General features: G+C 49.5%; 5 protein-coding genes and 1 long non-coding RNA gene across 20 annotated transcripts in view; 4 read left to right on the top strand and 2 right to left on the bottom strand.

Moving 5' to 3' along the window:
* The window catches only part of Tonsl (tonsoku-like, DNA repair protein), a 14690-nt gene extending 11700 nt beyond the window's left edge, over positions 1-2990 (top strand). For 5 of the 10 annotated variants that reach the window (XR_015624328.1, XR_015624326.1, XM_087558518.1 and 2 more), the window contains 2 exons: positions 4-137; positions 2740-2989. Coding sequence is in view for 7 of the 10 variants with exons in the window: in XM_087558513.1 (XP_087414639.1) it covers positions 4-137; positions 2740-2921 (316 nt within the window). In the remaining 3 variants the exon portion in view is untranslated. 10 annotated transcript variants of the gene reach the window in all.
* A 209-nt stretch (positions 2991-3199) lies between these two features.
* Vps28 (VPS28 subunit of ESCRT-I) lies at positions 3200-7048 on the top strand. Its single transcript, NM_001130492.1, has 10 exons — positions 3200-3333; positions 4115-4183; positions 4669-4697; positions 4805-4842; positions 4987-5076; positions 5666-5771; positions 5889-5990; positions 6466-6519; positions 6611-6702; positions 6786-7048. The coding sequence occupies exons 2-10, from the start codon at positions 4147-4149 to the stop codon at positions 6901-6903; spliced, it is 666 nt and encodes a 221-aa protein (NP_001123964.1). The 5' UTR covers positions 3200-3333; positions 4115-4146; the 3' UTR covers positions 6904-7048.
* Positions 7049-11480: 4432 nt separating this feature from the next.
* Positions 11481-15685, top strand: Slc39a4 (solute carrier family 39 member 4). Its single transcript, NM_001077669.2, is given in 12 exon segments — positions 11481-11764; positions 12177-12461; positions 12894-13089; positions 13191-13345; positions 13434-13605; positions 13859-14031; positions 14141-14296; positions 14366-14485; positions 14560-14614; positions 14715-14867; positions 15118-15305; positions 15397-15685. Coding segments are annotated over 12 exon segments (1974 nt in total). The 5' UTR covers positions 11481-11572; the 3' UTR covers positions 15526-15685.
* A 3372-nt stretch (positions 15686-19057) lies between these two features.
* On the top strand, positions 19058-29500 carry Cpsf1 (cleavage and polyadenylation specific factor 1). Of its 2 annotated transcripts, none has more exons than NM_001401216.1 (37): positions 19058-19306; positions 21622-21649; positions 21732-21865; positions 21992-22072; positions 22190-22341; positions 22438-22584; positions 22712-22851; positions 22929-23039; positions 23139-23232; positions 23351-23438; positions 23510-23632; positions 23733-23784; positions 23861-23949; positions 24016-24090; positions 24167-24247; positions 24325-24414; positions 24560-24670; positions 24746-24887; positions 24969-25147; positions 25229-25365; positions 25438-25612; positions 25684-25890; positions 25985-26074; positions 26166-26309; positions 26388-26540; positions 27219-27335; positions 27411-27501; positions 27586-27670; positions 27743-27884; positions 27966-28118; positions 28199-28375; positions 28449-28515; positions 28594-28641; positions 28721-28876; positions 28943-29072; positions 29156-29294; positions 29372-29500. In NM_001401216.1, the coding sequence occupies exons 1-37, from the start codon at positions 19163-19165 to the stop codon at positions 29417-29419; spliced, it is 4320 nt and encodes a 1439-aa protein (NP_001388145.1). In that variant the 5' UTR covers positions 19058-19162; the 3' UTR covers positions 29420-29500. The 2 variants fall into 2 exon arrangements, with proteins under 2 accessions (NP_001388145.1, XP_087414638.1); XM_087558512.1 differs by having other exon boundaries at positions 19104-19306; positions 22773-22851.
* On the bottom strand, positions 29490-47333 carry Adck5 (aarF domain containing kinase 5). 5 transcript variants are annotated; one of them, XM_087558150.1, is made up of 16 exons: positions 47216-47311; positions 39629-39664; positions 37218-37321; positions 35913-36062; positions 31971-32046; positions 31650-31850; positions 31421-31561; positions 31229-31342; positions 31001-31132; positions 30838-30921; positions 30660-30741; positions 30518-30596; positions 30340-30431; positions 30011-30263; positions 29824-29940; positions 29490-29743 (listed from the first exon to the last, which is right to left on the bottom strand). In XM_087558150.1, the coding sequence occupies exons 3-16, from the start codon at positions 37319-37321 to the stop codon at positions 29632-29634; spliced, it is 1737 nt and encodes a 578-aa protein (XP_087414276.1). In that variant the 5' UTR covers positions 39629-39664; positions 47216-47311; the 3' UTR covers positions 29490-29631.
* An 8969-nt stretch (positions 47334-56302) lies between these two features.
* Positions 56303-62675, bottom strand: LOC134479928 (uncharacterized). The gene is made up of 3 exons (XR_015625723.1): positions 62479-62675; positions 58333-58556; positions 56303-56820 (listed from the first exon to the last, which is right to left on the bottom strand). It is a non-coding gene; the product is annotated as an uncharacterized LOC134479928 (long non-coding RNA).
* Between the last annotated feature and the right edge of the window lie 5540 nt (positions 62676-68215).

Below are 68215 nucleotides of genomic sequence, written 5' to 3'. Positions count from 1 at the left end.
TAGATGTCTCCCTAGCTGCCCCTCACTCACCTCTCTGGACCTGTCCGCCAACCCTGAGGTCAGCTGTGCCGGTCTGGAGGAGCTCCTGTCTGCCCTACAGGAGCGGCCCCAAGGCCTCAGCTTCTTTGACTTGTCAGGTAAGGGGTAGGAACAACAGGGGCTCCTGCTATGCCTCACCTAACTCAGGGCTTACTTTGCCATGAGCCAGACTCCACGAGGCTGTTGTGATGAAAGGCGGCAGTTTGTGGTATAACCAGGGCAAGGAGTGAGACTGACTGACTGCTGGCTCAGAGTAGCTCAGGAAGGGACCAGTATAGCTCATACCTATAACCTAGCACTAGAGGGTAAGGCAGACTGCCTCAAACATGGCCTGAGCTACATAGTAAAGCCCTCTCTCAAAATAACACCAACAACAAAACCAAAGGAGCTGGAGGAATGGTCAGCACTCAGGTTGGTCTTCCAGAGACCCTGTTTCAAACCTCAGCATCCACACAGCTCACAACCTCTGTAACTCCAGTTCCAGGGGATCTGAAGCTGCCTTCTGGCCTCTGCAGGCAGCCTGGTTTCACGTGGTACACAGATAACACATGCCAATGAAAATGAAACACGACACATAGAAGCAATTTAAAAATTCTATTTATTTTAGTTTTCCGAGACAAGGTTTCTGTATGTAGCTCTAGCTGTCCTGGAACCAGGCTGGCCTCAAACTCAGAGACTCACCTACCTCTTCCTCCTGAGTGCTGGAATTGAAGGTGTGTGCCACCACTGCCGAGTATATGAGGACACTTGCTCTCTGCAGACACCAACCAGATCCCATTACAGATGATTGTGAGCCACCATGTGGTTGCTGGAAATTGAACTCAGGACCTCTGGAAGAGCAGTCAATGCTCTTAACTACTGAGCCACCTCTCCAGTCCCCCAAAATAAAAATTTCAATGAAAATGAAAAGCATTAAGGGCCTTTCCACAGGTATACTTCGTCATTCCTTTTTAAAAGTTTTATTTGCGTTTATTTATTTATTTATTTATTTATTTTTTTTGGTTCTTTTTTTCGGAGCTGGGTACCGAACCTAGGGCCTTGCGCTTCCTAGGCAAGCGCTCTACCACTGAGCTAAATCCCCAACCCCGCGCTTATTTTTAAAAACTAATTTCTTTTATAAAAATTTAGGTTTTCCTGTATGTCTGTACACAATGTGTATGTCTGGCACCTCTAGCGCTGGAGTTTCTGGTGACTGAGTTACCATGTAGGGGCTGGAAACCCAACGAGGTCCTCTGCGAGAGCAGAGCTGTCAGCCGTCTCCAGATCCAGTTTACATTTATTTAACTCCTGTGGCACGATTTTTGTTTCTTCAGGTTTTTGTTGTGTTGTTTTGTTTTCAGACAGGGTTTCTCTGTGTATGCCTAGCAGCCCTGGAACTCACTGTGTAAACCAGAATGGCCTTGAACTCATAGAGATCTGCCTGCCTCTGATCCCTGATCGCTGGGGCTAACGGTGTGCGCCACCACCGCCCGGCTCTTTCTTTGGGATACCTTTTCTTCTGTGCAGACTCCTCTTTTGGCTAGGAACAGTTTGTTCCTCTTCAGTGAGCATCATCTTACTGAGGCAGGGGGAACTCATGGGTTAGTCCACCATGAACTCTGTAAGTTCAACAGTGTTCCTTTGGGGGTTGGGGATTTAGCTCAGTGGTAGAGCGCTTGCCTAGGAAGCGCAAGGCCCTGGGTTCGGTCCCCAGCTCCGAAAAAAAAGAAAAGAAAAAAAAAAAAAAAAAAAAAAAAAACAGTGTTCTTTTGCTTCGTGAATAGAGAGAATCTATACCCAAACCCTGTAAATTCATCAAAACCAGCACTCTGGGGGCCACTGGCTGACTGTCTGGCCTGGTGAAAATCTCCCAACTCCACCCTTATAGACCTCTGGAACAGCACTCTGCTTCTTTAAAGTGGCATTTTTCAGATACACATGCATGCCCTCACAGCCTAGGCTGCACCACAGGAATTCAAGATTTGAACCTCTTTTAGTCCTGGCTATTCTGGAACTCTGTAATGGTTCCTGTCTACCTGGAGAGTACTGAGATTAAAGGTGGGTGCCACCAGGGCAGGCATGATTTGGACCTCTTGATTTGCATATTGTGGGGTTTTCTGGGTCAAGAGAGCACATCATCATCACTTACAGGAGCCTTCTTTCCTCATTCTTGTGAGCCGGAAGCCACTCAAAATAATGCAAGCTCCACCAAAGGGGTGCTCGCTCTCTCAACCCCCCCGCCCCCCCCACCCCCCCCACACACACTCAGACAGTACCTACTAATAAGGTAACTTGTTCTGTTGCACTAAAGCATTCTCCACCTTAGAGGTGTACCTGATGGCCTGGCCTGGCTTTGCCTTGCCCATCTGAGATTTGAGAGTGGCAGGCTGTGCCCTTGGAGGATAAAGGCTGAACACAGGGGAGCTCCTGGGTTTCTCCTGTACCTTACCCCCTCCGTCCAACACATTGGTATTTCTGGTATCTGTGTCCTTTTATCCAGTTCCATGATATATGTATCCTTGAGCCTACTGGGATCTCTGGCTTGATGATCAAAGTCCTGGCATTCAGTAGCCTCCAGAGATCCATGGGCCCATGGTACAGATATATTGATTGAGTCCTTTTTATGATGGGACAAACCCAAACGTAGACTCTGAGGTACAACATGAGCACTATGCCTCCTGTGGGTGCGCAAGTTAAACCTACGTCCTCTCACCCCCACAGGCTGCTCCATTCAGGGGCCCCTGAACTCTGACCTCTGGGACAAGATCCTCTCGCAGTTGCAGGAGCTGCAGTTGTGCAGCAAAGACCTGACCACAAAAGACCGAGACACCCTGTGTCAGAGACTGCCGGCGGGTGCGTGCACACTGAACCAAGGTTCCAAGCTCTTCTTTAAATGCCTCTGACCCTGGCCCTGCCGTTTCTGCCAAAAAAAAGAAAAAAAAAAACCTTAATAAATTATGCTGCTATCTCATTCCTGTGGCTGACTACAAAAAGGGTGGGCGATGTGAGGCTTAAAAGCCTTGAGGGGCTGGGTTGGGGATTTGGCTCAGTGGTAGAGCGCTTGCCTAGCAAGCGCAAGGCCCTGGGTTCGGTCCCCAGCTCCGGGCGGGGGGGAAGCCTTGAGGGGCGGAGCTACTCCAGAGCGCAAGCTCAGGCAAAGAAGTTGAGTGCCGACCTACGGATTGGGCTTGCTATGTGCGTAGGCTCAAGTTGGAGAATGAGCGCCGAGCTGCCGATCGGGTTTCCCGGCAGGCGCAGGCGGAAAAAGCGAGCACCGAGCTTCTGTCGCCATCTCCGGGACTCCAAACGCCCCAGGTACACAGCGGCAGTGGGCGGGTCCCCTCCTTGTGGGAACCCTTGGGCTAGGTGTCTCGGTCCCTTCTCCTTTAGGGCTCTGCGGCCCTTGCCGCGCGGCCAGTGTCTCAGGCGATGGGCGCTGTCAGGTGGCTTTTCTGGTTCACAGCTCAGGTTCCCCTGACTGAGGGTACCCACCTTTCTTCTGTGACTCTGCCGGCTGTTCCTAGCTCCTGAGACCTCAGTAGCTCTGGCTCTTCATCAGGCCACTCCATCCCAGTTTGCCTACCTTCCCTGAACTTTTGTTTTCACCCCGTTTCAAATACTGAGGCGTTTCTGAGCTGGCTAAGGCATTGACACCAAGTCCTGATTAGACAGGACCTATCCCTGGCCCTGCCTCCACCACTCCTAGACTGCATCAACCAATAAGTTTGCCTTTATTCAGTATCTAGTATCTCCCACAGAGGGTAAAACCCACCTCCACACTTCCCCTCACACTCAGAAAGCCCTGGACACCTAGTTCTCAGTTAAGTTCCAATGGAAGGAGCTGCAACAGTGTTCCCCTGTGCCCAAGATGCTGCCCCAATTCTAACAGCTGCTCTTCCCTGCCCTAACCAAGGCTCCCATGGCACCCACACCCTTCAGTGTTCATCCTCAAAGCCTAACTGCCCTGTGACAGCCCTTTAGCATCCTGCGTTGTTCCTGTAGAGAGCAGGAAAGCTGTTCACAATGCTCCGATCCCCAGAGCCCAGTTCTTGAGGTATAAGGGGATCCTTGAGTTAGTGCTGGCTCTGCCTCCCAGGTCTCTTGTGCTGTAGCTGACAGGCCTGCAGGATGTTTCACGGGATCCCAGCTACTCCTGGTGTTGGAGGTGAGTGTAGCCTAAACTGGGAGGAAGTGAAGGGGCCCAGGCTTCCCCTGCTGCAGGGGCTGTTGGGAAAGGACCACACTGCTACCTTTATCCCATATCCATAGACCCTGGGGAGTGACTAGAGCCAGAGCTATTTATGGTAGAATTCTGAGGGCCCAGCCAACATGGCCAGAACCTCTGGCATCCTGAGCAACTCTGGGACTCCAACCCCAGGTTGTGAAGCATGTAAAAGACTTTTATTTGAACCAAATCATGGTTCTGTAAACAAACTACAGTCATCTTGATGGAGGTAGAGAGCTAAACCTAGCAATCTGTAGCCTCTCTGAAGCCACATTGGTAGGAGGTGAGGCAAGAGCCCCTATTCTGTAGCTTCCTTTGACCTCTATGGGACATGCCATGGGAGACATCGTCTTGGGACGTATGAAATGGGCCTGTCCTGGGGTCACCTTGTGATCCCTTGTCAGCTCTTCCTTGCTCTGTTGCAGCCCCTGGGAACAAGCCGGAGCTATACGAGGTAAGTAATAGATACTTACCTGGCCGTGCCACCACAAACACCATATGGCTGTCACCGGTTCTGTAATCACCCAGTGATGCTGACTGACTTGCCCACTTTTCCAACAGGAAGTAAAGTTGTACAAGAATGCCCGGGAGCGGGAGAAGTAAGTCAAGTGTCACACACATATGCAGCCAGCCAGCCTCTCAAACCCACCACCACAGCAGGGGAGGGGCTAGGGAGACAGTCCCTGAGGAATATCTTCCAGGGAGAGCTGGGCCGGGCTCTGCCATGGGTGGCTTTCTCTTAGGTATGACAACATGGCGGAGCTCTTTGCGGTGGTGAAAACGATGCAAGCGCTGGAGAAGGCATACATCAAGGACTGCGTCACCCCCAATGAGTGAGCAAGCCTGTGGCTTCAGACATTGATGGCCACCAGTCCTCAGAAGCACGTTTCTCCCTTCCACGAAGCTTGTGGGTTTAGCAGGCAGCACACAGGAGCCCGAGCTATGAGGGGTGTTCCTTGTTGCTGCCGGTTTCAGGGCGGGATCCTTTTGCAAGGGTGGGTACGGTTCTGAATTCGGAAGGCAAACTAGAGCCTTGGGCAGCCTAGTCTAAGGTATCACTGTCCAGTCTAGGTACCCGGGGTGGATGCTGATGCTTTGTCCACAGATGACAAGCGGGTTTGACTAGACCAGGAGCCGCCAGGTGGTAATGGAGGTCCGACACCTGGTCTAAGGCAAATGGAACAGACATCCGGCTCTTGTGCAGAGTTCCAGATCAGCCCACACAGATCCCCTGTTGTCATTCTATTTCTGTTATACCTCCCTGCTCTTGTGCAGAGCTCTCTTCCCACATAGACCCAACAGGAAGCCCTTGGCCCTCCTAGCCTACCATGAAAGCTGCTGCACCTAGAATTGTTCAGGGAGAGCACGATGAGCCAAGCTCGACCGTTCTCAGCCTCCAGAAGCAACCGGTCCCCTCTCTAGGTACACTGCAGCCTGCTCCAGGCTCCTGGTCCAGTACAAAGCTGCCTTCCGGCAGGTCCAAGGCTCAGAGATCAGCTCCATTGATGAATTTTGCCGAAAGTTCAGAGTGAGTTAGCAGGTCCTCTCTTCCATCCCCGCAGGAGAGGGTGTGGTGGGATGTGGTATGAGACCCTAGAGCCCTGGAGGCCCCATGATGCCCAGTACCCATGTCTGTTCTCCTCAGCTGGACTGCCCACTTGCTATGGAGCGGATCAAAGAGGACCGACCCATCACCATCAAGGACGACAAGGGCAATCTCAACCGCTGTATTGCGGACGTCGTCTCGGTGTGTCCCACAGCTCCTGGGAGGGCCCTGTGCGCATTAGAGGGAAGGGACTGCCGGCCTGTGTCAGTCATAAATATGTACTCTTGGGGTTTCTGGACCAAAGCAGTACCTTGGGAGAGATCATCTCAGCTGTGAGGAGGGTGAGAAGCATCCATGGAGCCTAAGGCCCACCTGAGTTCCTTCCCACAAAGGGGACCAGGATCTACTCTGGCAGGATGCTGGATTGAGGGAGTTGTGTAGGAATGCTTTCCAGGTTCCCAGATAACTCTCACAGTTGTCCCAAATGTGCATAGGCCCAGAAGGTCAGCTTAGGCAGGTCTTTGGTATAGCTCCCTCCCCCAAGCAGGAAGGAGCCCCAGTATGGGGTGTGGAGGAAAATGGGTGGGGCCCTGGCCCTTGTAATCGGCCTCTAAGCTATAAAGGGTCTCTGAACCCCAACTGAGTAGGAGATGCCTAATGCATATGCTCCTCCCAGCTCTTCATTACAGTCATGGACAAGCTGCGTCTGGAGATCCGCGCCATGGACGAGGTGCAGAAGTTGGGCAGGGAGCCCGGGCCTGGATGGAGGGGAGCAGAGCAAGGTACATAGGGTCTCACGAGGATAGCACTTGTGTCTGTAGATCCAGCCAGACCTGCGGGAGCTAATGGAGACCATGCACAGAATGAGCCACCTGCCTCCAGACTTTGAGGGCCGCCAAACAGTCAGCCAGTGGTGAGTGGCTTTCTTGGGCAGACTGAGCCTCATGGTGACATCACAGTCCCACTCCTCATACACTCTTGTGCCTGTGCCCCTAGGCTGCAGACCCTGAGTGGTATGTCGGCCTCTGATGAGCTAGATGACTCCCAAGTTCGCCAGATGCTCTTCGATCTGGAGTCAGCTTACAATGCCTTCAACCGCTTCCTACACTCCTGAGTGTCATCGAGGCAAGAAAGAGACTGATGGAGATGTGACGCCTCAGCTCCCTGTGTCTACACCTGTCCCACATGTCTATATTGTCAGGACATTGCCCACAATAAAGATCTCTCTAACCTTCCTGCTATGAGCAGTTATGCTGAGCCTGCCGTGTATGATCTATATATACGTCCTTCTGACCTTGAGGTAGCACTCTGTCTCCTGTGGGGCACAGAGCCCCTGAAGCCATTGCCCTAAACCAGCAATGGGTCCTGCCCCTGTTGCTCATCCCACACATACAGCATCCTAATGACAGCTGGGCAATTATATGCCAAAGACCAGCTTCAACACCAGGGTAAACTGAAACTGAAGGGGGTCATAGAGTCAGTGGGGGCCAGTGCTGATGGAACCTTGGTAGGGGCTGCTACTGACAGTAGCCAGCAAGTAGACAAAAGGAAAGAAGAAAAATATATACACATTGGGTGGATGAAGCAAGACAAGCAAGCTCCAACAACTCCACGTACAGGCAGACAGACATAGACATAGACATTTACACATTGGTGGAATGGGGCTGTGTGTGTGTGTGTGTGTGTGTGTGTGTGTGTGTGTGTGTGTGTGTGTGTGTATGTACACAGACATGCATGCCTACATTGGTGGATGGAGCCAACTCCAACAAGCTCCAATGGATTATAGACACACACACACACACACACACACACACACACACACACACACAATTTGGTGGATGGAAAAAAGCTCCCAACAACTTTCTTCTCCCACAGCTTATATATCCCAGCAAAATCTTTCAAGCAATACAAAAATCACAACGCCCTTACACTCTGTTTTTCTCTAAGTGAATGATTACAAAAAATATACATAAGAGAAAAATGTTTCCCAATGTGCTCACATGATCAGATGTTTTTGGGTGAAAAACAAATGTGAAAACAGATTATTGCCAAAAATCCACATACATCTGTAACTAAGCAACTCGTTATAGATTAACAAAGAGATTAACCAAGTGTGAGCAAGCAGGGTAGTTTTTTTTTTTTTTTTCAGCCAGTTTCTCTTGACTGGCAGGCAGCTTTTGAGGTTACAAAGGGGAAAAAATCAGTTATTATTTATCTTAAAAAGAAACCTCATAAAAACCTTAAAAGAATCACCAATCTAAACTTTTGCATTAAAAAAAAAAACCCAACTGGACATTTCTACTTTAAATCCTCAAGTCGCCTATCTACCCCTTAAGAAATTGTATTAAGGGGGTTGGGGATTTAGCTCAGTGGTAGAGCGCTTGCCTAGCAAGCGCAAGGTCCTGGGTTCGGTCCTCAGCTCCGGAAAAAAAAAAAAAAGAAGAAGAAAGAAATTGTATTAAATCATATCAGGAAGTCGAGGGCAAAAATGGGTACAAGCAATTAATCACACCTTGACTACCAGCCCAGCTTTAGCAAGCGAGTCACATTAGCTAGTGCCAGCTGAGCTACTATTGTTTTTGTTCCCTGACCATAAAAAACCTCTAGCTTAACTATTAAGAGTGTGCACTTCTGACGTTCAAACTGTTCCCCAAGATTTTCTACATCAGAGTCACTAACGAAAACATCTTAATCTATTCTCCAAATTCCAGGGGTGGCGGTCATTGCTAAGGGTGGTGGCTGAATCACCCATCTGTTCCAGGAGCAGTGCCTGAAAAGCTCAAGCTCTAATAGAAGTGCCACGGTGCTGCCCAGTGAGGGGCCTGAAGCGCCCACGGAGTTCTCACACAAGTCATAGGTTGTAAGGGATGTGGTGGTGACTGTGAAGACAGCTCTACAATAGCACAGAGTCCTCAGGGTGACACAAAGGACAAAGGGCTCTGCCTCTTAGAAGCACACACACCATGGGTAGGCTGGATCCTTCTTAAAGCTTTTTTTTTTTTTTTCTTCTGTTCCTCCTCAACAATCCTCACAATTATAGAGAAGAAGTGAGTCCTCACAGCTCCTGGAATGGTTGGAATCTGCCAACCTGAGTGGCTGCTTCCTTGCCTGCCATAAACACCTTCCCAGCAGCACTTGAGAGCTCTAGGCAGTTCACAGGCTTCATGAATTCAGTCCAGAGCACAGGCTGTTCATCTCCTCTGCTGTCCTGTGCCAAGTTGGACACCATGACCCTGCCATGTGGTAGTCAATCCTCCAAGGGATTCTGAGGATTCAACCTAAGGCCTCGTGCGGGTTGCTCGGCAAATGCTTTGCCACTGAGCTACACGTATGTCTGCCATATGCATGATGGGTGCCAGAGGCCAGAGAAGGCATTGGATCCCCTGAAACTAGTTACAGGTAATTTCGAGCTACTATGTGGGCACTCAGAACCCAGGTCCTCTAGAAGAGTCAGCCCTTGTAACTACTGCTGAGCCATTTCCCCAGCCTCTTTGGGTTTTTTGTTTGTTTGTTTGTTTTTTGAGATGGTCTCACTATGTAACCCACGCTGGCCTCAAACCCGATCCTGATTCTGCCTCCCCAGTGATGGGGTAACAGGTATCTGCCACCAGGCACAGATCAGGCTCCACCCTACCTCTCTTTTGTTGTTTTCTGAGATTGGATCTGCCTAGCCCCGAACTTGCTTATGGGGACCAGGCTGGCCTCTAACTCAAAGAGCTATGTCTGCCTCTGCCTCCTGAGTGCTGGAATTAGGGGGTATTCGCTGTGATGCCCGGTTTTTTTACTTCTTTTCATATTATCAGTAGCCACTGAATTAAGTCTTGCAGGACTCGTAGGGAACTGCTAATCAGGTTGCATTGTTTGGCTCTATTTTAATTTTGCACGGTGATAACACACAGAAGCTGCCACTGTAGCTTGGATCTCACGGTTCGGTGGCATTAAGCTCGTCCATGGTAAGGTCCCCTCCACACCTTCGTCGTCTTCCCAAGCGGAACCTTCAGATGTAGTGACAACAGTTCCCAGGTGCTGAAGTTCACCATTTGCCCTTTTTTAGGGGGTGGGGGTGGGGGTGGTGCTGAGGGAACAATTGTTGTGGCATACAATAGAGGTGTTTGATAGAGGCTTTCGGAGTTTGATTTTTCCTTCTACCACGTGGGTCCTTGGCAAGCTTCTTTACTCGCTGAGCCACCTCACCTACTCCAGACATGGGTTTATAGACCTTTTCCATGACAGTAACGGCAGTTGAGCTGGCTGGGAATGACCAGGAGAAGCAACGATATAGCTACATGGGGGCCGGTTATTTTGGCCTTCCAGGGCTCAGGTAAGGTCTCCCCTTTGAGGGAGAAGTCTAGGGAAGCCAGATCAATCAAGTCTATACTAAGACTTCTCCCTAGGGGATAAAACCAACCTGCTTTCAGCCCCCAGCAGCCCAGCAATGAAAAGGAATAGGAAGGGCAGTTTGGGTGGATGGCATCTTCAGAGTTACCTGTGGGGAATGCTCTCATGTTGGCTCTCCCAGTTCCCGGCCACAATTCCTCCACAAAAGCAGGAGGGATGCTGCATTGCAAGGACCCTAGCCATTATTAACATGGACGTGTGTATGTTTGGAACAGGTCTTTAGCAGTTGACCCCTGAGCTCAAGGATACTCAGCTAGATTCTTTCCCCACCCTGCCCTACCCTCCAGAATACTAGGTGACAGAGTTCTTTAGTTATTAGGCTCATATCCAACCACACCCCAGAGGGCTAGAGTTCAGGACTGGTATGAACCTGCGTGGAAGAGGTCCACAGTACCTCGGGGGCTACTGGAAGCCCTCTTCCAGAAGGCCAAAATGCCTCGTGGCTTCCAGAAAGCCAAAATGCCTTGTGACCTGGGGATCTTAAGCTCCTGGAAATTCCAACCCCTCCTTCAGCCTGCCACCTGGATAGAGATAAGGCTCAGGGGTCAAAGGCCGGAAGGATCCGTTGGGAAGGGTTGGGAAGGGGCACGGCTGGGAACTGCAGCCCTACCTCAGTCTTCTTGTGCTCAGGCTGAAGGGCTCAACCACAGGGCTTCAAATTCCTACTGCTCAATTGAAACTCCTCAAAGCCCCAAAAGTTGGCTAGGACCAAGGTCACATCTTTGCTTCCTGTTTGTCTAGGTCAGGGCTTCAGCCATTTCCTGGAGATTTTCCCCCGGAGGGCTGGGGACCATGACTCAGCAAGTATCTTTCAGAATCTCCCACTGTAGCCCATGTTGGACCCAGAGGAGCCAAGAACGGCACCCCCACCCTCGGGCTACAAGACTTGGAATTTGTCTAAGCTGCTTGAGCTGAGAGGCAGCTGGTGAAGGGTGGAGGTAAGCCTAAGGGCTCTCCTGAAAATGTCAAATAGAACACCCTTGTTTGACTTGGTAACATCTATGCGCTCAAACCCCTAATCCGCAGCTCCAGAGGCAAGATAACAGAAGGGGATGATCCGGGCTCTTCAGGGAACAGAGAAAGCCCCGACTGGCGGTTCAGAGTGTGACAGGCTCAAGCCGCCCACCTAACGAAAGGGACCCACCTTTAGCTCCAGCCCCAGGAGGCTACAGCTCCTTGCCCCTAGACTTTCAGGGAGGATCTGCCACTGGAATGGCTAACCCAGCAGCCAATCACAGAGCCCTGCAGGAAATATCTGGGAGAGGTCTTGTAGCTAGGGTCAGGCGAGTTGAACCCAGCTCCAGTCTGGCCCCAGGCAGTCCCAGCAGTCTCCTGCTAGCCCAGAAGCCAGCACCACTGCAGGGAACACTTTGGGAGCGTGAGGCATGATGCTCCCAAAGTCGCTCACACAGGGGCTCTTGTTGGCGATGCTGGTGGGCACAGCAGCAATGGTCCAGCCCTATCACCTGCTCAGCCTACTCACCTCGGGCCAGGGTGCTCTGGATCGAACGGCACTGGACGGCCTGTTAAATACGCTGGTGGCCCGTGTGCACTGCACCGACGGGCCGTGTGAAAAGGTAACACCCCCACCCAATGGGTCCCCCAGCCCCGGCCCTTTCCTGCCTGCTCCACCCTGTGGCAGGCACTAAAGAGAGCTGGGCAAACTCCAGGAGGCGGGTCTGGAGGCTGGTGTCTGAACCTGCTGGCAGGCTGGAGCCTCCCTTCCGTTTCTGGGGGGCTTATACAGGCTTGGCCTCCCTCCTGGGACACGTAGTTCTCATTCCCCCCCAGGGTATCAAATTTGCCTTGACTCTAAGTGACTACTCTCACCTTCAGGATCAGAGAGTAACTGCTGGGGACCCCTTTGTGTAGGCTCCTAGTCAGGTTAACTGTACAAGCGGCAGAAGGGGACATAAGATAGAATCCATTCCCTGCCTAAGCCTGGTGGGCCCAATCTAGCCCGGACCCTGTCTACCTGTTTGTCCACAGTGTCTGTCTGTGGAGACTGCCTTGGCTCTAGGCAAACCTGATAAGCCACAGCTTGCCCCAGAATCAGTCCTGGAGTCCAGATACATTACTTACCTCAGTGCCGCCGCTGCCCTCTACCTCAACGACCCAGAGAAAACATGCAAGGACATCCGAGCTGGCCTCTTGGCCTCTCATGTGGACGATTACCTGGCCAAACTGGAGAGTCCAGAGGCCATGACCCTGGGTCTGAGCCAGCTACTGCAGAAGATTGAGGCCCATGATGCCAGCCAACCCACCAGGGAGGAGGTGAGGGCCCAGAGGGCTTTCAGAGTGTAGTGACAAGGACTGTGTAGTACCATGGAAGGGAGGCTACCCCAGGAAGAGAAATGTCCCACGTGCAACCTCATTGGTGTCTGTGGAGATACGTGGGTGGCTAAGTGTATTGGGTACACTGTTGGGTAGGATGACTTCCAAGGGAGTCTGGGGGAACCCTTTGGGGAAATGGCGGTCAGGAAGGCTCTGGGGCAGAGGGACGTCATAGGCCACAGTGAAGGGAGTGACTAGCTGGGGCAGCCTAGGTTTATGGGATAGGTGGCTGGTATAGGGATATAGTCTGAAGTCTTTGGTGAAATCTGGGAAGTTGTCTGAGGGGGTTGGGGGATTGATGGGAGACCCATCCAGTGAGTGGACTCCAGAAGTTGTTACTGAGGGTGGAGCTGAGGCCTGTCTCTCTTACAGACCTGTGTAGATGTTCCCCAACTGCTGGAGGAGGCTGAGGAAGCAGGGGTTTCCAGAAGCCCTGGCCTGGTCTTGACAGCCTTGCTGGATCACGTCCTTAATGGATCCTGCTTCCAAGGCCTGCCTAGCCCTCAGTACTTTGTGGACTTTGTGTTCAGGCAACTCAGTAGTAAGCCTCGCAATATCACGCTGCCCGGTGAGGCCTAGTCTGTGATCATCAGCCCCTACTCCTGGGGGAGGGGACAAGGCTGGCGCTGAACGCACTGACTGGACTGACTTTTTTTTTTTTTTTGCCAGAATTGGAGGATTTGATGCATCACCTTGGGGTGGGTGGAGAGGATCACAGTGACCATGGTGACCATGTTGACCACAGTCATCTGGACAGGGAAGCCAACCACCAAGACTCTGAGCTCCATGCTACCCACAACAGCAGCTCCAGTGTATGGGACACGGTGAGTCACTCCTGCCGATCTGGAGGAAGGTGGGCTTCCATGGGTCTGCTCAGATGCCTGATGCCTGTCCTGCTCTCTTTGCCTCCAGCTGTGCCTGAGTGCCAAAGATGTAATGGCTGTGTATGGGCTATCTGAAGAGGCCGGGGTGAGCCCTCAGGCCTGGGCCCAACTGACCCCTGCCTTGGTCCAGCAGCAGCTAAGTGAAGCCTGCAGCTCCAGTCCCATTATCCATGTACAGGACCAGCTCAGTCAAGCAGAGAGTGAGTCCCTAACCCTGGGTGCTAGCCTCATGGTATTGAGCTCGACGAGAGAGCAGGGAGTAGGCACTGAGGAATGAGGAACCAGCAAAGGAGGGACAGATAGTGGATTTCAAGGCTAGAGGGCCAGTGTAAATAGATACCTGGCACCTGCTGACAGCCCACAGATCTGTTGAGATCCGGCTCACTTCCTGGCTGGACTTGGGCATTGGCTCTGTAGGATCTAGGGGGAATCTCAGTGTAGCTTCACCCACAGGGTATCTGTATGGCTCTCTGGCCACCCTGCTCATCTGCCTCTGCGCTGTGTTCGGTCTTCTGCTGCTGACCTGTGCCAAATGCAGCACAGCCACCCACTACATCATGCAGACCTTCCTAAGCTTGGCTGTGGGTGCACTCACAGGCGATGCTCTCCTGCACCTGATACCCAAGGTCAGCCCTCACTCAACAGGGTCCTCCCACCCCCACTGTCCTTTCCTAGCCCCAGCCTAAAGCCCCCTGTATCCCTGAAGTCCCCAGTCGGTACCCACCCCCTTCTCAGGTGCTGGGATTGCACACGCATAGTGGAGAGGTTCACTCCCACGAGGAGGAGAGCATTGGTGGACAGTCCACCTGGCGCCTGCTGGCTGTACTTGGAGGCTTCTACATTTTCTTCCTGTTTGAGAGCTTCTTCAACCTCTTATTGCCCAGAGACCAGGTTAGGCTTGGGGAACCACTAGGTGGGATTGGGTAAGGGCTTGATGGGCTCTGACCAGTTTTTCCACAGGATCATGAGAAAGATGGGCCTTGTAGCCACGGTGGGCACAGCCATGGAATATCACTGCAGCTATCACCCAGCAATCTCCGGCAATCCAAACAGCCCCATGAGAGCTCTCGCTCAGACTTGGTAAGTGGCAAGTCCTACCCAACATGGAGCCTTTTAGTCATGTATTTGCCTGGGTTCATTCTCGTTCCCCCCAGGTGACAGAGGAGACCCCGGAACTACTGAACCCAGACACCCGGCGACTGAGAGCAGGTGAGTCCTGAGGGAGTTCCTGGAGGGCTGCGGATCTGGGGGTTGCCCTTAGGCATGCGCAGAACCTGGCCTACAGGACCCATGCTTGCTGTGCCCACAGAGCTGAGAATGTTGCCCTATCTGATCACACTGGGTGATGCCGTGCACAACTTTGCTGATGGGCTCGCTGTGGGCGCAGCCTTCTCATCCACATGGAAGACTGGGCTGGCCACCTCATTGGCAGTGTTCTGCCATGAGCTGCCTCACGAACTTGGTGAGCTCTGGGGTGTGGCTTAAAGGGTGGGCCTTAGTGGGAGTGATCTATTCTGGAGGTGACCAAGGCCAGAGGAGAAGGGACAAGGCCCTTCTATGAGAGCAGCCTGTCATGGGGTGGGGTGGGGGGGTGCTGGTTGCTGGGAAGGGCACTGGCCTTTGGGTGTGTCTGTCTGTGATGTTGGTGTGACTGGTGTGGTGGGCTGTGCCTGACATGTGGGCATAACTCTCATTGACTTGCTCTGTTCTAGGGGACTTTGCTGCTCTGCTGCATGCCGGGCTGACTGTGAAACGTGCGCTTCTGCTGAATCTGGCCTCAGCGCTCACAGCATTCGCTGGCCTCTACGTGGCTCTAGCAGTCGGAGTAGGCGAGGAGGGCGAGACTTGGATTCTGGCGGTAGCCACTGGCCTCTTCCTTTACGTGGCGCTCTGTGACATGGTTAGTCAGGAGGAGAGCCTATGTAGGGGCAGGGAGCTAAGCCGGGGCTCCACCCAACTGGCTACTGAACTGGTGTCCACTTTTTCCTCAGCTCCCAGCCATGATGAATGTGCGGGACCAGCGGCCCTGGCTTCTTTTCCTGCTCCACAACGTGGGTCTGCTGGGCGGCTGGACCATCCTGCTGCTGCTGTCATTGTACGAAGACAGCATCACCTTCTGATGGCTCTGTCCCATTCCAGTCCTTGTCCCTGCCTGCTGATTCTGCTTTACTGCCTTAATCCGTCTAACAGTTGGATCCACTACGGGTAGCTGGAGGGTTCAGCCTCATTTCCCCTGCTCTGACTTCAATAAAGACTTGCCCATCTGCACTTCAAACCCAACTGCACTCTCTTCTTGTAGGGTCTCCTGGTGAAAGCTCTGAGGCAGGGCACTGCCTCCTTCCTCAGCATTTGCTATGGACAGCTACACTGGGGGTCCTGTGGACAGACAGCTTGTCTTTTCTATAATTAAACCCGGGGAATGGTCAGAGTCCTCCAGGATCTGAAGGGGTTGGGGGTGGTCCTTGTCCCCAGTCAAAACATTACCAATAATGCTTACAAGTATGAGGGCTTATTTCTGCCATGAATGGAAACCCAGAGACCATCAAACCAAAGGACAACCCATTGATATTGAGCAGCTCCACAGCTCTTGGCGGGATTGGCTTTCCCAAAGCCCCTCGCATTAGCTTCTGGAGGTTGGCATGATTGTCTACTCTAGACTAGGTGGCTAAAGAACGGAAATTTATTCTCTCAGTTCTGGAGGTTAGAGGACTGAAGGCAAGTTTTCAATCAGGCATAAGAAATGGATCCCAGGGCTGGAGAGACGGCATGGCAGTTAAAAGCACTGACTGCTCTTTCAGAGGTCCTGAGTTCAATTCCCAGCAACCACAGTGGTGTCTCATAACCATCTGTGATGTGATCTTGGCGCTCTCTTCTGGCGTGTAGGCATATATGCAGGCAGAACACTATACATAGGAAGTCTTTTTAAAAAAAGAAAAGGAAAAAAAGTGTCCGGGTTTGAATGACAGTCACCACACAATCCAAAACATTTCATCAGGACCAAAAGTTTTACTTCTGCAAGAAGGGTGTGTAGCTGTGCTAAGCAAGCAAGAGAGCATATCCAGCAAAGGTACTGATGGGTTTTTTATAATACTTAATTCAAAAGGAGACAGTGTCTCAATGTGGGGTTAGAGCTTAGCTTCATATACCTGCATGATTGATTGGCAAATGCAGAACAGTGCAGGTGCTAAGCGGAAATAAATTTGAACAGTGTTAACTGTTAGGCCAGGCATGAGATGCATGCCTTTAATACCAGTACTCGGGAGAGGTGGAGGCAGGTGGATTTCTGTGAGTTCAGGCCTGCAATGTTTTATGAGTTTCAAGCCAGTTGAAGCTACACAGCATGACCCTGTATCAAAAAAAAAAAAAAAAAAATCAGAATAGTCGGAGCTGTGTAGAGAGACCCTGTCTCAATAGTGAAAAACAAACCTAGGAAGAGGTTGAATTTACCAAGCGGTCACTTTATTTGTAACGTTTGTTGTTGCTGTTTACATTTTCAGACCTCTTACTATGTTCTGTTTGTTTGGCTGGGTTCTCTGTGTAGCGCTGGCTGTTCTGGAACTATATAGACCAGGCTCGAACTCACAAGATACACCTGGCTCTGCTACCCCAATGCTGGTCAAAGGAATGTACCGCCACAGTCCAGAGCCGCTGGGCTACAGGAAGGGGGAAGGCACGTTGACCTCATCTTGTTTACCTTCCGCCGGCCCGCACAGCCCTGAAGCTCCTCCTCTTCCTCCAGCTGCTGTGTCAGGCGGTCAGCATCATCCTCTAGAAAAGTTAAGTCGGCTGACCCCGAGCCTATGATGTTCTAGCTCTCTGGGGCAGAGCAGCCACAAGCAGGAAGACTCTGGGGTCGGTGAGCTCGGTAGCCAGGTGAAGCAAAGCTGACCCCCAGCCCAACCCAGCTCCTCCAGAAGCGGGCTTCAATTAGTTTTAGTTTTGGAGGGCTTGTTTGTTTGTTTGTCTGTAGGTAGGATTTCTCTGTGTAGTCCTGATAGTCCTGGAGCGGGCAGCCTTGAACTCAGAGATCAGCCTGCCTCTGCCTTCCAGTGCTGGGATTAAAGGTGTGTGCCATCACCGCCCAGTTATTGCTATGTATTTTTGATTGGATTGGAATTCAACCAGACCAACTAGAGCTTTGCACTCTCAGAGATCTGCTTGCCTCTGCATTCTGAGTGCTGGGGAAGGCTTGGCTCTTTACCCCAGATAGATCACCACAACAAAGGAAAGAAATGACTTCACAAAGGTCCAACTTAGCAAACAACTACACAATTTAATGAGTTTATTGGGCCTCCTTACAGCAGGTAAAGAGTTGTATTTACAGGTATGTGGATGGTTCAAAAGCAGCTATGTTATCAAAAAGCTCACCCAGGGGCTGGAGAGCTGGCTTCTTCTGGAGGACCTGAGTTCAATTCCCTGCAACTACATGGTGGCTCATAACCATCTATAATGGAATCCAGTACACTCTTCTGGTGTATCTGAAGACAACTACAGTGTACTTACATACATAAAATAAATAATAATTCTAAAAAAAAACAAAAAGCTCACCCAAAGCCAGGCATGGTGGTGCATGTCTTTAAAAAGAGGGTTAGGGAGGCAAGCAGGCAGATCTCTGAGTTCCAGGCCAGCCCCTATAGCCAGCATAGCCAGGGCTAATTGAGATGTGTCTGGAAAAAACAACCAACCAACCAGAAACCAAACAAAAAACCCACAAAGCTCTCTCTGTCTGCCTGACCACTCCCACCCCGGAACTCCAGGTGTTAAAGAGCTCCCTCTCATGGGTTGGGGATTTAGCTCAGTGGTAGAGCGCTTGCCTAGGAAGCGCAAGGCCCTGGGTTTGGTCCCCAGCTCCGAAAAAAAGAAGCAAAAAAAAAAAAAAAAAAAAAGAGCTCCCTCTCGGCGTTTCAGGAACCCTTGAACCTTATACTGTTTACCTCCAGAGTCTTAAGAACCTGTAGCCAGAAGGAATGTTTAAATTTGGAGAGAAGTTTCGATTGCTTCATAACTCAGGGTGTCACTGGGTAACAAGACTGTCCTCAAAAGCGCATAGTTCTCAAGAGTGCTTGGGAGTGCACATGTGAGGTGCAATGTTACAGGTCTTAAGAGTTTTGTTTCTTAAGATTTTTATTTTAAAAACCAGGTATATATGTGCCAGCATGACTGTGCGGCTCTAATCCCAGCGCTTGGGAGGCAGAAGCAGGCAAATCTCTGAATTCGAGGCCAGCTGGGTCTACACAGAGTTTCAGGACAGCCAGGGCTATATTGTAAGACCTTATCTCAAAAATCAAGAAAATCAAACAAAGACAAAATACTTTTAGAAAGAAATCTTTAGTGTGATACAGGGGTGATCTATCACATCACCTGATCTACTGAGTGGAGTGGTGAGAGAGCTTTGTGTGTTGATATATGTTTCTGTATCCTTTTCTAAGCCTATATTCCCTTGTTATATTTTCTGAATTTAGCTAATGAGGCAAATCTTGGAGGGAGCAGAGGGCAAGAGACCAAGCTCTTCAGTTCTTATCAAGCTAGGCCACTAGGGGCTGCTGTTCGCTCTCAGCCAGGGCACGCAGGCGCAAATGCGAAGCGGTCCGGAACCCTGCTCCTCAACAACCTAGTCCTCCTAGAAGGTGGGTCCGGGCGGAAAGCGCAGGCGCAGAAACTCGGAACTCGGTGGCGGGTTTGCGCGCGCCGCCGGACCGAGTCCGCTGGCGTCCCTGTCCCCTGAGTCGGCGGCTCCGGCGTGACAGTGGCGGCGACATGTACGCGGTGTACAAGCAGGCGCACCCGCCCACCGGGCTCGAGTTTGCCATGTACTGCAACTTCTTCAACAACAGTGAGCGCAACCTCGTGGTGGCCGGCACCTCGCAGCTCTATGTGTACCGCCTGAACCGCGACGCTGAGGTAGGCCGTGTCTCCTGAACGGAGATGCCCAGGCCGTACCGTAGTCACCTCGGCAGGTTCCCCAGTGCAGAAACTGAGCCTTGCCAAAGGTCTCTGGTCCCCAGAGTCGGTTCATCGATACCACGTTGTTTGGCCTCATTTTACCCTGCCCGGACACCCCTGCCTACGGTCTACTACTTGTTCTTTGGTATTTTCAGGAGATTGTTGCAGACCTTCCATGTGCTTAGCAGCAGGGACAAGGCAGTGAACCAAGACCCTTGAGGGAGATGACCCTCCAGTGAAACAATACCTCCACACACTGACCGCCACACACAGTCGCTACAGTGTCTCTGGGAGTAAGACCCAGTGAAGGAGGCTGGGTGTTTCTAGACAAAATAACCAGAGCTTAGACTGAGCAATTTTGTTGGTGGAAGAACGTTTCTTCACAAAGGAGCAAGGCTGGAAGTTGTTCGGGGACAGACTACTGTCAGTAGATGTAGTGATGTGGAATGAATTCATCACTAGATAAGGGGGTGTTTTGGTTGCTAGAGCGACAGGAAGTGGTTCAGGAAGCCTTTTTGCAAAAGGCAATTTTCCATGGCTCCTGGTAGTGCACTCCTTTAATCCCAGGCAGAACCAGACAGATTTCTGGGTGTTCCAGTTTAAACTGGTTCCAAGCCAGCTAGGGCTATATAGTAAAACGTGTCTATAGAAACAAACAAACAAAAACGCCAAAGGCAGCTTCTTTTTTTTTTTTTCCTCCAAAAAATTTTAAGATTAGACTTATTCATTTGTGTTTGCCTGTATATATGTATGTACACCACATGCCTGCTTGGTGTCCGTGGAAGTCAGTCAGCATTATGGATGGTTGTGCCATCCAGTGGGTCCTCTATGAGAGCAGCAATTGCTTTCGATGGCTGAGCATCACTTCTGAGATGCAGTTTCACTGGGGCAGCAGAACTGGACAGGGAAATCTCACCTTCATAGAAGATATGATTTACATAGACAAGGGAGTGTGGAGAAGTATGTGGGAGTCAGGCAAAGTGGTTTCAAGTAAAGCTAAGTTTTTGCAATAGAGGCTAAGGGAATGAGGAACAAAGGAAAGAACAGGTAAGAAACAGGGCGGAGGCTTCACGACATACTCTCCAAGCAGGGAGTTTTGGCAATGTAATGATCTTACTCAATTTATGTTTGAGAGTGGTCCAAGGAGACTGGTCAGGAAGTGGCTGCAGCTATTAGGCAAGATGGCAGCCTGGACCAGTGTAGCTAGGACACTGCTTCAGGTTTAGGATGGATAGAGGTGGAGTTTGAAAGGAGCTCCAGGTAAGACCAAGAATCTGTCACTGTTGTGGGCAACAGGTCTGGATTTGGACTTAGCAGTTACAGAGCTGGCGTTGCTAGTCCCTGAGGTGGAGACAGCTGTTGAGGGGTATGGAGATGAGGTGACCAGAAGCAGACAGTTACCCTAGAGTTGGAAGAAACATGGCTGGGAGGACAATATGTTGGAAGTGATCCCTGTGGCTCTGTGCTCTGAGCCTTAAATGACTGTGACAAAGTGGTACAGAGGCAGGGGTGGTGTGCATGGTTGAGTCCTGTGGAGAATTGGTAGTGGGGAATCAGTTAGCTGGTTGGAAGAAGACCTGTCCAAAAAGCAGCAAAGAAATGGAGCCGTGACTGGTAGAGAGCAAGGGTTTTAAAGCTTTGTTTTAATTTTTTTTCTTGTTAAATTATTTTATTACCTATGAGTATCTGAAGCATTTGTGGTCATGTTTACAGATTGCTGTAAGCTGCCATGCTGGGAACCAAATCTCGATCCTCTAGATGAGTGCGCTTTACATAAACTCTGAGCCATCATTCCAGTCTGCTGTTCTTTGCCTTTCTTTCTTTCTTTCTTTCTTTCTTTCTTTCTTTCTAATTTATTTTTCTTTTTTCTTTAAAGATTTTATTTATCTGAGTAGTACACTGTCACTGTCTTCAGACACACCAGAAGAGGGCATCAGATCCCATTACAAATGGTTGTGAGCCACCATGTGGTTGCTGGGAATTGAACTCAGGACTCCTGGAAGAACAGTCAATGTTCTTAACTTCTGAGCCATCTCTCCAGCTCCTTTGTTTTTCTTTTTTTTTTAAACTTTTTTTTTTTTTCCTGAGCTGGGGACCGAACCCAGGGTCTTGCGCTTGCTAGGCAAGCGCTCTACCACTGAGCTAAATCCCCAACCCCCAGTGACTATTCTTATTTTATGTGCATTTGGTGTTTTGCCTGCATATATGTCTGTGTGAGGGTGTTGGATCCCCTAGAACTGGTGTGTGGCTTCTTACTTTCTTTTCCATTCCAGGCTCTGACCAAGAATGATGGGAGCACAGGTAAGTGTGCATGCAGGTGGTGGGGTGGGGATGGGTGGCCTGGGCACAGGACCCATCCCTGACTTGCTGATCTCTACTCCAGAGGGAAAGGCCCATCGAGAGAAACTAGAGCTGGTAGCCTCCTTCTCTTTTTTTGGCAATGTCATGTCCATGGCCAGCGTGCAGCTCGCAGGTGCCAAACGCGATGCTTTGCTTCTCAGCTTCAAAGACGCTAAGGTGAGCAGTGTGGGTCCGGCAGGAGGTCCTGGGCACAGTGGTGTTACAGAGCAGCGTAGGCTGGGGTGTATTAGTGTGATCAAGGTTGGTATTGAACGGGCCATGCTTCTGACCTCCTACCTCCAGCTGTCTGTGGTGGAGTACGACCCAGGCACTCATGACCTGAAGACCCTGTCTCTGCACTACTTTGAGGAGCCTGAACTTCGGGTAAGCCAAGCTCAGCAGTGCCCCAGGCTAAGCCTAGCAAGTCCCCATTTTCTTCCTAGTGCCCCAGTGCTTCCCTCAGATCCTCTATAGCCCAACCAATGTCCCTTCTGCCACCAGGATGGATTTGTGCAGAACGTGCATACGCCCCGTGTGCGGGTGGACCCTGACGGGCGCTGTGCGGCAATGCTCATCTATGGCACAAGACTGGTAGTTCTGCCTTTCCGCAGAGAGAGCCTGGCTGAGGAGCATGAAGGGCTCATGGGTGAGGGGTGAGTACTAAGCTGGGCTGGCTGTGGTTTTGAGGACCCAAGAGCTCTGTGTTTTTTGCCCCGTCCCCTCCTCCTGCTAACATCTTTGATCTGTAGGCAGAGGTCCAGCTTCCTGCCCAGCTACATCATCGATGTGCGGGCTCTGGATGAGAAGCTGCTCAACATCATTGACCTGCAGTTCCTACACGGCTACTATGAGCCCACCCTGCTTATCCTGTTTGAGCCCAACCAGACCTGGCCAGGGTAAGGCTGTGGGGCCCTCTGCTGTGGGCCCCAGGTGTCTTGCCTAGGTGGGGTGGAAGTGGGAAAATTGGGTCACTGGCCTTGGGAGCAATGCGACTGCCTCTGGGTGACCTACCTGCTGCTTTAGGCGGGTGGCTGTGAGGCAGGACACGTGCTCCATTGTGGCTATCTCGCTGAACATCACACAGAAAGTCCATCCAGTCATCTGGTCCCTCACCAGCTTGCCTTTTGACTGTACCCAGGCCCTGGCTGTGCCCAAGCCCATAGGTGAGGTTATGGCTGTGTTGAATGGCAGTGGGGGTACGGGGCAGCAGTAAGCTGCTTACAGTGGTGTCTACCTCCAGGTGGGGTAGTGATCTTCGCTGTCAACTCCCTGTTGTACCTGAACCAGAGTGTTCCCCCATATGGCGTGGCTCTCAACAGCCTTACCACGGGCACCACTGCTTTTCCATTACGTGAGTGGGGTGCACTTTGGTCAAAATGGGATGTGCCTGGTGCAGGGCAGGCTATGGTGAGGGCCAGGCATTCAGTTTGCATGGTCGTGCTCCCCACAGGTACCCAAGAAGGTGTAAGGATCACCCTGGACTGTGCACAGGCGGCCTTCATCTCTTATGACAAGATGGTCATCTCCCTCAAGGGTGGTGAGATGTGAGTCCACAGCCCATGAGGCCCGACCTCTGGGATACACACATTCTCTGTCTTCTCAGTACCTCTGTGGGTGCAGTGGGTACCCTTACCCACTCAGTGCCCCTACCTCTACCCACAGTTATGTGCTGACCCTCATCACTGACGGCATGCGAAGTGTCCGAGCATTTCACTTTGACAAGGCAGCTGCTAGTGTCCTCACCACCAGCGTGAGTAGGGATGGGGTTGGGAGTATCCTGGGTCCAGGTCTGGTTGTATCTTATTCACACCGCTTCCTTAGATGGTCACAATGGAGCCTGGATACCTGTTCCTAGGCTCTCGCCTGGGCAATTCCCTCCTCCTCAAGTACACGGAGAAGCTGCAGGAACCCCCAGCCAGCTCTGTTCGTGAGGCTGCTGACAAGGTACCTGTCCACAATGCAGGGTCCCTGGGCCTGTCCTGCCATGACTCCCACGTGTGACACAGCCTCAGGACTGACTGCTTACTCCTTTCTCCTTTCACAGGAAGAACCTCCCTCAAAGAAGAAGCGAGTGGACCCTACAGTGGGCTGGACAGGTGAGAAGCTGTCCTTGGATGAGCAGGGGAGGGCCAGAGTCCACAGTTGGACTCAGTTGGACTCTGTCTGCTACAGGAGGCAAGACACAGGATGAGGTGGATGAAATTGAAGTTTATGGCAGTGAGGCCCAGTCAGGCACACAGTTAGCTACTTACTCTTTTGAGGTGAGACTGGGGAAAGCAGGGGGTATCTCCTACCTTCACCCTACCTGACCGTTGCTGTGCCCACAGGTATGTGATAGCATGCTCAACATTGGACCCTGTGCCAATGCTGCTGTGGGCGAGCCTGCCTTCCTCTCCGAAGAGGTACTCAAGGGGTTGGGACTGTAGGTGTGGAGTCTAGAGGGTGGCTGGGAAGCCGTATCCTCATCCCATTCTGTAGTTTCAGAACAGCCCTGAGCCAGACCTGGAGATTGTGGTTTGTTCCGGCTACGGGAAAAACGGGGCCCTGTCTGTGTTGCAGGTATGTGTGGACAGGGGTGGCAGATTCCTGGTAAGACTGATTGGCTGAGCCTCACTCTCACCCTTACTCCTTTCCAGAAGAGTATCCGGCCCCAGGTGGTGACAACCTTTGAACTTCCTGGATGCTATGATATGTGGACAGTCATTGCTCCTGTGCGGAAAGAGGAGGTAGATGAGGCTGGGCTGAGAAGGAAACCCAGAAGGGGCAAAGAATTATACATTTAGCACCTGGGGACACTGGGGTCCAGGTCACAGTCACATACTGCCTTTGCTAGACTGTGACTCCTGCCCTGATCCTCTTTCACTCTCTCAGGAAGAAACACCCAAAGCAGAGAGCACAGAGCAGGAACCTAGTGCCCCTAAAGCAGAGGAGGATGGGCGAAGACATGGATTCCTTATTCTTAGCCGAGAAGACTCAACCATGGTAAAAAAGTAGAATCTGGGACTGGGAACAGGAAGTGTCCACGGGAAAGGACACTACTTACCTCTGTCACCACAGATCCTACAGACTGGCCAGGAGATCATGGAGCTGGACACCAGTGGCTTTGCCACACAGGGTCCTACTGTCTTTGCTGGAAACATTGGGGACAATCGTTATATTGTCCAAGTCTCGCCATTGGGCATTCGCCTGTTGGAAGGTGGTAAGTAGGCAGGTCTGTGAATAGGTCTTCAGGCAGGCAGCATGTGCCTGCCACCTGACCCTGACCCCCTTGTGTCCACAGTGAATCAGCTGCACTTCATCCCTGTGGACCTGGGCGCCCCCATCGTGCAGTGTGCTGTGGCTGATCCCTATGTGGTCATCATGAGTGCTGAGGGACACGTTACCATGTTCCTACTCAAGAGCGATTCCTATGGTGGCCGCCACCACCGGCTGGCACTACACAAGCCTCCACTACATCATGTAGGCCCTCTACCCTTGATGCCCCTGTCTTTCCACTGCCTGTCTCCTGCCCTTGTCTGAACCCTGTCCCACTTCCTACAGCAGTCTAAGGTGATTGCGCTCTGCCTGTACCGAGATGTCAGTGGCATGTTCACCACTGAGAGCCGCCTGGGTGGGGCCCGTGATGAACTGGGTGGCCGAAGTGGCTCAGAGGCTGAAGGCCTGGGCTCAGAAACAAGGTAGGTAGGGACTGGTATGTGAGGGTCCGGGGTCCATTTGGCAGGCTGTGACATATGTCTGTTGGTTCTCAGCCCCACAGTGGACGATGAGGAAGAGATGCTATATGGGGACTCCAGTTCCCTCTTCAGTCCCAGCAAAGAGGAGGCCCGAAGGAGCAACCAGCCACCAGCTGATCGTGACCCTGCACCCTTCAGGGCTGACCCCACTCACTGGTGCCTGCTGGTGCGGGAGAATGGCACCATGGAGGTACGTATATCACACACTTTCAATGCTTACTACTGCCTTTGCTCCCACTCCTAACCATTGCCTCTTTGTAGATCTACCAGCTCCCAGACTGGCGGCTGGTATTCCTAGTTAAGAACTTCCCTGTGGGACAGCGGGTTCTGGTGGATAGTTCATTTGGACAGCCCACTACACAAGGTGAAGTCCGAAAGGAGGAGGCCACACGCCAGGGGGAGCTGCCTTTGGTCAAGGAGGTGTTATTGGTTGCTCTGGGAAGCCGGCAGAGCAGGCCCTACCTGCTGGTAAGTACCTTCCTACCTTCTGCTTCCTAGGGCCTTGCCTCACCCCTCCGACCCCCCACATATCCACCTTACCAATTTTGCTTGGATCCCCCAGGTACATGTGGACCAGGAGTTGCTTATCTATGAAGCCTTTCCCCATGACTCTCAGCTTGGCCAGGGAAACCTTAAAGTCCGTTTCAAGAAGGTGCCAGTGGCTAGACCCTACTTAGGCATGGGGGTAGAAGGCTAGGCCAGCAGCATATGGAAGACCTAGCACTTACTGTCATCTCTAACAGGTCCCCCACAACATCAACTTCCGTGAAAAGAAGCCAAAGCCATCCAAGAAGAAGGCAGAAGGTTGCAGCACTGAGGAGGGATCTGGAGTCCGGGGCCGTGTGGCACGTTTCCGCTACTTTGAGGACATTTATGGCTATTCGGGGGTAAGCAGGTGGCTTGGTGAGGGCCTGGATTTGAGGATGGGCCCAACTCCAAGTGCACTCAAAAGTGCCTGTCCCCAGGTCTTTATCTGTGGACCCTCACCTCACTGGCTCCTGGTAACTGGCCGTGGGGCTCTGCGTCTGCACCCCATGGGCATTGATGGCCCCATCGACTCCTTTGCTCCATTCCACAACGTGAACTGCCCCCGTGGTTTCCTGTACTTCAACAGACAGGTAGGAGGCTTAATCTCGTTCCTTCCTATGCCACTGACATCGGTCGCCCAGGGCCAGAGCAGCTGTGGAAGCAGCGGGCCAAGACACTGTAGACCAGTGGGGCCAAGACATCCAACTCTAGACAGTGGGGGCCTGGAGGACTGACTGGTAGGGTCAGTGTCACTTGGGGTACACCCTGAATTCATTGCTCTAGCGTAGCCTCAGACTTTGTTCCAGTCAGGCTGAGCTGGCTTTACCTCTTTTCTGCCACTAAGCTTCTGTATGGCTGTGGCAGGCACATGCCTCTGAGTCTTTAACCTGTGCCACCCAGATGGCAGCAGAATTAGACCCTGAGAGGGCAGATGCTTCCTAGGAGTAACGACACAGAAGTGTTGTTGAAGGGCGGCCTGGGTGGGCGATACTGGCTCCTTACTGTTGTGTTCAGTTCCTGGGGTCCTCCTTGCTGGCTGCCTCCAAGTGTCCTCTGGCCCTGGCCTTCCCGTGCCCTGTGCTTTTGTGCCTCAACATGAAGTGAGCCTAGACTGTCAGGCTACTGAAGCTTTACCCTCTCCAGGCAATATGGCAGACCTGATGTCCCATTTTCACAGCGCCAGAAAACATTTTGGGAGGCCTAGATTCATTGGCCCTGCCCTTGTCAGCCCCAGACTAAACTGACTCTGCTGCCCACTGTACCCCTAGGGAGAGCTGAGGATCAGTGTCCTGCCTGCCTACCTGTCCTATGATGCCCCATGGCCGGTCAGGAAGATTCCACTCCGATGCACAGCCCACTATGTAGCCTACCACGTGGAATCCAAGGTCTGTCCTTCTCCTACATCCCCCAGGCACCTTCTGAGCCTGGCCTCTGGAATGTGACACCCTCTAACACCACAGGTATATGCTGTGGCCACCAGCACCAACACACCTTGCACTAGAATCCCACGCATGACTGGTGAGGAGAAAGAATTTGAGGCCATTGAGAGAGGTAAGTGACACTTGAGGGTATGGTTGGGCAGAGCTTGGCTGTACACTTTGTTTACAAGGTGACTCATTATCTTTGTCCCTACAGATGACAGATACATCCACCCCCAGCAGGAAGCCTTCTCCATCCAGCTCATCTCCCCAGTCAGCTGGGAGGCCATCCCCAATGCCAGGTAAGGATGGATCTACAGGGGCTGCTCTCTGCTCGGAGGTGGGAAGTGCTAACACAGCCTGGCTTCATGCAGGATCGAGCTAGAGGAATGGGAGCATGTCACGTGCATGAAGACAGTGTCACTGCGCAGTGAGGAGACCGTGTCAGGCCTAAAGGGCTATGTGGCTGCTGGGACCTGCCTCATGCAGGGGGAGGAGGTCACGTGCCGTGGGCGGGTAAGGGCCTTCGGGTGGGGGGGGGGTTGGGAGCCCTGAGTAGACCATCTGCCATCTTTATACATTCCCTTGCCTCCCCAGATCCTGATCATGGATGTGATTGAAGTGGTGCCTGAGCCGGGGCAGCCCCTGACCAAGAACAAGTTCAAAGTCCTGTATGAGAAGGAACAGAAAGGGCCCGTGACTGCGCTGTGCCACTGCAATGGCCACCTGGTGTCAGCCATTGGCCAAAAAGTGCGTTATTTCTCCCCTCCCTCCTGCAGCAGCTGTTCTGTCTGCAGCAGCTCCTCTGCTCACCACCTCCTGCCCTGCAGATCTTCCTGTGGAGCCTGCGGGCTAGCGAGCTGACTGGCATGGCCTTCATCGACACCCAGCTGTACATCCACCAGATGATCAGCGTCAAGAACTTCATCCTGGCAGCAGACGTCATGAAGAGCATCTCACTGCTGCGCTACCAGGAGGAGAGCAAAACGCTCAGCCTGGTGTCCCGGGTACTCACAGGGCCAAGCACGCTGGCGGGTGCCGGGCCAAGGCCAGCCTTAACACTGTCCTTCCCCTTCCCAGGATGCCAAGCCTTTGGAGGTATACAGCGTGGACTTCATGGTGGACAATGCCCAGCTGGGCTTCTTGGGTAAGTATGTGGGTCCGTGGGAGGTTACCCCAGCAGGGTGTGGGTAGCTGAGGTTAACTCTGGGACTCTGTTCATCAGTGTCTGACCGAGACCGCAATCTTATGGTGTATATGTATCTGCCAGAAGGTGAGTGGTCCCTCTCTGACCTCTTCCCGGGCTGGGTACCAAGCAGTGGGTTGGCCATGACCTGAGTTCCTGTGTCCAGCCAAAGAGAGTTTTGGGGGCATGCGCCTGCTGCGCCGAGCAGACTTCCATGTGGGTGCCCACGTGAACACGTTCTGGAGGACCCCATGCCGAGGTGCTGCTGAGGGGCCCAGCAAGAAGTCGGTCATGTGGGAAAACAAGCATATCACATGGTTTGGTGAGTGCTGGGACAAGGGTGTCTAGGGATGGGAGGGCCAGCCTGGCTCACACAGCATCTCCTCAGCAACCCTTGATGGTGGCATTGGGCTCCTGCTGCCCATGCAAGAGAAGACATACAGACGACTGCTGATGCTGCAGAATGCACTGACCACCATGCTACCCCACCACGCTGGCCTCAACCCCCGAGCCTTCCGGTGAGTGTGCCCCTTCCCTGGTCTCTCCCTGGACTCCAGATGTGCTCTGACCTGTCATGTCTGCCCCCCCCCTCCCCCCCCAGAATGCTGCATGTAGACCGGCGCATCCTGCAGAATGCTGTACGCAACGTCCTCGATGGAGAACTGCTGAACCGTTACCTATACCTCAGCACCATGGAGCGCAGTGAGCTGGCCAAGAAGATAGGCACCACACCTGACATCGTGAGTGACGTCCCCACCCTAGCCCCTCTGCCTCACCTGCCCTTCCTGTCCACACCTTTACCTCCCATCATCCACAGATCCTGGACGACTTGCTGGAGACAGACCGCGTCACGGCTCACTTCTAACTCTAGGATGCCACACCCTGCTGTTGTATACCTCCCTCTTCCCGTTTTGTATAAAACACAAAGAAAACAATTTCTTTCAGACGAGCGTGGTCATCATGTTTAAGAACCCCATAGTGTATCCCCCATTCCAGGCCCGGGTTGTAGATATCTGTGCGCTGTGCCCATGCCGGATGGAAACTGCTCGCCCCTGGCAGTCATTCTGGCTCAGGGAACTACATCTCCAGGTACTGATAGACCTCCTCAGCCTCAGCCTTGGGGGCAAAGCCCAGGTGGACCATAACACGCAACATGAGGGCGGTGAACCGCATGGCTAGGATCTCCAGCCTGGAGGGCAGGTTAAAGGGTCATCAGTTGACGGGAAGCAGACCGGGGCCAGCCAACCGTCCATCCCCATGTTCACTCACCTCAGAATCACCTCAAATTTTAGTGCCTCCCAGATGACCTTGATGTGGCGCAGGAGGCGGCTGCTGTAAATGCCTTGGTACGCTGCACCCACCAGGCGGCTCCAGCCCCAGACAGCACTGCATCAGATACACACATCAGCCTGCTAACCTGCTGAAGCACCTCCTGGCTTCCCCTTGGGGCACCAACCTCTTGGCCATGAGGAAGTAGCGGTCCACAGGGGTGCCCAGGCTGGAGTTGATAGCGCGCACTGTGTTGATGTTTCGCAGCACTAGCAGCATGGGCCGCGGCAATGACTTGAGCACTTCCATTATGCCGTCAAAGTGTTCACGGGCCATGTCTTGCATGTAGGCCGCCTCCTCCCGGCTTATCAGGTGGGAACCCCACAGCTGGCCCAGGCGCACAGGTCGCTGCATGAGCACCTCAGAGAAGAGCATGTAGTCTGTGGGAAAGGCAGGGGTCCCTGGGTTGCTGCCCAGTGGCAGGCTTCTGCCTGTTCCACCCTGGCAAACACCTACCTTGGACCCCAAGTGCGGCTGCATGTGTCTTCATTGCAGCATCGTCCCTCAGGATGATGGCCCGCCACAGCTGGCACAGGGAGGATCGGTCCCTGCGGGAAGGCCTTGCTGTGAGCTCCAAGCTGCAGGAGAGGAGCCCAAATGCAGCCCGCTCCCCTCATGCCTGGCCCCAGCTTACTTCTCATCCAGGAACTGGTAGAGCCCATGGTCCAGGAGCACCAGCTCTGCTTTTCCATCTGGACCTTTCCGCACCAGAACTAGGAACACAGCATGTCAGCTCAAGCCCCCCCTCTGGGATCCCACCCTGGGGTCTTTCCTACCATTGCCAGGGTGGGGGTCAGAGTGAATGAAGCCAGTGTGGAATATCTGTTCAGCAAAGGTCTGGATCAGCTTCGTTGCTACCTAGTGAGAACACGGGAAATGTACGTCAGTAACCATGGCCCGGCACCCGCTGACCTGCCCCGGCACCCGCTGTCCTGCCCAGTACATGGTACTCACATCCTGCACTGCCAGCCCCTGACTCTTGATGCCCTCCATGTCATTCACCTTACAGCCATCACAGAAGTCAGCTGTCAGCACCCGCTGAGAGAGAGTAAGAGGCTGAGTGAGTTCAGCAGGGTATGTGTTGCCCTCCCCTCAGGGACAGCTCTACGCAGCCCACCTTGCTGGACTTGTCCCAGTACACCCGAGGGATAACAACATGGTGGAAGTGCTTTAGCTCCTGAGCGCAGCGCTCAGAATTCCGGCCCTCATTCTCGAAGTCCAGCTCCTGGGCCAAGGTCCCCTTCAGGTCCTACAGGTTCCATATGGGCAGACGGATCAGTCAGGTCCAGGTTTAGCATGTGCCACTGTCTGCCACTCCCCGCCGCCTGCTATGGGCAGCACCTACCTGTAGGACCCAGCTGAAGCCGAAGCTGGGGTGCATGAGCTCCACGAGCCGCAGCAGGAGTTCCAGGGTGTGCACATCCCCATCAAAGCGGTCTCGTAGGTCAATGTACTGGACCTGCAGTAGGCCAGGGTACACTGAAACCCGGGGTCACTGCTGACCCAGGGGCCATCTAATGTGCAGCAGCATAGATACCTTCACAGCTACAGCAGTGCCATCCTGTAGCTTGGCACGGTGCACCTGAGCCAGGCTTGCAGCAGCCATCGGCTCATAGTCAAATTCCTGGAAGAGCTCACTAGGGAGTGCCTGGAAGTCTTCAAGGAACAACTCATCCACCTGGCAAGAATGTGTACTAGGGGTCATTGCAGGACTGATAAGGTAGCCCCCCCTTCCCCCTTCCCTCCGTCCCATCAGCTGGGCTCACCTCCCGGAATCCCCGAGTAAGGGCTTTGTCCTCCAGCACACGCAGCGTCTGGATGTACTCGGTTGGCAGCAGGTGGTTGAAGGAGCACAGCCCTTGGCCCAGTTTCACGTAGAGGCCCCCATTGCTGATGGCTCCAGCCACCAGGGCATCAGCCGCACGCTGGTGACATGCAGACATGATCTCCACATACTTCGGGCTGTTCTGACCACAGGCATAGGGAGAGGCTGGGGACAGGCGGCCAGCCACACCGTGGTCCTCCCAGAACCCACCACCTCCAGTGTTCCCCTCCCCCCACCATGTGCTTAGGATATGAGGACAAACCTCTTCCACTCCTCGAAGGACAACATTCGTACACCACCAGTAGTCCAGGGAGATGAAGAAGCCAATCTTCACAGACCTACAGGCAGAAGCAGCTTAAGCACCAGGCAGGTTAAAGAGTAGGTTGGTCCTTGTGGGACTTCTAAGCCCGAAGTCTTGCCTCTCCCATCAGCCCCTATGTGCAAAGTGAGACTGGGCTGAGGTTCAGTCTAGTAGCCAGGGTCCTTGTGAGCTCAGGACACTACCCCACTACTCGTGACAGTATCCTGAAAGTGCCCAGACAGGTTACCGAGTGCCAGTGGTTAAGAGGGGAGGGAGCAGTGACGGGCATGGCAGAATCATGGTCCCAGAAAGGTACTTGGCAAAAGGGAAAAAGTAGAACGTTCTCTAGGAACCAGGGAAGGGCTGGTGAGATGGCTCAACCGGTAAAGGCATTGCCACCAATCCCGTTGATCAGAATTCAATCTCCAGAACTCACGTGAATCAACTCCCCAGTTTGTCTTCTGACCTCCACATGGATAGCACAGTGCACTTTCACACATACACAATAAATAAATAAATGAAAAAAAAAATAAGCCACAGAAGCCGGATTACGCACCACTATGAGGACATCCCACACTACAGACTACAGTGAGCAGCCTTGATAAGGCTCAGGACTCCAGATGGAGGGTCTTACAAGTGGGAGGGCACACAGCCAAGTCCCTCTGGATGACCTCAGTCGGGTCCCACTTCTGGCTACCACAGGAAAGCACGTAACTAAAAAGGTGGCAGGTCACTGACCTGACGTAAAAGGGTTCTTTCTCTTTCTGGGATTTCTCTTCCTTCCCTAGCTTTGGAAGCAAGAAAGAAGTCAATCCATACCCAGAAACTGCGAAACTCCACAAACTTTATCTTCCCACTCAGCAGAACACAGAAGACACTACAGCTGCTACTGATGGAGCCAACCAGCCAGGGATGTTCTGGGCTCCCACTTGGAGTATCCCTCTTTAGGCAGTGTAGACCTAAAGCTTTCTGGTACTTCGAGATAAGAACAGTGGTAACACCCACAGCAACTGAGGGCTGGGCAGTCAGAAACACAAAGGGAAGAAACAAGACGGTGACTGGGAGAGGGAATATCTACTTGAACCTGTCTCTGCTCTCCAGGGCTGCTCAATATGAGGTGTGTGTGGATACAACACAACCCCAGCTCTCAACTCCATGGCAAAGCACCGGCTCCTAAGAGAGGCTGACTCTGAAGCTGGGCAGAGAACTACCAGCCTGGAGTACAATGTTCTATTTACTAATGCCAGAAGAGTGAAAAATGCCCCAAAGGGTCATGGGAAGGCTAATGGTGACATCTGGGTGTAGACACAGGTGATCAAGCTTGGGATGGACGACAAAAAACATGCAGAACAGTCTTTGCAACCGAACAACACAGGTGACACGGAATAAAACAGGTGTCTGAGTCCAAGCTCATGTCAATGAACTAGTGAATCTGTAAATGGTAGAAAGGAATTACAGGAAGATGCCAAATAGTTAATGTTGAAAAGAGTGACTGGAGTAGAAAAATCACCATTCAATAATTCATCCAGAATGTATCAGCGAGACACATCATAAAACACTGTTAAATACTGAGGTGACAGAAAAGAAAGGCTGGAGTGTGTGGCACACGCCCTGGCGGGTGTCTGTGAGTTCAAGGCCAGCCTAGTCTACAGGATAGCCAGGTTATGATACAGAAAAACCCTGTCTAGGGAAAACAAAACAACAACCAAACAACAACACAAACAACACCACCAATTACTGGATTTAAGAGATAAACTGAGGTTACGTGCCACTAGGCTGGACACAGAAGAATCTAAAATATACTTCTATGTTGTTCCAGCCAGAAGAGCAGCAAGTACTTTAGCCAGACTTGACTGGAGGACATACTGTGCAAACCCATCCCAAAGGAGGCAGGACAATAACTATTCCAACCTTTGGCCCCACAATTCCAGTGGTCCCTCGGCAGTGAACATGGTCCAGGCACAGTATCCTCTGACAAACCTTTATTTACCCAGCAGACAGCTGATCAAGGGGCCCCTCCCTGCCTTTGGCCCTGGGACCACAAGGAAGGGAGAGGCAAAGAGATCTCTGTGAGTTCAAGACCAGCCAGAGGGGAAAAAGGGGGGGGGGGGGGCTGGGGATTCATAATCTCTCTGACTCCTAAATGCTAGAATATACCCCTATTCCTGGTAACTATAGTTATATAAAGTCTATTCTTGTTTACATGAAGTATGCTTTACGACACAGGAGTGGACTAACGGAGCACTGAGTTTTACTGTACAGCACTGGTTAGTCCGAAGCTCACTATGTAGACCAGGTTGGTGTCAACCACAAAAGATCCGATTGCTCTGCCTCATAAGTGCTGGGGTTAGAGGTGTGCACCACCACCCTCAGCCACTTCTGGATCCTTGAAATAACTGCACAACAGAAAAGGAAGTAGGGCCTGTTAACTGCACACCTCAAATCCCCAGCACTTAGGAAACTGAAATAGAAGGACCACAAGGTCTGTAAACAATTTAACAATGCCATCTCAGATGTTTAATGAAAACTAGGTGTAGAGGCATATGTCTTTTATCCCAGCACCTAGGAGGCCAGAGGCAGAAGAATCTGTAAATGTGAGGCCAGCCTAATGTACTTAAGTTCTAGGCCTGCCAGGACTACATAGTAAAACCTTGTCCTAAAGCCAAAAAAGGGCTTTACAACAGAGAAAATTCCTGCCCCAGGCAGTCGGAGAGCTGGGTACCTCCAACCTTCAACCCTGTTGTTCCTCTGACCTCCGCCCCTCTGTCTTATACATCAGTATGCTTCTAGCCTTTCTTTGTTCATGGTGAGCTGGCCTGAGTTATTCCCCAGCTCACTCTTCCCTTAGGCTCCTCCCGACTGCTGTTCTGTGTTTTGTGGGGCCCTGTACCCAGCTAAAGATGCTTCTCACGTCTTCCTGGCCTGGTCCCTATAAACTCTTCCAAATAAAAAACAGAACCTGGAGTTCCAGGAGAACCAATGTTTGAACGTGCCCTCAGTGCCTGGCCAAGGCCCGTTGGCCCCTAACAGTGAACTGCGAAGCCTATTTCTCACGGGTCAGAGTGGGATGCACAGGAGAAGCTGAATCTGCAAGGTCCCTACACAGTGCAGCAGGCAGCACAATTAGAGTAAGGACATTAGGTTCCGTTCTCAGCAACTCCGGGCCTGGGAGAACTCAGGGCCTACAGTGCACAGGAGACCTTGTTAGCCTGTCAATGGGGATGCCTCAAAGCTCTAGGCAAAACCAACCAGAAGGAAAGGTGTGGACAGCTTCAAGATTGGAAAGAGGTATCGAACCACAGACGTGCCCGTGGAATAATTGGACTGCATCTCAGTGATGTTTCTTATCACATGCCTAAGGACTCAGGGACCTAAACCATTCCTGAGAAGGTGGATCCTGCTCAGGGAGGCAGCAGTGTTCAGAGCAAGATGTCACCCTGTACCATGAGACCCTGACCTCCACCAGGTCAAAGACATTAAGGTTAAGGCTTCTCTTGTTAACCAAGTTAAGAGAATATTAATGTTAATGAGGCTTTTCTCATTAACAAGACCCAGTGAGGCTGGGCTATCAGCTAGAGGAATTCCCACACTGGGAGAGGAAGGAACGTTGCAGAAACCCTTCCCCACTGTGCTAGGAGTGAGGTGGCAGTTTCCAAGCTCCATGACTGGGACACCATGTCTCTCTGGATGGAAGGTAAGGGCAGCTTCTCTATGTCCATGGCTGGTGCCCTTGCCTTTAAGGCCATGGCTGATCTGGTAAAGTCTGTTGAAGGTTTAGTTAGTACAAGTTTTGGGGAACTCTTAGCATTGTCCCCTGACCTGCCTACATGCAACCCTTGAGGACAGGGATATGGGGAAGGCCATCCCACCCAACCTATAGCAGGGCTGGCCTCGCCCTCCGACCTGCCAAAGCGCCCAATGCCATCTACTGCCAGTCGCAGCTTCCTCCTCTCCGATGACTCTGCCATGAAATAATGGGCTCCAAAGAGGAAGGGCGTGCCCACCACAGTGGCAGAGAATGTCCTCCTCCACAGCAGCCTGGTCCTTGAGGTCCTGTGGAAACATGGGCAGAGGCTGGAGGTGCTGCTCCTACCCAAGGAAGCTGAGGAAGTTTCCCTCTTTCCTGCCATTGCAGAACCAATTCTAAGTCCTGTCTATAGGACCACGTGAACACCTGAGGACACCCGCCACATTCAAAGCCCTTTCACTAGACCACACACAGCACAGATGCCGGAGGAGCAGGTCTTGAACCCTGGCCCTGGCCACTGATGTGAAGATAGATCAGTAGAGGTCTGCAGTCTACAGCCTGGACCACCATCTTTATCCCCTGATGTTGTGAGAGATCCTGAGTGACAGAAAGTGAAACCTGGTGGCCAACACAAACCAAACTAAACAAGTGTGCAAAACAAGGAACAGAATTGGGTTCCATGGGCTGGAGAGATGGCTCAGTGGTTAAGGTCACTGACTGCTCTTCCAGAGGTCCTGAGTTCAATTCCCAGCAACCACATGGTGATTCACAACCATTGGTATTGGGATCCGATGCCCTCTTCTGTGTGTCTGAAGACAGCAACAGTGTCCTCACATATATTAAATAAATAAATCTTAAAAAAAAAAGGCGGGGTTGGGGATTTAGCTCAGTGGTAGAGCGCTTGCCTAGCAACCGCAAGGCCCTGGGTTCGGTCCCCAGCTCTGAAAAAAAGAAAAAAGAAAAAAAAAAGAGAGAGAGAAAAAAAAAGAATAGGGTTCCCTATTGCCCAACATCCACATAGGCTGCATACAGTATTGGCAGGAGCGTTGACCATGTTCACAGCCTTCTGTCTCTGTCACGGGACATGAAAAGGGCCTCCCCCTGCTCACAGAGCCATGCAGCTCCATGTCTCTTCCGGCCACTCTCACCCCTTACTAATGCCCCAGTGAGACACTTCCGCTCTCTGTCTGTAAATGAGCCCTGTCCCTTTGACAGAGTGGGCACCTCCATTTGTAGTCCTCCCAGTCTGCCAATGTCTGCTCATCACGAAGTTCTTATCGGAAGCCCCTGTCTCTGCAGTCACAGGTTAGGAACTCTGTGGTCTCAGGTTCAAGACACCTCAGGAAGATACAAACTCAGCAAAGAAAAAAATCTGGTGTGGGCCTCTCCATCTTTGTGATCCCACAGTCATCTTCCTACCTGGGAAGGATGCCTGCCTCTGGCTGTGGGGGTCCCATTACCTTGCCAGTGGGCTCTTGAAGTTTCTCCTGAAGAATATGGCAGGGCACGGCCAGGGCTTCTGCCTGCTCTGCAGCAGAGTAGAGTGGAAGTGGCACAGTCGCATCTGTGAAGAAGGAAGAAAGCAAGGCTTGGGACATGGGACACAGCCCATGCTCTGGCAGTGTCTGGCACCTACAGAGGCCCGGAGCGAACTCTCCCTAGTGAGGGCTGTCTGTGCTCCCAGGGCTCCAGATAGGAAGCTGGCTAGATACCAGCCTTAGCAATGAAGGCACAGGCTGCCTACAGGATAAGAAACCTAAGACAGGAAAGGACAGACATTCCGGAAAATGCCTCCTCTCTGAGGGAAGAAAATGTATCCTAACCTGGCTTGTCTGTGGTAAGTGCCAAAATTGCATATGTGGTGGCACCCTTTACCTGGCACTTACTATTTCTTGGTGCTGACACCACTAACCAGTGACCATAGCAACTGGCCACACCAGGGGAGAAGTGTCAGCAAATGCCCACTTGCCAATTCTAAGAGGGTCATCTTACAGAGTGCCAACATACGTTGGACCTTGTTCTGAAAGCAAAAGGTTCAAGGAGAGCTGACACTGGAAATCTGGGCCAAAGCCACAGCTGGGGAACCACAGATCCAACGAGGAAGTGTCAGCTGCTGTTTTGCTAAATGAACATGATCTGCCCATCAAATTAACTGTCTGCCAACACACACACACACACACACACACACACACACACACACACACACACACATGCATAGATTAGCGCTACCACCACCATCGGTCAGCTTCCTTTGGCAATGGTGACAATAACTGCAGACAGTCATAACTGGTCACAGTGCCAAGAATATGTAAGTGACTGTCTCAGCTATAAGCAGGACAGCTATAATCAGCCCTCCCCTTTCAAAGCATGGGAACACCGCAGGAGAGGTGTGAGAGCCCAAGGATGGGGTAGAATTCTTCTCTGGGCCTGACATGGCTACTGCACTCTTGAACACATGGTAGCTGTAATTACCTGCATAGACTTGTGTAAGACTGAACCTATCAAAATAGCCTGTTATAAAGAAGGAGTGACTGGGCAGTGAACCATAAGGGCCTGTGCTTCTGGGAAGCAGTGACCCATGCTCCTGACTATAATGAAATTCACTGGTACAAACACACACGCGCGCACACACATGTACGTGCACACCCACATGCATGCTTGCACACATACGTGCATACCCACGAATACACACACGCATGCGCACACATGTGCACATGAGCATGCGTGTGTGCAATTGTGTACACACACACACACACACACAGAGGCGGTCACACACAAGACTTGAAATAGAAAATGCACTAGTTGGGAAGAAGAAGAGAATCACTAGAGTGGGAAGAGGAGAGCAGAGAACAACTGCCGGGATACAGTTAAAATGTTACAATGCATTAGATACATGTATCAAAGTGTTAGAGTGAAACTGGTTATTATGGGCTGGCCATGGTGGCACATGCCTTTAACCCTAACACCAGAAGAGGAGAGGCAGGTAGATCTCTTTCTGACTTAGAAGCCAATTGGTCTACAGAACAAGTTTAAGGCCCAGGGCTATACAATGAGACCCTGCTTCAAAACAAAAGAAAAGAAAACAGGGTGGGGTCTGGAGAGAAGGTTCAGTGCTGAAGAACACGACTTATCCACAGGACCCGGTTTGAATCCCAGCACCCACAACTATCCCAGTTCACAACTAAAACTGGAGTCTGCTGCCCTCTTCTGGACTCCACAAGAACCAGGCACGCATGGAGTACACAGCTATGCAGACAGAACACCTTACGCATAAAATAAACATTTTTAAAACTTTTTCTTTTCTTTTTCTTTTCTCTGTGTAGTCCTGGCTATCCTGGGACTCACTTTGTAGACCAGGCTGGACTTGAACTCACAGAGATCTGCCTGCCTCTGCCTGCTAAGTACTGAGATTAAAGTGTGTGCCGCCACGCCCGACAATCGGCTAAGTTTAAAAAGAAACTCATTGCTATGTATAATTAGTATATACTACTAAAATGCCCTTATCACCATTATTACTCAAGGTAGGAGTACATTATGTAGCTGGGCTGGCCCAGAACTCAATACATAAACCAGGCTGGCCTCAAACTCACTGTTTTCCTAATGCTGGGATTAAAGGGGTGCATGAAGCTAGAAATGGCCCAGTAGTTTAGAGTACTTCCTGCTCTTCCACAGGACCAGAGTTTAGTTCCCAGCACCCACTGGGTCACTCACAACTGTTGTACCTCCAGCTCTAGGGGATCCCAAGCCTCTAGTGTCTGAGGGCTAGACACATGTGCACACACCCACATGCAAACACATAAACACTCTCACATAGTAGTTAATAATGATGATAATAGGGGCTGGGGATTTAGCTCAGTGGTAGAGCGCTTACCTAGGAAGCGCAAGGCCCTGGGTTCGGTCCCCAGCTCTGAAAAAAAAAAAAAAGAACCAAAAAAAAAATAATGATGATAATAATGATAATAATAATAATAATCTTTTTTAAAAGGTATATATTAGCACAGCTGGCAATAAAATATTAAAAATAGGGCAGGAGAGATGGCTCAGTGGTTAAGAGCACTGGCTGCTCTTCCAGAGGTCCTGAGTTCAATTCCCAGCAACCACATGGTGGCTCACAACCATCTGTAATGGGATCCGATGCCCTCTTCTGGTGTGTCTGAAGCAACAGTGTACCCACATACACACAATAAATAAATCTTAAAAAAATAATTCTAATTAAACCCACTGAGAACGCAGAGGCAGAACAGGGCCCCCATCTGGAGAACTACAGGCGCGGAGCACACATGTGACCTGAGAGACGTTCACGGAGGCCTGGAGCAGATCTACCTAGAAAAGCACTACTGCGCATGGCTCCTAGGCCTCTCTTAAAGTGGGGTCTCACTGTATTGTTGCTAGCCTCAAACCGCTGGGCTCAGGAAGTCCTTCCTCCTGGCTGGGCTTATGAGTAACTAGGACTATTGGCCATTACACCTTGTTCCTGACCTTTAACAGTGAAATTTTCTAGGAATTCAGGGTTGGTTTAGTATTCAGAGTACAGTGTGGGGGTTGGGGATTTAGCTCAGCGGTAGAGCGCTTGCCTAGCAAGCGCAAGGCCCCGGGTTCGGTCCCCAGCTCTGAAAAAAAAAAAAAAAGTGTGCCAAGCCCACAAGGCAGACATGAACATTATCTCAAACACTAAACCAAATCCACAGGCTCTGGGTGTTTTCTGGCCGAGGCACACTGTCTTGCTAATAATGAAAATGACACAGAAGTCAAAGGGGCAGGTCTAGGATCTGTTCTCCAAGAAAATCCCTCTGACTGAACTCTCAGCTCTGCAGGACCAGATGCAGTGAACCTTGGATTTTAAGGAAACAAGGGGCTCAGAGAACAACCCGGGCAGATGGGAGACTTGGGAGACCTGTAGATGCCATCAACTGGGCTGTTCCTGGCAGGAGGTGGCTTCAGCTGCCTCCGGTACCAATGGCAGTGCAGGAGAGGAGACCTGAAGAATGGTAACTGCCTAGCGTTCAGAGCAGGAGCAGTCATGACTCAGCTGGGGCCTAGGGCCCAGCTCCTCCCCAGTGTCACACTAAAGTGACACACACAGGTACCAGTTAGCAGTTGTTTCTACAACTAGACAATGGAATTTTGACTGAGAGTAGGGTCTGCTTCATAAGAAAAGGAGGTGCCGGGATGGGGATTTAGCTCAGTGGTAGAGCGCTTGCCTAGCAAGTGCAAGGCCCTGGGTTCGGTCCCCAGCTCCAAGAAGGAAAAAAAAAAAAAAAGAATAAAAGAAAAGGAGGTGCCTACAATTAGGGAGGATCTGAGAGGTCCCAGAATTATCCAGCAGTGAGGAAGTTAAGGGAAACTGTGCCAAGAACCCCAATAGAACATAAGACCTGCCAACTGAGATTCTATCTCATACTTGATGCCTGATTCTCTAGCTATTCTTCCTTCCAGCTCTCCTTCCTTCCTTCCTTTTTTTTTGGTTCTTTTTTTTTTTCCGGAGCTGGGGACCGAACGCAGGGCCTTGCGCTTCCTAGGCAAGCGCTCTACCACTAAGCTAAATCCCCACCATCCCGGCACCTCCTTTTCTTATGAAGCAGACCCTACTCTCAGTCAAAATTCCATTGTCTAGTTGTAGAAACAACTGCTAACTGGTACCTGTGTGTGTCACTTTAGTGTGACACTGGGGAGGAGCTGGGCCCTAGGCCCCAGCTGAGTCATGACTGCTCCTGCTCCCCAACCCCCACCTTCCAGTTTCTTAAAAGTTTTATTTCCTTATTTATCTTATGCATGTGAGTGTTTTGTCTGAATATATGTGTGTACCACATAAATGACTGGTACCCATAAAGACTGAGGACAGAGAGGGCATCAGATTCCTGGGACTCGAGTTATGCATAATTAGGAGCTATCATGGAGGTGCTAGGAATCGAACTTAAGTCATTTTGAATAGCAGCCAGTGCTCTTAACCTCTTATGCCACTCAGTCATCTCTCTAGCCCTTTCTCCAGGGATCTGAGGACAGAATATTTGCCAGGAGTTTATCTGTGGGTGCCCACAAGAGGCTGTAGCATCAGATGTCTGAGAGTTGGAATTACAGGTGGTTGTGAACCCTCTCTCTGGTCTCCATTAGCAATTCTTTCTTTTTTGTTGTTGAAAGTGATTTGTGTGGTTTTTTTTTTTTTAAAGAAATGTTTATTTTATGTATATGAGTACATTGTTGCTCTCTTCAGACACATCAGAAGAAGGCATCAGATCTCATTAGAGATGGTTGTGAACCACCATGTGGTTGCTGGGAATTGAACTCAGAACCTCTGGAAGAATAGTCAATGCTCTTAACCTCTGAGCCATCTCTCCAGCCTGATTTGTTATTTTTATTTGTGTATGTGTGTCCATCTATGGGGATTGGCTCCTTGTGACTACATGCAAGTGCCTGAGGAGGGCAGAAGAGGGTATTGAATATCTGGACCTGGACAGTTGTAAGCTATCCAGTGTGAATGAACCGAACCTGGGTCCTTTGCAAAAGCAGGAAGCATTCTTAACCATCTCTCCAGCCCATCACTGCCTCTCAAGCACAAAACCTCACCACGGGGACATGAAGAATGAATCCTTGCATGGGAGGTGCATATGGAAGTGTGTCGAGACTGTCTTAGCTAAGGTCACTCACTGTGTGACCCCAGTATTCAGGAGGTATTCGCGGGAAGACAAGTTTCAAAGTCTTTAACCCAGCACTCCAGAAACAGAGGCAGGTGAATCTCTGTGAGTTAAAAGCCAGCCTGGTCTACGTCATGATTTTCAGGTCAGCGAGAGTTACATACTGAGCCTGTGTCTCAAAAAGATATTTTTTAAAAATTAAGTATTAAAATATCTAGGGCAACAACAACAACAAAAATTTCAAGTGGGAAGTCATCTTATTAATAATGGGTAGATGCAGGGACTGGAGAGATGGCTCAGATGTTAAAGGCTGGGCTCATAACCAAAAACAATAGGTAGATTCAAGTAGTGGGTGCCAACAGCTAAGCATATACACCAGTTATTATTATCACTGCTCCTGCTGCCCAGTGATGCAGGAATGAGATGGTAGCCGCTAACTGGCAGGGAGGGGCTAACTACTTTGATCCCATACACGGGAGGACACAGTCCCTATACTCAGTGAACAGATGCACTTCATATGCTGAAGAAAAACAACAATTACCTGTAATCTCAACACCAGTTGGCAAGGCAAAGAGAACCATTGAAGGCTCAAGGGCCAGTCGGGGTTACACAGTGATTTCCAGGCCAGCCTGGTGTACAAAGGTAAACCCCTGTTGCAAAGTAAAAGTAAAAAAGGGCTAAGTGTGCACAAGACCGGCATGATCTCCAGTGTCACAGGGGAGAACAAGTTACAGATTTTTCTAGAATATCAGAATCCCTGGTATGAGGCGGCATTCTGCGAATGAAGCGGCTACTTTATGCAGAGGCACTAATCGGAGATGGCGCTGTGCCTGGCCTAGCTGGCATGAGACAGAGACTCTACTAGGACCTGACTTGGGGAAATTGTGTGTTTTCAGTTGTTTGTCTATTGAGATGGGGTCTCACTGTAGCGCAGGCTGTCACCGAAGAAGGGGCTTTAAAGGACCAAGACAGTAAAGGCTGGAGATGCTACTCACGTCTGCAGGGTCCTGGTTTGTTGCAGACCTCTGGGTGACCCTGGATAGGCTCTTGGCTGTGGTACTTAGCTATCGACTCAAGTTCATCTTCCTCAATAAACGTCAGATTCTTGCTTAAAAAGTATGACTTACTGTTCAACTACAGAGTGAATTAAGCCCTCGGAACACTGCCCAACATACCAACGCTATGAGTGTTCAGTAGGCAAGCACCAAGGCCACAGTGGGATCAAGGATTCTCCACACAACACTCCAAGGCTCTGTCCCTGTGCCAGCTCCCTGTTGGGCCCAATGCCCACTGCTCTCTCCAGCTAACCCAGATGACAATGTTTACTTTCCAGATTGAACTGTTTACTGAGTATCAACCTCCTACTACTTTGCTCTTTCCCTTTTCTTTCTCTCTTTCTCTCTCTCTTCCCTCCCTCCCCCAGCCCTCCCCCCCAAAAAGGGTTTTCTTTATGTAGCTCTGGCTGTCTTGGAACTCCCTCTGTGGACCAGGCTGACCTCAAACTCACAGATCCGCCTGCCTCTGCCTCCCCACGTGCTGGAATTAAAAGGTGTGAGCTTCCACTGCCTTTCCAACAGGAAAAAAAAATGGATTACTTCTCTGAGAACTGAGACCATTTACAACACATGCAGACAGGTCACACACTGAGAACGCAGAAAGACTTTCACTCACTGGGGCAAAGGGAGAGAGAGGACCGACCAAGAACTTCAAAGGGGCCACTGACTCAGGCATATCACCACTGAGAACACAGAAGCATGGAAATGACTAAGGCAGACAGATGTGATGCAAAAACTCCTAGGGAAAGATCGGAAGCTGAGAGAGTAAGACAGGCTAGAAACATCAACAGGAGATGATAGAAGCTGGGAAACGTCACACACTGAGGCCCTTCTGTGTTCACAAAAACCTGCCCAGAGAGTCACAGGCTGAACCCAGCATGAAGCCCAACCTTATGTCAGGGCTGAGTGGGAAGGGCCTGCAGATGGGGCCCTAAGTCAGCCCAGAGCTCCAAGCTGAGAGAGCCCACTTTCGCGACCAAAAACGTCCACCCAGAAAGGTAAAGAGTCCTTCAGAAAGACTCAGACCAGTACCAGGAGGCTTGTCTGCAAAGAAGCCTGTGCTGTCTGAGCAAGCAGCAGTCAGTTGTCAGCAGAGCCCTGGGTTTCCTGGTGACATAGGAATCTAGATGGCACCTCATACTGGAGGTATATTGCAGAGGGGACAATGCCCTGGAAGGGGACCTCTGTCACACCCCTCATCTAGACATACACACTCAGAACGTAATGCCATGAAAGGTCCGTGTGTGTTTATTATAAAGGACACTCTGACTCCCAGTGATCAACTACCACTGTCAGGAAACAGAGGCTGGAGCATGCTGCCTTCTTCCCCACTGCCGGAACGGTACAAACGGCTCTTGCAGGCCCATCCCTTCGCCTATCTGCACTGCAATGGAAGGGCTCTGGCTGCCTCTTATCCTTCCCCACAAAGGATGGAGAACAAAGATTCTTCTAGGAGCCGCCTGTTAATGCTCTCCCCCCACCAGGATTCATCCACAGTAAAAGGTCACAGTCAGGTAGGAGATGCCAGTCTGGCTCTGGGCATGACATCAAGTAGATAAAGCCTTGTGCTGAAAAATCCAGAGCTTCCCTGCTCAAGGAAATGCCTGGGTCCTTCTGAGATAGGACACCCAGAACCGTTTAAGCTGTCTTCTGAAATAGCCATCAAATGAGAAAGAATCTGAGGCCCCAAAAGGCAGAGGGGGCCAAGCCTACGGTCAGATTTGCTAAAACCCGAACGAATTTCAAATGAGAGCAGGTCTAGTGTCTCTGGTTCCTGACTCACAGGAAGTCAGTTCCATGACTGTGGAGAAAAATAAAGGCTGGAGAAAAGGTCAAGGAGGAGTGTCCTCTGGGCTAAAACAAGGCCACAGGGGCAGGGAAGTGCAGAAGACTCAGATAAGGAACCTAAAGATAGTGTTTGCTCAAGCTCTGCTTGCAATGCTATAACGGGGAAAACACAAACTTTATTCTTGAGGTGAACCCAGAGTCTTCGTCTCCCAGAGTCTCCGTCTACCAGTACCCTCCTTTCCAGGTCCCTGTGATGCCCACAGCTTTGCTGACTGCAGCCGCCTAGAACAAAACCGCCATGCTGCTGGCAAACAAAGAGGGTGTCATACATTTTCTCCCACCAGGAGAATGCTGCCTGGTGTACTGGTCTACGGTGACACTGACCTGCAACTGTCGTATACCCCCTTCACTTCTTTCGGTTTAGACAGAGAGACAAACAGAGGCTCACTGCACCTAGTTCTCCTGGGTTTGTTCTGTTTTGTTTTGTTTTTGACACTATGTGGCTTGAGACTCAATATGTAGACCAGACTGGCCTTAAACTCATAGAAATCCTCCTGCCTCTGCCTCCATGCCTGGTAGTTTTCTTCCTTTTTACAGAGAACACATACATGCTCAGTCTGTCTGCAGAAAGAAACAGAGCTCTCTCCAGTGACTGCATGAAGCAGCAAGACCATGCTCTAAGGAGAAGCATGACACAGAGGGCTAGAGGAAGGTGAGCAGTGTCCATGTAGGCCAGCAGCCTGCACCAAGAGAAAGACTGCCAAGACTCAGGACAGGGCCCTAAAAGAGGTGACTAGACCTTTAATAGGATAGATAGTCCAAGGCATCTCAACAGGACATTGAGACACAGGACACTTCCCAAAGTTAGTAGGTGACAGAGTAGGGATTTGACCTAGAGGGAGTGGATGTTGTTACCAGGAACCTGCAAGGACTCGACTGTAGTGTGGAGCAACTCCTAACTAGAAGTTAAAATTCCCCTTTCCAGTAGGGTGGCGGGACACGGCTTTAACCCCAGCACTCAGGTGGTAGAGGCAGACAAATTTCTGTAAGTTTGAAATCAGTATGGTCTACAGGGAGTTCCACGACAGAGAGAGCTAAAACAGAGTAACCCTACCTTGGAGTGGTGGGAGAAGCCAGAACAAAACAAAAAACAAACCCTTGCCTTTCTAGCCAGGCAGTGGTGGCCTATGGCTTTGATCCCAGCAAAGGATTTGAGTTGGAGGCCAGTCTGGTCTACAAAGCTAGTTCCAGGACAGCCTGGGCTGTTACACAGAGAAACCCTGTTTCAAAGAAAAACAAACCAAAATGAACTCCCCAGGGATGTCTGGAGGCTTAAGTGACAAGTGACATGGATATGTGGAAAGGTTTTGCAACTGTAAAGGGCTGTGTTAAAGGCCAGCACGTGTCTCCCGGTCTCAGACTGACAAGACTCCATCAGAAAGCACACCTCCAGCAGGGCTGCACACTGCAAGCCAAAAGTTAACCCAATTCCTCGGGTATCGTTATCTAAACCTACAAGGCCAGATATACTAGAAAAACAACTTCAGAGAAGTTTAAAAACAACACAACTGAAGAAGGGCCATACTCCAAGGACAGGGAATAGGCAAGGACTCCCCCAAGGCCAGAACAAGGGGCTATGGGAGCCAGGGCGTGCTAACACAGCGGGTATCATGGGGTTGTCTCCCTCCCAGAAGCAGGTAGAGAGTACAGAGCAGCCTCCCAGGAAGATCCGAGGGATGTGCTGAGGACAGACAGAGGCAGGAGGGAGAGGTTAAGGTTAAATGATGCTGAGTCTCCCTAAAGGCACTGGAGAAAAAAGGGGAACCGGAGATCTGAGAGTTTTCCAAAGCTTTGGGGTCGATGGGCAGGGCCCGGGCCTGGGTTGGGTCCAGAACCTCCGGGTACAGAGACAGACCCCGACGCAGGGATGCGGAAAGCAGAATCAGAGCCCCGGTCCAGGGCGTGTGGGGGCGGGGTCCTCACCGGCCGCCACATGTCCCCGGCAGTGCTCTCTTCCCGGTTTCGCCGCAGACGTCCCCGCTGCTCAGCCGACCCCGCGAAAGAATAGGCAATGCGCTTGCGCACCGGCCCACACTCTCCACACAGACCTGGGTAGAGTGGAAGGGCCACGCCCCCAAGACGTGACGTGACGACCTCCGCTACGCCGCAGCGGCCCCTTGAGGTCGCCTGGGGCATAGCCTCATGGGAGATACCAAGAGGTGAGTTTTAACCTCGTTTGTTTATTGTTTGTGGATGTTAGGGAGCAATTTTCAAGAGTCGGTTGGTTCTTGCTTTCCACCTTCTGAGGCACTGTTTTATTTCTGTTGCTCTGTGCACGTGCACGCCAGGCTAAGTTTGCGGGCAATTTTCCTCTCGCCCCTCCTACCTGATAAAAAAAAAAGCACTCATTGTAGGAGTGCTTTTTACATCGTTCCCAGAACTTCCTAGGTAGTAGCCTATATTCCCAGAATGGCTCTTTAATTTTGTCAGGCTCTCTTTCCTTCCTGAAAAGTGACGGTGTAACTCAAAGCTGACAGTTGGTCATTTTCGCAACTCCTCAGTACTCACTTGCATAGGCTGCAATGACAGCTTGACAGCACCTGTTGAGCCGGCCACTTAGAGAGCCAGAGACAGCCTAGCTTTCTTGCCAACTATGCCAGCTAGAGTCCGGGTTCTGTGTCCCCCTATTCTTCACGCTCCATGATACCCACTCCTTCTACAAATAGTCTTCTAGAGGGGCCCTTACCACCTGGTTCCTCAGGACACCCCTGCTGTTCCTGCTTTCCTAGCCACAGGTGTCCTTCTCAGCAGCTGTCCCTTAGGGCCAAGAGACCATCTTAATTTGATCTTTGTGTTCTTTGAGGCCATCTGAGCCTCATCCCCCACCCACCCACCCACCCACCGGCTGGGGCTGGGAGGCTGACTTCTGGTTGAACATGGCTCTAAGCGGGCTCTAAGATGGTGTCATGCCTTCAGTCCCAAATTGGGTTTGGAGTGCCTGGCAGGGGGCAGAGTGTCAAATATGAGGGGGTTAGGAAAGTCTGTGAGTCAGAGAGTCTAGGGCAAGGGCACCCTTCAGTTCATTCATTCTGGACCTGCTCCTTGCCAGGCCTAGGAAGTACTTGTAGCTCAGATGTCTGGGGGCAATCTGAATGTAATGTGTGTCAGGGACAAAGAGGATTCAGGGTGCATAAAGCCCAAGACTAAAAGGCAGAAATGGGTGACCCGAGACCAGGCTATTCATAAGCACATGGGAGAGGTAGTTGGTAATAAGGTCCAGATATACAGCAAGGAACAGATCAAAGTCCTGTGAGGTCACACCTGAACCAGGGAGACCTAGCTGGGAGCTACCAGGAACCTGTTGGAAAGTCTTAGGGCCCCAAGCAGTCCTGGCAACACCAGGATACCTATTTAACCCATACCTTTCCAAACATTATAGGGTACAGTCTCGGCCAGCAGTGTGTCCCTGAGCATCTGCAGCAGTTGGAAGCCTGTGTATTTTTGGTGACATATGTCAGGATATATACATAAAGTCACTCGGGTACACAGGGGCTCAGAGAGCAGGAGGTCTCAAACCTCGCAGTGTGATAGGCTTAGCCATGAAACTGAAAGCCAGGGTTGGTGCTTGGGTGGTGGAGCGGTAGAGAAGTGACCCCGAGGCAGAGACGTTCAGAACTGGCAGAAGGTGTTTGCTAATAAAATTGGTACTGTGGAGAGAGACGAGTAGGAAGCCAGGATTTCCTAAGATCCAGCTGGCACAGCAGTTAGAAAGGGGTGGCACTAACTGGGGACAAGGTGCAACCTGTTTGGAGACGCCTGTGTGGGCATGTCCAGCAGCCCCCTCAGGAACACTAGCTACTGCTAAGACACAGGACAGCAGGAGCCAGCAAATACAGGGATCTCCACTAGCAGAAACTCTTGTATTCCAGTGCTTGGTCCTACTCTGGCTACAGCTCCAGAACCTACCGTTTCTTAGGCTTTCAGCCCAGGGAGCTCCCATCCCACAAATGAAGGCTGTGAACTCTCTCTCCCACAGTGTAGCATCTTTCCTCCCAGATCTGCTTGGTAAACTCCCAGTGTTTTGTCCCCAGGTTTTGATGGGCAGACTGGAGGCTGAGGCTTGGTGCCCAACTCTCAGGACCTTAGGCCTTGAAAGCTATGACTATCGTTGTTGTGTTCACCGTCATGTACACTACTGTGTGCATCGACTGTAAAGGACTTTTCTCCGAGATAACTGCCACTGGCTTCAGGAGTTTTGCTGAGCCTGCTCAGAAAAGAGCTGCCTCCTTTTTTTACCAGCAGGTAGACAGCATCAGGAGACCCTCACCACAGTATCTGGAGGACACCCCTCCCAACCATCTGTGTGCAATTCTGCCCTAATTGCATGTGGCCTTGGGGTCCTGGGGGAGAGGTGAGAGGATAGAGATAGGGAAGGACTAAGAGAGGAGGCACCATCTATTCAGCAATGCGAAAGCCATGATCCTGTTGGATAAGGCTTTCCAGTGCAGGCTTTTGGGTAGGAGCACCCACACTCCACTAACTGACTCCTTATCCATGCTGTGTAAGGAAGCCCAATAAAACCACTGGTTCTCTAGAGTGAACTTCTGGGGATTTATACCTGGGTTTGTCACTGGGACCTTAGAAGGAGGTGTGGGGGGGGGCGTTAACATCTCCTCCTGAAAAAGAACTTTAGCAACAGCTCCCCCCAGAAGACTCTAGTCTTTCTCACCTTCCCCTCTCAGGGACCCTAGTAATCCTGACTTCTAGGGGAAATGTATCTGGCCTATCAATGCTATCCTCTCTGTCTGTCCCTCCTGTCACAGAAGCCTCCTGGCACAGAAGCTTGGCCCTGTCCTCTCTGTGTAGGACCAGGTCACTTTCTTCTTCTCCCTCAATGGTCTCACCCACTGGATCTCCACAGTTGAACTCACACACTTGAATTTGCATCTACCAATCACAAGCGAAGCCTCCCGTCTTTCTTGGTGTGCTGATTATTTGGTGCTGGGCTGGTCCTGAGGCAAGCCTACTAGTTCTTCTCCTCTGTACACTGTAGGTAAACAGACACCCTACATGGGCTTCTTATACCTCCCAGGTGACTTTTCGGCCCTCACCAGTGGTTAGGGCTTCCACGACCATCTGGGATCTCTTAGTCCTTCCACAACAAGTTTGCTGAAGCTAACTATTACCATGACTACCTAGCCTTCCTCCAGCTGTGCCTCTAAGGGACCCATCCACAATGGCTGTCTCTGGAATCCATTGTCGAAGGCTCCCTTCCCAGCTACATGCCTTCTTCGCTCCTTACATCTTCCACTGAAAGGCAGCCAAGAAACTGGATCGACAACCAGGAAAGTAGCTAGCGGGGATTGCCCGGAGCCTCATCCCTGTGCAAACACGTATACATAAAACTGAATTTTAAAATTAAAAGAGCATAGACAATGGTCCAAGAGACCACTATGCTGCTTTGTACTGTTTCTTTCTCTTCTGTTTTTTTTTTTTTTCTTTTTTTCGGAGCTGGGGACCGAACCCAGGGCCTTGCGCTTGCTAGGCAACCGCTCTACCACTAAGCCAAATCCCCAGCCCCTCTCTTCTGTTTTTTTTTTTTTTTTTTTGGTTCTTTTTTTCGGAGTTGGGGACCGAACCCAGGGCCTAGGCAAGCGCTCTACCACTGAGCTAAATCCCCAACCCCCCCCCTTCTGTTTTTAGATTCATTTCTCTCCCTCTCTCCCTCCTCCTCCCCCTCTCTCCCTCTCTCCCTCTCTCAGCTACACTAGGGTTCATGGCTTCAACAACTGAAAAGAATTTCACAACCAGCTATTACTCTGAAACAGAGTGGGCTGGAGAGGTGGCTCAGCAGTTAAGAGCACTGACTGCTCTTCCAGAGGTCATGAGTTCAATTCCCAGGAACCACATGGTGGCTCACAACCATTTGTAATCAGATCTGGTGCCCTCTTCTGGCCTGCAGTCACATATGCAGGCAGAATGCTGTACATAAAATAAGTAAATAAATCTTTAAAAAAAGAAACAGAGTTGGAGATTCTTTTAGCAGAGTTTTTTTTTTAAAGATATAAATTATTTTATGTGTTGTGAGTACACTGTAGCTGCCCTCAGACACACCAGAAAAGGGCATCACATCTCATTACAGATGGTTGTGAGCCACCCTAATGGTCGCTGGGATTTGAACTCAGGACCTCTGGGAAGAGCAGTCAGTGCTCTTATCCTCTGAGCCATCTCTCCAGCCCAGGGTTGGAGATTCTAATAAAGATATTTAAGCATTACAATAAGAGAGGAAGAGAGGGAGTCCAGGAGAACACGGAACAGATCCAAAAGCATATCAGTGAGATTTTCTGCAGTAGGGTGGAGTAGGAGGGGCTTGCAGAAAGCTAAACATACCCAAGTATATGTATGGGCTCCGCAAGGGAGGCTACAGAGTGATGCAGACACAGATGTGGGTGTGAGCTCTGATTAGTCAGTAAAGGTTATTTGCTCATTTATAAGCAATGACTTTAATCGGTTATGTTTAATAAAGACCCCCAGTACTTGGGAAAGCTGACAGCTGACATTTATTTAGCACTGTTTGGATTTTGTCTGAGCTGCATCTGAATGTCAAACAAAAGCTATCGACTTTATAAATGGTAATCTGTTCTTCGTATTATTTTTTAAAAGGTTTTTTTCTTACTTTTTTCTTCCCTTGGAGACAGTAAGTTCCAGAACAGAGTCACAGGACAACACTTTAAATAGACAAGGTTTGCCTTGAGCTCACAGAAACACATGAACCTCTACCTCCTGAGTGCTAGGACTAAAGATGTGTACCTCCATGCACAGTTAAAGATATATTTATGGAGATTTAGTTATTTTTATGTATATGAGTACACTTCAGACACACCAGAAGAGGGCATCTGATCCCATTACAGATGATTGTGAGCCACCATGTGGTTGCTGGGAATTGAACTCAGGACCTCTGGAAGAGTAGTCGGGTGCTTTTAACTGCTGAGCCATCTCTCCAGCCCCCAAGATGTATTTTTAAATGATTTTTTATGTGTATATGTGTATTGGTGTGTTATCTGCATGTGTGTCTGTGTCAGATCCCCTGGAACTGAAGTTAGACAGTTGTAAGCCACCGTGTGGGTGCTGGGAATTGAACCCAGGTCCTCCAGACAAGCAGCCAGTGCTCTTAACAGCTGAGCCTTCTCTCCAGCCCTCTACAGATTTAGTTGTTTTTTTGTTTTTGTTTTTGTTTTTGTTTTTGTTTTTCGGAGCTGGGGACCGAACCCAGGGCCTTGTGCTTCCTAGGCAAGCGCTCTACCACTGAGCTAAATCCCCAACCCCCAGATTTAGTTTTAATTGTGTGTGTGTGTGTGTGTGTGTGTGTGTGTGTGTGTGTGTGCGTGTGTACATTCCTATGGTTTACATGAGTATAAGTGCTGGCAGAGGCCAAAAGAAAGAGACGGTTACATTTCTATGAGTCAGCCGATATTGGTGCTGGGAACTGAGCTGGGGTCCTCTGCACCAGTAACAAGTACCCAACTGCTGAGCCACCTCTCCAGGTTCCTCTTAAATATTTATAAGTAGTTTTATCTTTTCCAGTTGGGTACAACCCTTGCCAGTTAGTCACTGCTTTAACAGTTGGAGATTTCTTCTTTTTTTTTTCTTTTCTATTTTTCGGAGTTGGGGACCAAACCCAGGGCCTTGAGCTTGCTAGGCAAGCGCTCTATCACTGAGCTAAATCCCCAACCCGGAGATTTCTTCTTAAAAATCATTTCCTCTTAAGACATTCTTTTTTTTAAAGGTAAGGACACTATCACTGTCTTCAGACACACCAGAAGAGGGCATCAGATCCCATTACAGATGGTTGCGAGCCACCATGTGGTTGCTGGGAATTGAACTCAGGACCTCTAGAAGAGCAGTTGGAGCTCTTAACCACTGAGCCATCTCTCCAGCCCTCTTAAGACATTCTTAATAAATTATACAATAACCACAAAACTTATTTTGTTATGAAAGACCCCCGGAGCAGGGAGACCCTCATTCAAGTCTTGGGATGACGCGACCCCCCCCCCCAAGAACTCACGTAAGACAGTCCTTGCTGTAATTTACACGAGGTTTATTGATAGGAACCAGTGCACTGGGGTCGAGACTCGTATCCCACACAGGGGCACAGGAGTTCAAAGACCAGTAGCTGGGAGAAGGGGTATTTAAAGGAAGAAGCCACAACCCAAGGGGGCAGGGATGGCATCATTGGAAAATCACAAGGAGAAGCTTCCTGTCTCTCAAGATTGCTTAACTTTATGGTATGGTCTGCTAGTTCCTAGGAGTACCTGCTTCTCAAGGTTGTTCTCTAAGATTTTAATCTAACTTTATGGTCTGCTAGTTCCTGGGAGAAGCTTTCTGTTATCTTTATTAGGTCGGGAATCGCATATTTAAGGGCCTTATCTTAAGTCCTTTTATCTAGTTTCTGGGAGAGCAGGCTCAGGAAATGTGACCTTTTACTTACAGGCAGAGAGCAGGGTCTGGAATTTGAGGTATTTAGGGCTTCTTAGGGGTGAGACAGCATTTCTAAACTTCTGACTTTTTGGGCTGCATTTTTTATTCTTTCAGTTAGAATATACTTCAGTCTATAATGTTTATAATCTTGGAGCCTATATTCTTTTTTTTTTTAAGATTTATTCATTTATTATATATAAGTACACTGTAGCTGTCTCCAGATACACCAGAAGAGGGCATCAGATCTCTTTACAGATGGTTGTGAGCCACCATGTGGTTGCTGGGAATTGAACTCAGGACCTCTGGAAGAGCAGTCGGGGCTCTTAACTACTGAGCCATTTCTTCAGCCCCCAAGGAGCCTATATTCTTATTGGTTAATGTTGTTGTAAAATATAAAATTAAAAAAAGTATTGTGGTCTTTTACCTGCTAGGTCTGCACCGTGGTGCCCCAAGATATCTGCTAGATATCTTGATGGAAACACATCCCAACTTCGCCGCAGCAGCCCAGTGTCTCTAGTCACCGCACACTTTCTTACACTCAAACCCTCACATAAAAGAACACACAACACAATAATCTTAGATCCAATTGATAAGATATAATTGCCCACTTAAACATACAATCCATCCATCCCTTGAGAACATAGTTTCTTTAACACACATGGCAGAAGCAGAAGCAAAACTAAGAAGGGTCCCATAAGGGAAGATATCAGAGTAGTCATCCAAGGAGATCTACTAAACCAGCTCTCGAACCATGCCTGATGTGCTTCTCGGTCTCTCTGTCTTTTGTCTAACCTTTCTCTAAGTTTACTCATGGAGTCTTTAATTACTCCTGAATGGTCTACATAAAAGCAACATTTTTCCTTTAGTGTAGCACACAGACCTCCTTCTTTAAGGAATATCAAGTCTAATCTTCTCTTATTCTGAAGGACTACCTCTGACAGGGAGGTTAGGGATTCTTGGAGGTCACTAAAATGTCTTTTTTACTCTTTCTATATCTAAGTCAATGGCAGTTCTGGATTCTCCATAAGCCTTGTGTTGCAGGGCAACAGCAGATGTCCTTGTAGCTGCCCTTGCAGCACCTAGACTCAGCCTTAAGATAGCCCTAAGTAATTCTCAACTCTCTTTTGTGTCTTACTAAGTCTTTAGCATCAGGATTCCAATCTGGACACTATCTGAACCTACACACCAAGGTCATGACTGCCTTTTAGAACTTCTAAACTTATACAGGTTGTGATCCCTGCCTGAGGCACAGTCCCAAGAAGTGTTAGGAGTACTAACATATACAATGTTACATCATTTGCAATAGAAATCAAGCCTATCCCCACACCTATCCCAATGGAACCTAGGGCAAACATGAAATTCTTTTTTCTAAAGCACACTCCTCAAGTGAGCATTATAGTAACCCCACCAGTCACATCTCTGATGTACCCACTTATTTGACGTGTAGGTCCAGGGAGCTTTTTGAAGATCTGAGTGTCCCTCTAGGTCCCAGCTCTCAGCCCCAACAGCTAGTACACGGCTGGTGAGGGCTGAGACTTGACGGCTGTCAGGGTGGTCAGTAGCACCAAGTACAGTCCTTTCCAGTGAGGCTCGAGTGTCTGGGCTCCGTGTCATTGTATGTATCCGAGTCTCCAACCTGGAACTGATGAGATGTCTCGGGGGTCCCTGGGGTATAGGCTGCTGCCAGCTATGACTAGATTTCTTTCTGTATCACCTGTAGGTCTTTTAGCCTGGCATACAAATCATTATTACTATGACATGTTGGTTCAGTAGCATCATCTAATACAGTCAGAGGAGCTGAGGCCTCATATAAGATCTCAAAGTGGGTAAGGGTGAATCTAGAAGGGACATTTCTTACTCTGAAGAGAGCAAGAGGGAAGGAGTGCCACCCAGTCGCGCCAGTCTCCATGGTCAATTTGGTAAGGGTCTCTTTTAGAGTTTTATTTATTCTCTCTACCTGTCCTGAACTTTGAGGTCTGTAATGTAATGTAATTTCTAATCGACCTCTAAATACTTGGCCACACCCTGGCTTACCCTGGCAATGAAAGTAGGGCCGTTGTCTGACCAGATTGCCTTGGACACTCCAGACCGGGTGGGGGTGGAGGGAGATTTCTTCCAGTATCTTCTTGATGACTACCGAGGCTGTCTCTTACTTGGTGAGGAAAGTTTCTGAGGCCATCTCTTGCTTGTGAGGAAAGCTTCTATCTATTCCTGAAAAGGTATCTACAAGCTCTAGGAGATACTTGTGATCATATATTCCTGTTTTTTTTAAAAGGAATAATCTTTTTTTTTTAAGATTTATTCATTTATTATATATAAGTACACTGTAGCTGTCTTCAGACACACCAGAAGAGGGCACCGGATCTCCTTACAGATGGTTGTGAGCCACCATGTGGTTGCTGGGAATTGAACTCATGACCTCTGGAAGAGCAGTCGGGTGCTCTTAACCGCTGAGCCATCTCTCCAGCCCATATTCCTGGTTTTATCTCAGTGAAGTTCACTTCGACTTTCTTCTAAACTCTCTAGGTCTCTTTGCCCTGTTTGCTTGCTAAGCATTCACTTACTGACATACCTTATATTTTTCACTGCCTCTCTGGCTAAAATCTTAAAGTCTATTACATATACCTTAACTACTTGGACAAGCTTCTTATCTCCTAAATGAGTCCATTTCTGTATTTGGCAAAGTGAGTCTTTTGTTTGTTCTCTGAGGAATATAGTTTTCCCTCAAGTGTGCCATTGTCTTTTTTTCTTTTAAGCAATTTGGGCCTTTTATTCTGTTGTACATTTTAAGTGAGGCCATCCCTTAGTCCAATTCCAGTTCCCAGTGGCTGTCTCTTGCAGGCCTGTAACCAGGATAGGCTCCTGCATAGCCATTTCCTGAGCCACTTTATCTGCTTTGTTACTGCCCATGCCACTGAATCTCTTCCCTCCTGATGTCCTGGGCAATGAATAATACTCACAGTTGCTGGCTACATCAGGGCATCCAAGAGATTGCAAAGGCATCTGCGCTGATGTGCTGTGGGGTAGAGGTTTGTCCATCCCAGATGACATTTGTGTTGTCCACCATGGCAGTACCCATTCATCTCTGACCTTCATGAAGAGAACTGTTCCTGTGTGTAGACAAGGTAGCTTCAGCTTTCAGCAGGGGTCGATCAGTCAGTCACAGAGGTCTTCCCTCCACCCATGGGCTTCTGCCAGTACTTGATACTTGTGCTGTGGTGGCTTCAGGTCAGGATTGGGCAGCAAGGTGACCAGATTGCCCCCAACCGGTGGAGAATCTAGTCCATGGCAGCTGACCAGTGGTCCCATCCTCTGAGACATTCCATTCAAAGGCAAAACATCAGCCCTCTACCACAGTTTAAGTCCTGGATTGGGTAATAATTGTTAGTGTCCGGCTGTCAGGAGCAGTGTGTTCCAGGCAGAACAGCACTAAGCCAGACATCTCCCAGCATCAGGTATTGGTGCACTGAGACAGGGTCAGCCTGGGTCTTAAGCTCCACATACACAGTCTGCAGATATGCATATACATGGCCTCACCCAGCCATTTCAGCCCACGCAAGCCATTTTGGAGAGCAAATTTCTCATGAGCAAGGGATAGGGGCAGTCAGGGATGAACTACTGGGTTACCTGGCCCATGCCAAGGTCCACTGTTCTTCGGGCAGTCCATAAGTATTGTTTGTTGCCGGTAGCCCACTGTACCCAAGGTCTTTTGATTGACACTGGCCCACTGGGGCGTAAGAGCACAGAGCGTTGGGTCCCTGTATCCACAAAACACTGATTGGGCTTCCCTCTATCCTGTGGAAGTCCCTGATCCAAGTGTCCTTTTTCTTACAATCGGCACTCTGATCTTTAGCCAGAAATTCTCTTCTGTTGCCAGGTACTGTCTTCCTAGTCTCTCTAACTACTGTGGCCAGTACAAGTTCTTCCCCTGCCTTTTATCTCTCTTTAGCTCTCTAGCCTCTTCTTTCTGTCTTCTTACCTCTTTCTCTTCCTCAGTCTCTCTGTTATATACCCTGAACCACACGTCAACCTTACTTTCTCTGCAACTTACACTAACTCTCTCAGCAACTTAGCTTAACCCCTCAAGTTTCTTCATATCTTTTTCTTACCTTAGCCAAATTGGTGGGGTGTTTTCCAGCCCCTCAGAGACCCACCATTGGAGTCTGGCGGTAGACCTGGCACTCCCTACCTTCAGGCGTATTGAAGCCAACAGGCAGAAGTGAGGGCCTTCCATCAGTGTCTGGAACATTTTTTCTGGCCTCTAGTAGGATTCTGTATTTCCTGTAACAGCTACTAATAAGCATCTCAAGTGGGATGGTGAGAAAACAAGAGGAAAGTCCAGAAAATAGAGGTCCACCGAAGAGGACAAATAGCATTTAGTCACACAGAAAGACAATCAAAAGATTAACAGGGGGTTGGGGATTTAGCTCAGTGGTAGAGCGCTTGCCTAGCAAGCGTAAGGCCCTGGGTTCGGTCCCCAGCTCCGAAAAAAAGAAAAGAAAAGAAAAAAAAAAGATTAACAGACAAAAAAAACAGAAGTGCGCACAGAGACAAAAACAAGTGGCCGCCGCAAGATCACCACAAAACCAAACTGATTCAGATGGGAGCTTCCGTGAGCTCACCAAAGACAGATGAAGGAGAGCAGATTCCACATCGCTTTTCCTTCTCAACCACAGACAGATGAAGAGGATTCCTGAGTAGTGACTACGCAGCTGTCCTCGGGGCAGCGGAATTAGCATCAAAATACAGATAACTTCAGGACAAACCACAACACAAGGTAACTGGCCTTCTTCCTTCTCCACCATCTACCCAAAGCTGTCTCCTCATTATTCATCATAAGAAGCTTCTGAAAAGAGAGACGGAGTGAGACATATAAAAGTTTAGGTATTGGGTCAAAGGACAGTAACAATTTTCTCAGTATTCGCAGTACAGATCTTTTGGGTGATTCTCAAGTTGCACCCCGAAAGGCTGTTAAGATTTTTTTCTCTTTTTCTTTTGATAATTGAAATAAGGGAGGTGGCTCTCTAGACATGGCCTGTATGGAATTATAATCAGAGATAGGGAGAATAGGAACCACTTGGGATGTTAAAAGTTTAGTTGGTATCTTTTCCCCCACAAATGGGGTTGCTGGTGAAGTTCTTAGAGGATTGAAAGCAGTTAGAGAGAGAAAGGCTTGCATTCATTAACTATGATGGACTTCTCAATTCTCTGCCCGTGGGAGGCTTTGGTCAGATGCTTACCCGAGGGGTTCCTGTCCCTTTCTCCTGTTCCCAGATTTTCACTGTTTCTATCCTGCCTCAAAATGGGGCAATAAAAATTTTTGGGTGTCCACTGTTGCTGACCTTTAAGGCTCTGAAAGATGATCAAGGGGTTCCCAAGAAGTCTAGAGCTAACCCTAGCAGCAGAAGAGAAGATCATACAGGTTTTCAAGAGTCACATTTTGCATGTTGTTCTTGCGCAATGTCCTAAAAGTTGTTTAAGATCTAACAAAAGATTAAGACAATTCTCTGATGAAAATAAAAGATAAAGCATTTTGTCCTAGATAGGGTCACTATTGCTGTGGTGAAGCATCGTGACCAAAGCAACTTGGGGAGAAATGGGTTTATCTCAGCTCACCCTGTCAGTCACAGACGGAAGTCAGGGCAGGAACCTGGAGGCAGGAGCTGATGCGGGGGCCACCGCTTACTGACTTGCTCATCATGGCTTGCCCAGCCTGCTTTTTTTTTTTTTTTTTTTTTCTTTTTAATGAGTACACTGTAGCTGTCTTCAGACACAGGCATCAGATCCCATTACAGATGGTTGTGAGCCACCATGTGGTTGCTGGGAATTGGACTCAGGACCTCTGGAAGAGCAGACAGTGCTCTTAACTGCTGAGCCATCTCTCCAGGCCCCAGCCTGCTTTCTTATAGAAGCCAGGACCGCCAGCGCACGGACAGTGTGAAAGTAACTATTATTTGCCTGTGATAATTGTCATCTCTGAGACTCACTGCTAACCTCGCCTAGAAGCTTCTAATCTCCATGTTTTCAGCCTCTGAGACTTACTGCTGAATAAGCTCACTCTTTCTTGTTCTTTCTGATCTCTGGCTAATTCAACTGAGCTGTTCTGGCTTAAACTCCTATCCAAGCTGACTGATTCAAACTGGCTTCTCTCTGTCTGCCTCTCCTAAATTGCTCTTCTTGGCATCAAACTAACTCTAGCAATCTGTTCTAACTTTCTGGCTCCTTCTCCTTCTCTAGCTCATTCTGTCTTAACCGTGTCTAGCTTTTGCCTCTCTCCAACAACTGACCTGGTAAAACTGTCTCCTTCCTTTCTCCTTTCTCCTTCTCTCTTTGCACTGCTCTCCTAAGTAGCTTCCCTTTCCTCTCTCTTCTCATGAGAATTGGGCAGATCCCATTCTGCAAAATCTTTCACTGATTCATCACTTTGTCTGCCACTCAATTAGACATCACTTTTAAACATGGGTACCGGTTGGGGATTTAGCTCAGTGGTAGAGCGCTTGCCTAGCAAGCAGAAGGCCCTGGGTTCGGTCCTCAGCTTAAAAAAAAAAAAAATGGGTACCTCTCTCTACAAACTTTACCTTCGTTGTTTGGGATTAAAGGTGTACTTGGGCTGAATCACACCAAAACTAGAAACAGGTTTTCTCAGTAAATAACAGAACCTTGGGGTTCATAATATGATCATATATCCTACAACAGAACAGTGCCACCCACAATGGGCTGGGCCCTCTGACATCAATGACTAATTTAAAAAAATGACCTACAGGCTTGCCTATAGCCTGATCTTATGGAGACATTTTCTTAATTGAGGCTCCCTCTTCTTAGATGACTTAGTGCATGTCAAGCTCACATAAGACTACCCACACGGGCTGGAGAGATGGCTCAGTGGTTAAGAACACTGACTGCTCTTCCAGAGGTCCTGAGTTCAATTCCCAGCAACCACATGGTGGCTCACAAACATCTGTAATGAGATCTGATGCCCTCTTCTGGTGTGTCTGAAGACAGCTACAGTGTACTTATATATACTAAATAAATCTTAAAAAAAAAAAAAAAAGACTACCCACACATGCTTCCTCAGTTCTCTCCTATCCTATCTTTTCTTACTTCATTGCTTCTGAGCATTACAGACCTTAGAGAAGCCTTCCTGGCTTTCCGTTTAAAAATCCCTCCCAGTGCCAAGTGATGGTGGCACTTGCTTTTAATCCCAACACCCAAGAGGCAGAGGCAGGTGAATTTGAAGCCAGCCTGGTCTGTGGAGAAAGTTGCAGGACTGCCAGGGCTTGCCAAAGACCAGCCTGGAAAGGGGTTCTGAGGAAGGGGTGTTTGAGAGCAACCAAACAAATGACTCGAAGTCAACTAGTGGGTCCAAGCTGACAGTCTATGTTCCTCTCAAGTCAGCTTTTTGTGCTTACTCTCTCTCTCTCCCTCTCTCTCTCTTTCTCTCTTTCTCTCTTCTGCTTGACACAGCTTTTTCTTGCTATTCTAAACTCTCTTTTGATAGCTCATCCCTTGCAGATCAAAAGCCCAGTCTATAATTTACATATTAATTCAGTCATTACCCAGGTTCCTTTTGATCATCCCGTGAGAATCAGCATCCCATGACCCCAGCCCCTTGATTCTTAGAAAGTGACAGCAAGCACAAGCACAGACAAGATAGCTGAGTGGAACTCTGCCCTGAAATTACAATTCCTACTATACCTGGGCCTGGACCTAAACATCCTCTGTCCCAAGATGATCTTGAACTCAGAAATCTGCCTGCCTTTGTAAGCATAAACAAAAAAAACTTTCCTGGGTGGGATCTTGCCCTGAAAACAGCACTCTCCTGCCTCAGTATCTTTCTGACAAGCTGGGTTATAGTGCAGCTCCCTCTGTTCCTTTAGATCTGTGAAGCTCCTGATACAATTCATATTGCATCCTTATATTTTTGCAGAGTTGGGAAATTATATATTTTTGAACTCATGGTTTCAGTGTTCTTTCCCACAGCCTTAAGGAGTGTCCTGAAGGTCACAGCATTCTACCATTTTGCTGAGACATCTGACATACCCTTGCCTCCCAGACATGCAGTCATTAACTGTGGCAGAGAGGACATTCCTCAAAGGAGGAGCATGAAAATACATACATTATTATACAAACAAACCTTATTCCCACAGCAACCATCAACACTCATGGAGGCCCACACCCTAATGACTGTGTCATTCGGCAAGGGCTACAAACAGAGACAAAACCTCAAAAATCCCTCTCAGCTTATCTTCTTGCTGTTATATATTGGTGTGCTCCAATGTATATAGCTTCATGACAAAAAGCTCCCTTTCTGGTAAGAAGCCTTACTATCAATCAGCCAAACCCACCACAGCAGAATGTCATTGTTTATATGATATGGATCTTACAGATAGGAGTTATTACTGAAAGTGGGAAATGAAAGGGACTTGAGGGACGGGGATGGAAACTTTTTTTTTTTTGGCAGAATGACTATAAATTGATTAAGGAAACACGAGAAAGAACCTCTGAGAGTGGGGGAGATGGCAAGGGAGTAGTAACACCCAGGGTTACGTGCTCTGTACTTTTACTTCATGTTATAGAGGGGAATCTGCGCATACATATCATAAGTTGCTCAACAGTGACATGTTGCTGCTACTGTCTTCTACATTAACCCTTTGCCCAGATAATGCTGCAGAGAAATGCAGGGTTCAAGCAGCCTTGGGAATATGGAAGCCCAGGTGCACAGAAGGCCATAATGAGGAAAAGGGGCAGGGGAAATAGAACAGACATACCAACAGGATGACTTCTGGAGAGGAGATGGAACACTTTGACCAGAGGGACAAGACGAACCTCTGGGAAGCCTTTGCTTCCACTCCTGAGATATCTGCTGACCAGACACGAGACATAGGCAGGATCTCTAGGATGTTAATCTGCTGCTTCCACAGCGATAAAGCGCACACTACAGACTCACTTCCCGTTTGTGCTCATTGGCATTTGTGATGACAGGCAACATGACCTCTGGCCTCTGTTTAAAGACTGGCTGCAAATGAGAGTAGATAAAATTGAGACAACAGGTAAGCACACGGGTCCAAAGGCTAACGGAAGTACGCCGCTAAAACTGTGGGGGTTCAGGAGTCACCCACAAACCACACCAACACTGATCTCAGTCAGACAGGAATGGTTGATTGAACGCTCTCCCTAGACTGATCGTTCAGGGCTGTAGCTCAGAATTCAGGGGCTGAGGTTATGACCCCAGACGCCTTTTCCTGTCAGCTTCTAAAGGTGAAAACTGCAAAAACCATAACGAGCTCATATATAGGTGCAGGAAGTGCTGCTCAGTGGTTGACTCAGGCTCAAGAGATTTTGGCGAGCTAGACAGAAAAGTTCTAACTGAATTTTATTCTGGTTCATCGTGCATTGAGCTTACGGTTGTCGAATTTCTTAAGATTAACAATCCTCAGAACACACAGAACGTAACAGGAGACATGGTCAGCACGACCCGGCTGACTCAAGCTATTCTTCTGCATCAATGACTGGCATATTACAGCAACAACATGAAATAGCTGGTGACCTGGAACAAAATGGCTACAGCTGTGCTGGGGGCGGGGTGGGGGGCAGGAGGCGGGCAGGCCTCAACAAAAATTATAGCACATACAATCCAGAGATCTAGTTCCAAAGCTGTTCACCAAAAAAGACGGTGCTGTGTGACGTACTCTGATTCTAACTTTGTAGATCCTGTAAGAGCAGATCGGCTATTAGCAGAGCTATCAAGAACACACACATAGTCCCTAACCTTGATCAAATGAGATCATTTGGTCCCGTGGAATGAAAGAGAAACTAGATGATTGTACCAGTGGAAAACATTTCCAGTCACAACAGGGATAAATTAGCAAAGCAATCTAAGGGTTTTTTATCTTGGCTATAAAAGGCAGAAATAAAAGGCTGGGCAGAGTCAAGGACACACAATAAGCACAGCTCTAATTGATTTATTTGACATGCATGAGTATCTGGCCTGTATGCGTGTGTGCCACATGCATGCCTGGTGCCCACAGAAGCTGGAAAAAGACATCTTGTCTCTGGAACTGGTATTTCGGAGAGTTGTAAGCCTACTACATGACTGCCAGGAACAGAAACTGGGTCCTCTGGAAAAGTAGACAGTCCCCTTAGCCACTGAACCATCTCTCCAGTCCCAAGAAATGGCTTTTTGTTGTTGTTTTGTTTTGTTTCTTTGAGACAGTATTTCACTGTGTAGCCCCTGGCTGTCCTGAAACTCAGAGACCGACTGCCCCTGCCTCCTGAGTGCTGGGTTTAAAGGTCGGTGTCATGAACTGGCCTCTTTCAGAAGGAGTTAATTGTTATCCCTGACCTCCTCCTACCCCATATACATATATATTTTTTCTTTCTCTGTTTGAGCAGGATCTCATGGTGTCACACTGTGATGTGCTTCATAGATAAGTCTACAGGTCTGGCTTTCCTTGTATGATTTGCTTTTTTTTTCTTCTTCTTCTTTTTTTTTTCTGGAGCTGGGGACCGAACCCAGGGCCTTGCGTTTGCTAGCCAAGTACTCTACCGCTGAGCTAAATCCCCAACCCCTCCTTGTATGATTTGAATGCGCTCCTGAACCACTGAGGTCTCAATTCGTATTGATAAATCTTTCCATCAGTCTGTGCTTCATGGTTTCCAGCCTGGGCTGGAGCTCATTGTATAGACCAAACTGGGCTTGTACTTACAGAGTGAGTACCTCTTGCCTCTGGATCAGCCTCCTGAGCACCGGGATCAAGGGCATGCTACACCATGCCTGGCCTCACCCATGTATTTTAATTAACACCCATTTCACCAGTTGAAAGGATTGTCTTGTTTTTCCCATGCATTCTGTGATCTTTGTAACCCAACAACACTTTGTTGTGATTTACTAATTATAGAGGTTAAAGATTGGGCTTTGTTAGGGGCTGGAGAGATGGCTCAGTGGTTAAGAGCACTGGCTTCGGGGGCTGGGGATTTAGCTCAGTGGTAGAGCGCTTACCTAGGAAGCGCAAGACCCTGGGTTCGGTCCCCAGCTCCGAAAAAAAGAAAAAAAAAAAAAAAGCACTGGCTTCTCTTCCAAAGGTCCTGAGTTCAAATCCCAGCAACCACATGGTGGCTCACAACCATCTGTGATGGGATCCTATGCCCTCTTCTGGTGTGTCTGAAGACAGTGACAGCGACAGTTTACTCACATAATACAATAAATAAATAAATAAACCTTAAAAAAAAAAAGTTGGGCTTTGTCATATACAGACACCACTAAATCTAGAGAAGGGTACCCATAATGCATGTAAGGGCTTAGACCGAGTTTCCACAGGCCCTGTGGGTGGGAGAGAGGAGTGTGGGTAATGTGAGGTAGGATGAGGTAAGATGAGTACTTGACTCATCTCCAGGTAAAGTCTCCTGGCAAGGCTTTTTTTTTTTTTTAATTTATTGTTATTGTACGAATGGGACTATATGGAAGTTCTTGTGCTGTGGGGTGTGGAGGTCAGAGGACAACTTTGTGGAGTTCCAGAGATATTTTTTACCCACTGAGCCCTCTCACCAGCTCCTGGAAAGACTTTTTATTTTAATGGATAACTTTGGGATCTGATTAGCATACTTGATCTTTCTAGGATATTGAAGTCAGTGGAGATCAGGACATGCCCTCCTCTGAGGTATTCCACGTCATGTAAAGCAGTGGTTTCTCAGACTGTTTGCCCCAAGAGACTCCATTTTGAGAATGAAGTCATGCCCTGCAGAAGTGCCGTCTGGTCACCCTCCTGTTCACTCACAGGGACCTGATGTCCATCCGAGGGATTGGGAATTGACCAGACTCCCTGACAGGCAGTGGGTAGGAAACAGTTACCTAGGTAAAAGGTAGTAAATACGTGGCTGGGTAATAAAGGTGGCAAACTTCCTCCTCCTGACACAGTCAAAGCCTGAGATCTTAAAACAAAGCCCCCGCAGGCCTCTTCTTCTTCCAGGAGACCCTAGTGTTGACTGGCTGGTTCAACAAGTTCAAGTCAGATTAGGCAATGCTTACACAACACTTGTTGGCCAAAGAGCCATCCTGTCTTTCTTCAAGCTGATCAACCCCAAATCAGGGGACAAAGACCCTTCAAAGACCTTTTTAAAAAAACACAGTCCTCAATGTAAGTAAAGAAATATATCTAATAAAAATTTAAAAAAAAGACATTTCTACATCCAGAAAAAAACAAACAAACAAAACAAAACAAAACAAAACAAAACAAAAAACCCACAAAGCCCTCAAAGAAAAGCTGGGTGGTGGCTTCCTGAGCACCCCTGTTTGGTGGAGAGTCTTTCTCTCTGGGTGCCTGCTGTGTGTATGTCTTCTCAAGCGGAAAAGCTTTTTTTTCAACTCCTTTAGGGACTATCCCTGTTTGCTGTGTTCACAATCTGTCAACTGCTGCCCCTTATGCTGAGATTTTTTCCTTCCTTTTAATTCTTTAACCAGAAGACAAATGAATCTGACCAACACTCCAGTAACTCATGGTCTGCCTAAACCAAGCCTCTCCTTCCTTTTCTTTTCTTTTTAAAGGACATTTATTTATTTATTTATTTATTTATTTATTTATTTATTTATTTATTTATTTATGTTTCGTAGCTGAGGACAGAACCCAGGGCCTTGTGCTTGCTAGGCAAACGGTCTACCACTGAGCTAAATCCCCAACCCCTTATTTATTTATTATATATAAGTACACTGTCGCTGTCTTCAGACACACCAGAAGAAGGCATCAGATCTCCTTACAGATTGTTGTGAACCGTCATGCAGTTGCTGGGATTTGAACTCAGGACCTCTGGCAGAGCAGTCCAGGCTCTTAACCGCTGAGCCATCTCTCCAGCCCCTCTCCTTTCTTTCTATAGCTTTTATCACACTTCATGATTGGTCGGCTCTGCCTGTACACCCTGATGTTATGACAGCAGGAGCTCAGACAGCAGACTTGGAACGAAGTAAATCTGCTAATGTTAGTCTACCATTTCCCCCACAGGCTGGGCTCCAGTGTTACCACCTTTGCCCTCTTGTCTATCATAGCTCCCTCCCCACATTCGATTGGCTCGGGATGCGTAGTCTTATCTAGTGAATCTCCTGAGTCTTGAGATTGTCTCCTCTTGTGACCATGGGCTCTGTCACGAAGCCAACTACCTGTAACTTTTCAACCCTAAAACCACCTAGATGAGGAGATCCTGCCAGCATCAGCTGCGTGGCCCAGTGCCTCGGGCTTCTCTGTAATTCTCTGATGGATCGCAGTGCACCTCACGCTGAAGAGAGACCATAAGGATTTCAAGATTTATTTAGGGGGTTGTGGGGGAGGATTGTGAGAAGGGTGAGCAGAAGGAGGGGCAGTGAGCCACAAGTAAAGTGAATAAATGAAAACAAAGGGAAGAGGATAGAAAAATAAAAATTAATTAAAATAAAATATTCAGAAAGAAAAAGGAAAAAGATTTATTTAAAGCCCTTTTCCATCAGTGGTGACCAGAGGTCACCTGGAACCTAGGGCCTACTCACCCAGGGATACTATTTGGAACTAATGTTTTTTGGCACATTCCTTTGATTCTTGAGGCTGTGAGCCATCTAGTTTCCTGTCTTGCCACACTGAGGGCAAGGAGTTTTAAGGGAGTGTTGATATTTTGGCATTTCCCCCTAATGAGCACTTTATGGACAGATAGAGCATTTATTTGTTATTCTGTTTCCTCTGGGCGTGGCGTGAGATCTAAAACTATCCCTTGGTCTCTCCTCTTCAAGATACAATAAACGCTTTGCTGCAGAAGGAAAAAAAAAACCAAACTATCCCTTGAGGTTGCCAAATTTCAACAGGCCTTTTTTATTATTATTATTTATTTAATGTATCACTGCTGTGGCACATGCACACCTTCATGCCAGAAGAGGGGGCCAGATCTCCTTATAGATGGTCCTAAGCCACCATACGGGTGCTGGGAATTGAACTCTCTGGAAGAGCTAATGTAAGGAATATGACTTTATCACATGGCAATAGGAATGCTCAGAAAACATTATGTGGAACCAGCATATTAACTCAGTGTGTAAAAGGAACTGCTGGTCAAGCTTGACGACCTGAGCTCAGTTCATGGAACCTATGGCAGAAGGAGAGACCTGATGCCCCAAAGTTGCCCTCTAACCTCTGTGCTCACACACACACACACACACACACACACACACACACACACACACACGCACGCACGCACACAAGATAGTTTTAATTTATTTAAAAAGTTTTGTGTGTGTGTGAATGTGTGTCCTGTGTGTGCAGATGCCTTCAGAGGCCAGAAAGGAGTGTTAGAGCCCCTGGAGACAGAGTTAGAGGTAGTTGCAGGCCACCAGACATAGGTGCTAGGAACCAAACCTGGATCCTGGGAGTACTAGGAAGTATGCTTAATGCTGACCTCAGGCCCCACACTTTTTTTTTTAAGATTTATTTATTTTATGTATGAGAGCACACTGTAGCTGTCTTCAGACACACCAGAAGAGGGCATTGGATCCCGTTA

This window comes from Rattus norvegicus, chromosome 7 (assembly GCF_021556685.1).
Source record: "Rattus norvegicus strain SHRSP/BbbUtx chromosome 7, alternate assembly SHRSP_T2T, whole genome shotgun sequence".
Lineage (NCBI taxonomy): Eukaryota > Metazoa > Chordata > Mammalia > Rodentia > Muridae > Rattus > Rattus norvegicus.
This window is presented reverse-complemented; position numbering and strand designations above follow the sequence as displayed.

Excerpts from the sequence above, each read along its gene's own strand:
- Cpsf1 (NM_001401216.1), top strand. The coding sequence starts at position 19,163 with ATGTACGCGGTGTACAAGCAGGCGCACCCGCCCACCGGGCTCGAGTTT. Across the intron at positions 24,888-24,968 it reads CATTCGCCTGTTGGAAGGTG|TGAATCAGCTGCACTTCATC; the intron begins GTAAGTAGGCAG and ends TTGTGTCCACAG. Across the intron at positions 25,891-25,984 it reads AGAGCAGGCCCTACCTGCTG|GTACATGTGGACCAGGAGTT; the intron begins GTAAGTACCTTC and ends TGGATCCCCCAG.
- Vps28 (NM_001130492.1), top strand. The coding sequence starts at position 4,147 with ATGTTTCACGGGATCCCAGCTACTCCTGGTGTTGGAG. Across the intron at positions 5,077-5,665 it reads GACTGCGTCACCCCCAATGA|GTACACTGCAGCCTGCTCCA; the intron begins GTGAGCAAGCCT and ends TCCCCTCTCTAG. Across the intron at positions 6,703-6,785 it reads CGCCAAACAGTCAGCCAGTG|GCTGCAGACCCTGAGTGGTA; the intron begins GTGAGTGGCTTT and ends CTGTGCCCCTAG.
- Adck5 (XM_087558150.1), bottom strand. The coding sequence starts at position 37,321 with ATGCGACTGTGCCACTTCCACTCTACTCTGCTGCAGAGCAGGCAGAAG. Across the intron at positions 30,922-31,000 it reads ACTGGGACAAGTCCAGCAAG|CGGGTGCTGACAGCTGACTT; the intron begins GTGGGCTGCGTA and ends ACTCTCTCTCAG. Across the intron at positions 30,742-30,837 it reads AGGGGCTGGCAGTGCAGGAT|GTAGCAACGAAGCTGATCCA; the intron begins GTGAGTACCATG and ends TGTTCTCACTAG.